Source organism: Cucumis melo, chromosome 7, assembly GCF_025177605.1.
Source record: "Cucumis melo cultivar AY chromosome 7, USDA_Cmelo_AY_1.0, whole genome shotgun sequence".
Lineage (NCBI taxonomy): Eukaryota > Viridiplantae > Streptophyta > Magnoliopsida > Cucurbitales > Cucurbitaceae > Cucumis > Cucumis melo.
Window position 1 is genome coordinate 8,668,004 of NC_066863.1, and position 72,089 is coordinate 8,740,092.

At 33.7% G+C, this 72,089-nt stretch overlaps 2 protein-coding genes and 1 long non-coding RNA gene across 3 annotated transcripts; 1 reads left to right on the forward strand and 2 right to left on the reverse strand.

The window, feature by feature from the left end:
* The first annotated feature begins 27,869 nt into the window (after positions 1-27,869).
* Positions 27,870-28,956, forward strand: LOC127150219 (uncharacterized). Its single transcript, XR_007822361.1, has 3 exons — positions 27,870-28,096; positions 28,247-28,291; positions 28,414-28,956. It is a non-coding gene; the product is annotated as an uncharacterized LOC127150219 (long non-coding RNA).
* An 11,380-nt stretch (positions 28,957-40,336) lies between these two features.
* On the reverse strand, positions 40,337-41,011 carry LOC103487674 (uncharacterized). Its single transcript, XM_051088056.1, has one exon. The coding sequence runs from the start codon at positions 41,009-41,011 to the stop codon at positions 40,337-40,339; it is 675 nt and encodes a 224-aa protein (XP_050944013.1).
* Positions 41,012-53,751: 12,740 nt separating this feature from the next.
* Positions 53,752-54,396, reverse strand: LOC103487564 (probable calcium-binding protein CML29). Its single transcript, XM_008445902.3, has one exon. The coding sequence runs from the start codon at positions 54,389-54,391 to the stop codon at positions 53,867-53,869; it is 525 nt and encodes a 174-aa protein (XP_008444124.3). The 5' UTR covers positions 54,392-54,396; the 3' UTR covers positions 53,752-53,866.
* Positions 54,397-72,089: the final 17,693 nt, after the last annotated feature.

Here is a 72,089-nt window from a genome sequence, read left to right on the forward strand (position 1 = left end):
TACTTAAACTTTCTTGCCTAGGGATCAAAAAGCTGAGGAAGTACAATTTTGACATTTTTCTTCGATCTTCATTTGTTCCAGCAGTGCTTATGTTGAACACCGTTCAAATACTGCCTCGTCATAGTTTTTAGGTGTTCAAAATACACTCCTTTTAGCCGTCCAGCCCCTTGATTCCTCTTTGTTAATCTTGGAAATGTCATGGTAGTTTAGACCGGTAATAAGGGTAAACTCTCTCCACCTAAAGTTAAGTACTCTCCTTCTTATTAGAAAATGAAGCTGACTAGTTGATTTGGGCTTGCACATTCTCTAAATAAGGTGCAAAAATAGTTGGGAGGACTGGTTTGTTATGGAGAAGTCTAGAAAGTTCCCAAATATTCTCTCTCTAAATCTATTGATCAACCTATGTCCAAGATTCTCTTTGATCCTATATATTATCGTGCTATTTGTGTGTAGATTAATCTTTAAAGGTTCATTCCTCCTTTCAGAGCACATTAAGTACACTAAGTCCTAATATTGATGAGAAAAAACTAATAGTTAACCACAAATATACTACAATTAATCACAATCTCATTCAGCATGTTCCAGAATTCACAAATAATTTTAAGTTGAAAGTAATCAAAATATATCTATCAAAGTCAATTGAATAACACTAAAGACACAATACAAAAATACATTGTAATTATGATAAATGAATTTTAGTCCATTCCAAGAATTGAATGCATCATACTCAACAAAAGTCAAAACATACAATGTAATTCAGAACATGAAATACATTCAAAATACAAAATGCATAACACTCTCGAATCAATACACGAATACACTATAATTAAATGCGTCATATATATCAGAATTCAAAACATACAGTGTAATTCAGAACATGAGGTACATTCAAAATATCATACTCCACAATGCATAACACTTCCGGACCAATACACAAATAAACTGTAATTGGATGCATCATATACAACAGAAATCACAAATATAATGTAATTACCATACTTCACATAAACGACAATACCATACAACACATACTTCAGATTTTTCTTGTTTCATCGGTGCTTTGCCATTCCTTCTTCGATCTTCTTTTGCCTTTTGTTCCTTTTTAATAGCCTTCACCTATGTTATAAAAAGAAAATTTATAGCGAAATACAGAAAATAATTTACACTTTATCTAATGAGCTATACACTTACCTTCTTTCCCTTTTCCGTAGTCTTTTTTCTCTTTTTATTATCTGTTGATCTTTCATTTTGTTCACTCGTCCATGAACTGGAATCTTCATCTACCTTTGTCTCCCCCTCTCCTTCTTCAACGTTATCTTCTTTTGCTTGTTTATCTTTTTCACTTTCAGTATTTTCCTATTTTTCAACGTTATATTATCAATTTATATACTATAAAATTGAAGTACAACAAAGGGTAAAACACATACCTCTTCTTCAATCTCTTTTTCTTTATTTTCTTCACGTTTCCTTTTGTAAACTCGACTTTTTGAAACCTACACATACCACAACATCAAAACCTTCATTGTACTCATTATAAAATAAATCTTAATAACTCAATTTACTAAGCTTTTTATCCTTTGTTTCTTCTTTATAGTAGCATATTCTTTTAGAGGTTCATTCCTCTCCCTTTTTTCTTGAAGTTATTGGACTATCTCGCTTGCTTCCCGACCTCTCCACCATTGTATCTTCTGGTCTCTGCTAGCCATACAAAAAGTTATAAACATCTGCAACTTTAGTGTAATTCTTAAAAATATACATTAATACCTCGTCAAAAGAACTTGACAGAGTTTGAATCCTTGTTGGCAATCGTTTTTTCAAACCAGTGATCCATGCGACTCTTAACTGGTTACTTGTTCTTGTTCTGACTTCTCCCTTATCCTTTTTCATCTTTAGAGTTTCTACAATTTATAAAAACAATATACATTTATAAATACACAACAAATCCCGCTTCTTCTTCCTAAAATAAAGGACACATTGGTTGCTATGTTGTTTATATAATCTAAAAAGACATTTAAATAAACAAAAAAAATATCCGTTCAAATGTATCTATAAATATAACATATAATTAAAAAGAAAAAAAAATTAGTAATCTATTTTCAAAATACAAGAACATGAGACATCACAACAATGGAAACTACTAAAAAACTAAACGAATTCCAGTTAAATGAAGAACTATAATGCGAAGAAGAAATTTGAAGAAGAAAATACATTGAAGAATTTGAAGAACTCACTGAAGATTTTGCAGCAGACGAAGGAAATGGTGAACCGAAGCAAAAATTTGAGGATTTCTGAAGCAGACGAAGGGAACGAATGGAAGATACGAATGATGAAGATTCGAAGGGATGAACAATGTTTTTGAAGATATGAATGATTTGAACAAAATTGTTTTTGAAGATTCAAATGCTTGCAGAAGGTAGGAACTGTGTTTCTTGAAGGTTCGTTGAAGATTCAGAGGGTATTTCTTACTGAAGAGACGAACGATGAAAAATCGAAGGGACGAACGGTGAAATGAGATTAGGACGAACGTTGCACACACAATAAGATTAGGGTTTGAAGATTGTTCAAAATGGTGTGAGGACTTTTCGAAACCCCTTTGTGTTTCAAAAACTGAAATTAGTGGGAATTTGAAACAGTGACCTACACAAAATGAAAAAGGTGTGATAACTTGCAAAGCTTTGAATATGATTTGATGAGTTATTTTTTTATTTTTAGGGGAAAGTAGAATATTCAATTGTAGGTGCAAAGTTTTATTTGATTATATGGTATTTGGGGATTAGTAAATAAGTGTATTTAAGAATCACATTTATCACTTAGGTAGGGGCATTTAAGGCATTGATCCCCTCAATTTTTTAAAAAAATTTATCTGTTTTGCTATTTTGTCAATTTAAAAATAAAATTTTTATTTATCCAAAATGAATCCCCTATTTTGCCATTCTTCTTATCAGCCCAATATTATAACTCAACTCATAACCAATGCTTTATTCCAGCCCACACAAAATACTTCAGTTCAACTCGTACAAGATATCCTAGCCTAATCCCTGCTATATTTTATCAACAATCCAAATGTTGTAACCCAATCCACACGAAAACAATCAAGCCCACCATACCTTACATAATAGCCCTTAGCCCAATTTAAACCCCAGCCCATCCGAAACCTATCCTCAATCCCTCTCTCCAAATAACTCATTAAACCCATCCTTTTGGGCCAATAATCCATCTCAACCCCCATCCCTTCTCGAAAACCCTTCGCCTTGACCTTCTTCATCTTCTCACGGCCCTCCTCACGCGGACACTCATTCGCTCTCAGGATGGTTGATTTTCCTCTATCTCTGACGAACCAAATACCGACATCGACTTGCTCTACACAACCCATAATTACCTGTACGAAGTTTGGTATTTTCAAGCCATGATCATGTTGGAAATGACTTATGGGCTTTGGCCCAAATAGTAAAGTAACAATAAATTGTCCCACATTGATAAACTTTGAAGTGGGAAGATGGTATATAATCTCAATGATTCAAAGGGGACTACAAACTAAGTAAGTGGTGATAGTATAACCCTGTCCCACACGCACGCAGCCGCCGTTCGTTCGGGCTTGGGCAAAAAAGGGATATATTTTATTTCCTATACCTTTTACTTTTGGCACATATAGGGACACATGTAATTCATTTACACAATCAAGCCAGCCCGACTTTTTTGTTTAACATGGCGCGGTTCGCTTTATTCAATGTTCAACGTGCAACGTGTTCGTCCAACGTTTGCTCTCTGCTATAATTTTATGATCTTCACTCACGTCCTCTTTTTGTCGACAATCACTCTCCTTCATGCTTTGCCTTTATCGCCTCCCTATAAATTGGACAGAAGTCCTTCTGTTTTACACACACCAAAAATTAAATCACTTCTTCGAGTTCCTCCTCTCATATTTCTTTCCTCTTCACGTTTTGAGCATCTACATAAAAGCTTTTTGTTTCTATTCCTTATTTTGACGAGTGCATGTTAGTACTGGGAAGCTGTGTTAACTTTAGAGAGCAACCGACATAAGAATTAGCACCACGGTTAGTCGAACTTGCTTTTAGAGTAGTGGTTCGTCACGGCACAGTAGTTATCTTGGACGATAGTTTTGACATTTTTCCAACAATCTGAAAGCAAGTATGTCGATCAAGACCTCCAACAAAATTCTACCTGACCTTTCCAAACTTGAGTCGCTTGATGAAACGAATTACCGCCGTTGGTCCTAAAAGTTGTTGATTTTTTTTGAGCAACTAGAAGTTGATTATGTCCTCACCACAGATTTTCCGACTCACGTCCTCTTTTTGTCGACAATCAATCTCCTTCATGCTTTGCCTTTATCGCCTCCCTATAAATTGGACAGAAGTCCTTCTGTTTTACACACACAAAAAATTAAATCACTTCTTCGAGTTCCTTCTGTCATATTTCTTTCCTCTTCCCGTTTTGAGCATCTACATAAAAGCTTTTTGTTTCTATTCCTTATTCCGACGAGTGCATGTTAGTACTGGGAAGCTGTGTTAACCTTGGGGAGCAACCGACATAAGAATTAGCACCACGGTTAGCCGAACTTGCTTTCAGAGTAGTGGTTCGTCACGGCACAACATTTATCTTGGACGATAGTTTTGACATTTTTCCAACAATCTGAAAGCAAGTATGTCGATCAAGACCTCCAACAAAATTCTACCTGACCTTTCCAAACTTGAGTCACTTGATGAAACGAACTACCGCCGTTGGTCCTAAAAGTTGTTGATCTTTTTTTAGCAACTAGAAGTTGATTATGTCCTCACCAAAAATTTGCCGTCTTTTGATCCCCCAGCTACCACTCTAACATCTTTTGATCCAGAGTCATCTATAGGGCCTTCTGCTACTACCACTGACCAAGTAAAGAAGAATCAAGTGATCGATCTTGAAAAGTATGCAAAAGATAACAAGACTGTTCATGGACATCTATTAAACCTCATGTCAGACCCGATGTTCGACCTATTTGTAGCTAAAAAATCTGCCAAAGACAACTAAAGCACCCTAGAATCACAGTATGGAGGAGATGATGCTGGATGAAAGAAATATGTTGTTAGAAAATGGCTGCAGTTCCAGATGACTGATGACAAGCAAGTTGTGGAACAAATACATGAGTACGAGAACCTGGTGGCGAACATCCTATTTGAAGGCATGAAGATGTGCGAAATACTTCAAGAAAATGTCTTGCTGGAGAAGTTTCCTCTATCATGGAATGACTACCGTAATCACCTCAAGCACAAGAAGAAGGATCTAAAACTTCAGGAACTCATTAGTTACATGCGCATGGAAGAAGCCAATAGACTGAAAGATAAGTTAGGCTCCAAAAATTTAAATTCAGTTAATGCTAACCTAGTCAAATCTTCTATTGAAAACAGAGACAGAACCAAGCAGGATAAAGGGCATAAGGGGAAAAACTCAGAGAAAAGACAATTCAAGGCTTATGAGGAACAAATTAAGATGAAAAAGCTAGCTTGTTATGTGTGCGAATAGGAAGGACACAAATCATACCAACGTAACCAAAGAAAAGGGAGACCAAACGAGAAACCAACACCTCAAGCCAATCTAGCAGAACAAGACAATGAGATCATAGCAACCATAGTAAATGCCAACTTGATAGAAAATAAGACTGACTGGATTCTCGATACTGAAGCCTCGAGATACTTCTGCACCAACCGAGAACTTCTCCATGACTACAAAGATACTGTCGATGGAGAATGCGTATTCATGAGAAACTCAGCCACTGTAGGAGTAATCGAAAAAGGGAAGGTTATTTTAAAGTTAACTTCTGGCAAAACTTTATCTCTTAGTAATGTTCTATATGTCTCTTCCCTACATAGGAACCTGGTGTCTGAGAGTCTGTTGAATCGAGCAGGGCTTAAAATTGTACTGGAAGGTGACAAGGTTGTCCTTACTAAAAATGAAGAATTTGTCGATAAGGGGTATCTGTCTAATGGTCTTTTTGTACTTAACATAGTTTCCATGAATGCGAATGCTTCTAGTTTCGCTTACATGATTGAATCTGTTAATTTATGGCATGGTAGTCTAGGACATGTGAATTTTGCATCAATTAGGAAGCTTAAAGACTTGAGACTTATTAATACTTCTGAGTCACATGAAATTGGTAAATTCCCTATTTGTGTAGAAAGTTAGTTCTATAAGAAACCTTTCAAACTAGTTGAATCTAGAAGTACTGATATGTTAGAATTAATTCACTTAAATGTAGCCGATTTTAAAAACACTACTAGTAGAGGTGGTAAAAACTACTATGTATCTTTTGTTGATGATTACTCTAGATTTACTAAGATATATTTAATAAAAACAAAAGATGAAGCTGGTAGTATGTTTTTAAAATTTAAGGAAGAAACTGAAAAATTAGTTAGGAAAAAAGATAAAAAGATTAAGATCAGATAGAGGTGGCGAGTATTCTAATAAAACTCTTAAGGACTTTTGTGAGTCAAACGGTATTATCCATGAATTTACTGCTCCTTACTCACCACAACAAAATTGCGTAACAGAACAAAAAATAGAACTCTTAAAGAAATTATGAATGCCATGTTATTAAGCTCCGATCTATCTGATAATATGTGAGGGGAAGTTGTGTTGTCTGAGTGTTTCGTTCTTAACAGGGTTCCCCACAAAAGGCTAGAAAAAATTCCCTACGAACTCTGAAAAGGACATGCACCAAATCTTTCCTATTTGAAGGTTTGGGGATGCTTGACTAAGGTACCATTTCCTACATTCAAGAAATCTACTGTAGGGTCTAAAACCTTTGACTGTATATTTATGGGTATGCTCAAAATAGTGTTGCATATAGATTTATGTGTTTAAAAGATAAAACTATAAACGAATCTAGAGATGCAGAATTTCTTTGAGCATGTATATCCGTTAAAGCAATCGCTGTTTGTTCCTGACCTATCTAAAAGAATGCATGATCCAAAAAACCCCTCAATCTTTAGTTAAACACTTGTTTATGAAACTGTTAATACTTCGAACTTAAGATGTGAATTAGAACTTAGGAGAAGTAAAAGACAGAGAACTGAGAAAAGTTTCGGTCTAGATTTCCTAAGCACCTTCGTAGTGGAAAGGCGCGATGAAATTGACTGTAACTTCACAAACTTGTTTTTAATAGATGAGGATCCTGAAACCTACCAATAAGCGCTGAACTCTATAGAGTCAAGTATGCGAAAAGAGGCCATTAAAAGTGAACTGAATTCACTGGTCATGAATCAAACATGGGACTTAGTGGACCTTCCTATGGGAAGTAAGCCAATTAGGTGTAAGTGGATCTTCAAAAGAAAAACAAAACCAAATGGGTCAATAGAAAGATACAAGGCTAGATTAGTGGTAGTAGGGTATATCCAGAAACAAGACATTGATTACTTTGACACATATTTCCTTGTAACTAAGATAACCACAATTAGGGTCTTGATTGCATTAGCTCCCATACATAGCCTTCTTATTCACCAAATGGACGTAAAAACTGCCTTTCTAAATGGTGACTTAGAAGAAAAAAATTATATGAAACAACTAAAAGGTTTTAAAATTCTTGGCCAAGAAAACAAAGTGTGTAAACTAAGAAAATCTCTATACGGTCTCAAGCAAGCTCCCAAGCAGTGATATGAAAAGTTTAAAAATACTTTGATAAACAATGGATTTACAGTAAATTCCTCAGACATTAGTGTTTATTCAAAGGTGTTCGGAGTTGATTGCACATTAATATGTCTATATGTTGATGACATGTTAATTTTTGGAACAAACATGGAGTTGATAACTAATACTAAGTTATTCCTCTCATGACACTGTAAAATGAAAGACCTAGGAGAAGCAGACGTAACCCTTGGTGTTAAAATAAAAAAAACAAAACTAGTTTGTCCCTGTGTCAATCTCACTACGTGGGGAAAATACTAAATAAATTTGATTCCTTTGATGTTTCTCCATTAAGAACTTCCTTGGACGCTAGTAAACATCTTAAGAAGAATAAAGGAGATAGTGTGTCTCAACCTGAATATGCAAAGATCATAGGTAGTGTGATGTATTTAATGAATTATACTATACCTGATATTGCATATGTTGTCAGTAGATTGAGTAGATATACACATAATCTTGATAGATACCACTGGGATGCTTTACACTATCTATTGAGATATCTTAAAGAGACGATAAATTATTGTTTGCACTTCAACAAATTTTCTGTCGTATTAGAAGGATATTGTGATGCAAACTGGGTCACAGATAATGATGAGGTTAACTCCACTAGTGGGTATGTATTTTTGCTCGGAGGTGGAGTAATATCTTGGAAGTCTGCAAAACAGACTTGTATAGCTAGATCCACGATGGAATCCGAGTTTATAGCATTAAAGTTGGCAGAACAAGAGGCTGAGTGGATAAAAAATCTACTAGGAGATGTACCATTGTGGGGGACATCTGTACCTGTGTCCATACAGTGTGATTCACAAGCTGCGATATGTATTGCCAAGAACAATGTTTATAATGGTAAAAGTAGACATATACATCTTAGGCATGCAGTCGTAAAACAACTGCTAAAGGAAGGAACCATTTCCTTGGAATTTGTTCGATTTGAGAAGAACTTGGCTAATCCTCTAACCAAAGGACTAACAAGGAAAGTGGTTTTAGATTCCTCTGTGAACATGGGCCTAAAGCCATTCGGTGATCCATAGCACTTGATAATTAGGTGGTCTATTGCGATAGACTTGATGGTCCATAGCCCATTGTGTGGACAGTCCTTAAATGGACTAGATGGATGATATAAAACCTTTTTTGGGTCCATAGTTGGTATGGATAATATTGAAGTCTCCATAGCTCTTTTTGAGTGGTTTGACTTGGAAAACTTGATGGAGCATATAACGTGACAATGAAGGTGGGGGCGCTTTCTATGAAAGAGTTTAAAGGTCTCTTTCTAGAGCTCTCACGTCGACCCGAGGTTCGGTCTATGTACATGGCCATAAAGGCACAACTTTACATTGCAGAAATAAAAGCCTTAACTAGAGATAGAGCGTGTCGTAAGGGTCTCAGTCAAGTGTTACAAGGAGTTCAAGATACAATTCACTCCCTCTAAACAAGGTTGTTGCCTTACTTCACTACGTATCAATTCAAATCTTCGGATATTGGTATCTAAGCTTAATATCTCTTTTATGCTCAAAACAAATCTCATTCTTCTTCGCCTACCCAGTAACTTTGCTACTACAGTCATTTGTGGGAGATTGTTGGAAATGACTTATGGGCTTTGGCCCAAATAGAAAAGTAACAATAAATTGTCCCACATTGATAAACCTCGAAGTGGGAAGAGGGTATATAATCTCAAAAATTCAAAGGAGACTACAAACTTTGTAAGTGGCGGTAGTATAACCCTGTCCCACACGCGGGCCATCACCGTTCGGTCGGACGGGCAGGCTCGAGCAACCGCGCTTTCGCAAAAAAAGGGATATATTTTTATTTCCTATACCTTTTACTTTTGGCAACTATAGGAACACGTGTAATTCATTTACACAGTCAAGCCAGCTTGACTTCTTTGTTCAACGTGGCGCGCGTTCGTTTTATTCAACGTTCATCGTGCAACGTGTTCATCCGACATTTGCTCTCTGCCATAATTTTACGATCTTCACTCACGTCATGTCTTTGCCGACAATCACTCTCCTCTATGCTCTGCCTTCATTGCCTCCCTATAAATTGGACATATGTCCTTTCGTTTTACACACACTGAAAATCAAATCACTTCTTCGAGTTCCTCCTTTCATCTTTCTTTCCTCTTCACGTTCTGAGCATCTACATAAAAGCTTTTTGTTTCTATTCCCTGTTATGATGAGTGCATGTTAGTACTGGGAAGCTGTGTTAACCTTGGGGAGCAACCGACATAAGGATTAGCACCATGGTCAGTTGAACTTGCTTTCAGGGAAGTGGTTTGTCACGGTACACAGTTATCTTGGTCAATAGTTTTGACATTTTTCCAACAGATCATCGACTTGCTCGTCGGATAAATGTTATGCCTTAGAAGATCTGGGACCTTTACGTTACTTCCTGGGCTTTCAACTTCATCATCTTGATTCTAGTGTTATTTTACATCGAGAAAAATATGTATCTGATCTGTTTCACAAGCTTCACTTTGATGATCTTAAACCTACACCTTCCCCTAACATTGTGGGCAAACATCTATCTGCAATTGAAGGAACACCATTGGAAGATCCATTCATTTATAGGAGCACTATTGGAGCACTGTAGTATCTTACTCAAACACGATAGGATATAGCCTACATTATCAATCACCTTTGTCAATTTCTACAACGCCCCACAGATCTTCATTGGCAAGTTGTGAAACGTATTTTAAGGTATCTAGGTGGCACATGGACCTTTGGGCTATTATTTCAGGGAAGTTCTGACTCTCAAACTTTGCATATTCAAATGCTAATTGGGCATCTAATATTGTTGATCGCAAATCAGTTGATGCCGATTGTGTCTTTATTGGAACTAATCTTGTCTCCTAGTCTTCTAAAAAGCAAACTGCAGTTGCTAGATCAAGTATTGAATTAGAATATCGGGCATTAGCTCATGCTGCTTCGGAGATCATTTGGTTATAACAGCTCCTCTCTGAGTTAAATATCTCCTCCTCATTGAAACCAATTCTCTAATCCATAATCTCAGTGACTCAATGCAGGTGCTCTTGCTACCAATCCAATTTTTCATGCTCGGACGAAACATATTGAAATTAGCGTTCACTTCATTAGGGACCAAGTATTACGTGGTGTGCTAGATGTTCTGTACGTTCCATCTTCAGACTGACTTGCTGATTGCTTAACCAAATTGTTAACTCATCACTCGTAGTTTCAAACTTTACGCTCCAAACTCGGTATGATAAATTTACCTTCTCATTTGAGGGGATGTTAGAGTAAAAGATCAAGGTAACGTGGACACTATTACATCAACCAAATATGCCACGTCGGGCACAAGTCATCAAACTCTTAAGAATTCCTTGCAAGCTTGTAGAAAAATATAAATGAAATTGGGTTGTTACAAAGAATCCTCCCTTAGCCTATCAATTGAAGCCATCTTTCTTATCATGTACATTATCTCTGTATTTTTTACCTTATTTTATTTCCAAAACTACGAAAAATTAATTGTATATATTGATCGATGGTCATTGTCATTACTCAATGAGAAATATATGGTGGATATTTCCAAAACTTCAAAATCACCCTAAAACTTAATTGAATTACAGTAAGGGCCATCAAATACTTAATGGCATAGTTCTTTGAAACTCTTTCACAATCATAAGGATGGGGGGGGGGGGGGGGGGGGGTACCCCAATGAGTCGCAAACAACTCAATCAACTCTCTAACCTCACGGTTGTTCACCCAAGAATAAGTTTTAATTTTTGCATGAGAACTCATCATTACTTTTGAATTGAAAATGACGTTTTCCTTGTACATTCTCCCATTTTAATTAAGCTAGGCCTTATAGATTCTATGCATGCACTCAACTCCCAAATTTATTGAATACAGTATCAACGTACATGTATTTATGTGTGAGTATATATATATATATATGTATATGTCATTAAATTCATTCATAGAACAACTTTTGAGTCATCTAGTGCTGGGATTAGGCGAACAAAATTAGTAATTGGATTTGTATTGTTTTTTTTCTTCTCTTACACTTCCCCCTAATCTAAATCCACAATTTATACATCTCATAAAGTTCTTGTATATATTCAGTAATAAAAACATTTCATTGACATTAGTATTATTTTTCTTGTTTATAATTTATATGCATATTTATGCTATGTGAATTTGTGGATAGATGCCAAATTTTGTAAAAAATATTTGGTTAGATTTTGGGTATATGGTGTCGTTAATCGTAGGATTGGGGCAGATAAAAGAAACAAATCTTAGAGAAGCTATATTTATGATCACAATAAATTAAACAATTTCTCTTGTAAATATATCATTTTTAACATGGAATTGGTATATTTATATTCTTTTTGCTACTATAACTTTTTAGATTATGTATAATATAATATCAAATTAAAAAGAATTACAAACTGCAAATATATAGTAAACTTATATATATTCAAAAGACTATAGATGTGACCTACATGAACACAAATGGACAATTATTAAGTTAGAGCAAAAGATTCTTGGTTTGAATATAAAGATACTGATAAAATAGAATTTAAAATTGATGTTTAGTTTACATTTTTGTTTTTGACAAGACAAGAAACAAAAGAAGCAAAACCAAAACCAAAGACCCTTAACCAAGAGGCATTTCAAAACAAATAGCATCCTTACGAGAAGGCAAAAACTGCAATATCATAAATAAATTTGTTCTCCGATCCTCTTGAAGAATATGACAAAACTTGACAATATTTACATTGTCTTCCAAATAAACTAATATCTTCAAAAGTTTGCCAATATGTTTTAGAATAATACATTTTATCATCAAAGTTTTATTTTAATCATTAGATTTTACATTTTTACTCACAAATGACTAGTGCTTGCTTTTAGACATCTTCTTGGTGTCAACTCTCCATTAATTACTTTGAAATCCTCGTGAAGACATTTTTTAGAAAATTAAATTTAATGATAAGAAAAAAATGACATTTAATTTTGAAAAGATTTATGTTGACTTTAAACTTCAAATAATTTTTTGAACTATTATTTTAGAATTTATTTTCTAACTAAAATGAATAAAGGAAACTTTTCTAAACATAAATTAGCGAAATATTTCTGGTCTGTAACAAAATCTGTAAGTTAGTTAATTTTTAAATATTTTAAGTTTGTCTTTTCATATTTTTCTTTTTTCTACGATTTTTTTATCGTCTTTCTTTGTATTCTTTTTTTTTAGCTGCGATTTCTTTCATTTTTTTTTGTTTTTATTTTGATTTGGGTAACCAAATCTATTTCTTTATATTGTTTTTCTTGTTTTTCTCTATTTTTTTTAGGTGCGTGCATGTTTTTCTTATTCTTTCTTCTTTCTTCTTTTTTTGATTCACTATCTCGTGTATCGTCTTTCTTCTTTTTTGATGGTGTATAAAGAATCTTAAAAAAATTGATTAGACATTTAAATTAGGGTAACAAAAACTAAAAGATTGTGTATAAAGAATATTGAAAAAAAAATCATTTATATCAAAATTAAAAAAAAAAATCGTTTAGATTGTATAGTCAAATCTAAACGATCGTGTAACCCAATTAATTAAACGATAGAATTGAAGAAATAAATCTAAACGACCATGTACCAAACAATAGTTAAATCTAAACGATCGTGTACCAAATCGCGTTATCAAATATATTACGCACATTGTTGACGGGGCATTTTTAGTATTTTATACAGTAGACCTTTGGGCTTTTTCTATTTTCGAAATTATTATATACACTATAAATACTTTATTGGTGTTTTATATTTTTGAAAAGACTCCGACGAAGAATATAAGTTAATTCAACTCAATATTGTACAAATTAGAAAACCTACTCTAACATCTTTCATCAAATTATTTCTTACACAAATGTAATCACATCAATTTACACAAAGTGCATTGTAAATGCTATAAATATACAGTTCAATTTTTATACATACCCTTGGCTTGGAAATTTTTTACATCCCATTTTTTGGGAAAAAATTTTAAATAAAATTTTTTATATTTGATTGAGATATATTTTGGTTAGGAAACGTGTTTGTCCTTATATTTTAATAAATTTAGCAATTTGATTTTTAAACTTTAATTCGTAATATTTAATTAATGTACTTTAAATTTTATATTAATTTGGTAATTGAAATCTCGTTTAATTTGTAGCAATTTGATTTTGAGAATAAATAAAAATCTATCAAAATTAGATGTCAATTTATTTATTTTATGGGAGGTACACTATTTATTTTATAAAAATGTTGAATTTTTAATTAGTTCAGGCCTCTGTTTATGAAACTATCTTATTAAATTTTAGCATGCAGTAAAATTAAATTTAAATGGTTACCGTTTATAAATTAAATTGTTATGTTTAAAAAAGTTTAGAAAGTAAAAGTAATTCTGAAGCTCTTTAGGTGAAAGAAAATGCAAAGATGACGTAGAAGGGTTTGAATTGGATAGGAAGTTGAAAAGACAAATTTTTAGTTTGATTAATAAAGAGGGTTGGATTGTTGAAAAGATTGATCAGAAATGGTAATGATAACCCGTTTTTTAAGTGTGGGTTTGCTCGAGACTCCTATTTTCGAAGCAAACAAAACAGAAGAAGATATCATTGCATTTTTCTGTGTTTTGGATTTCCTTTTTAAATTTCGCACCCAAACCAAACGACAAACAAACATTCTCAATACCTTTGCTGAGAAAAAACAAAAACAAAATTAAATAAGCTGACAAAATTGGAAATTTCATTTTGTTGTTTTTTTAATAGGGTTTCCATTTTCAGCAAACAATAATCCCTTAAAACATGGAAACAGTAAATCAGAGTGGACAAATATTTCTTTTAATTGATAATGAAACGACATTCATAAATAACTAGGATTTTTTACAAAAGTTGAGCTGATATACCTCAACTCAACAACTATTTAACAAAAAAAAAAAAAAGAAAAGATAGAAAAAATAAAAAGTCAGGACCATAGTTAAGCACAATTGTCCATAAACTATTCATTAAGATAACAATAAAAATAAAATTATTTGAAACGTGACAAATTTGTACAAAATCGGTGCATGCAATTGAGTTTAACCCAAAAGTGATATTTGGAACATTGAATCAAAGTGTTCGGTGGAATGAAGTTATAATTAGAAAAAAACGTAGAATGTTGAGATAAGAAAATTTATTAGTAAATTAACAAACTCTAATATAAAATGTCAAGTAGTTGTTATTGAGAAATGAGGAAGGAGAGAGTAGGGGGCAATGGGAATTAGGGTGAGTGTGGTGTGCCATCAGCCTACGTAAAACAGAGTGATGATTGACACAAAAATGAAAAATAAAAAGCTCGCCGCCAGAGCGATTGAAAGACACCGCATGCATTCATTTATTGAATTAATCGTCTCTTCGTTTCCAAAATATAAAATATATATTTTTGAAATTTTTACAATTATTATATAATATTACTTCCAAGTTCCACTTCCAACCCAAACGCCAAATTTCCTTCACCGTCCCTTCATCTTCGTAACAATAATAATAATGGGTTTTTCTCTAAACCCAAACGCCGATCCCTTTCTTTATACGACGCCGTTCTCATCACCGCCGACGAAGCTACAGTGTAACCCTATCACCAGGCTCATTTTGGCCCCGGTACCGTTGCATGCTAATTACGTATTCCCCTACCTACACGGCCAACACCATCATCACATGTTCTCTGGATTATTCTACGGCATTGTTCCTCAGCAGGTTGCTTTGTCCCCGCCCCGTTCCGATGGTTTTTGCGGCGGCGGCGGTCCTGTTTCTTATTCTCAGCCACAACGCTTTAAGGTTGACAGACAGATGAAATGTGTTCCGACCAAACTTCATTTTGACGTTGCTGATGTTAATAATAATAATAGCGATCAAGTCTTGCCTTCTCAAACTCAAACTACCACTCTCATGATCAAGAATATTCCCAATCAATTTAGGTCTACCCTTCTCTCTACCTTTTTCTATCCTTTCTATTTTATTTCTATATTATTAAGCTTTTTCCTGTTCTTTTTTTGTTGTTTGGGTTTTATAACAACATTCTTTAAATAACACAAAAAAGGAAAAATATCTGGAAGCTCTATATATATTGATAAAATTCCTAAACCCTGAAGTTTTTTTTGTTAGTATTTTTAAGTTTCTTTTTTCGAAATCCAGAATAACTTTTTAGTTTTGGGTTCTTAGTTTTTAGCGATTGTGCATATTTTCTCTTAATTTCTTATGTTGGTTTTGTTTCTTAAATTTTTATACAATTTGCCAATATTAAGAAGGAATTACTTTTCCAAAACAATTTCCCCATTTAACTTGGTTATTTGAATACACTAATAAAATGTAAACAACAAAGCATAACACCAGAATAAGTGTATAGATCTAATTTTGAAAAACCAAAAGCCAGATTGATTTTCTTTTACTTTTTTCGAAAATTATGCATATACGCCCTCATACCATTTCTAGGGCTATTGATTTGTTATCTATTTTTAATTTTTTTTTTAGATTTTGTTATGCTTTTTTAATTTGGCTTAGAAATGAACTTTTGTGCTTGAATTTGCAAATCATGAGAATTAGTTACTAAATTAGGCCACCTAGTATTTGTTTATCGTATAGAGCTATGTAGTGTTCAATTTCAATTCTTTTGATAGGCAAAATCATCTACTGAATATTCTGGACAAGCATTGCAAGTGGAAGAACTTAGGTTATGAAAAGAAGAAGAATAGTTTGGACAGTCGCCGTCGGTCGGAATACGACTTTGTTTACTTGCCAATGGACTTCCGGTGATCTCTCTTAGCTTGTCTAATTTCATTATTAATTAATTTCTACTTTAAATTCATTTGGGTTGTTGTAAATTGTATTGAATAATTTATTTGTGGGCAATAACAATGGAAATAATAGGAAATATTGGTACGATGGCAAAATATCAAATCTTGGTTATGCTTTTGTAAATTTCACAAACCCTACCGCAGCTTCCGAGTTTTGTGAAGCCTTTCATCTCCGTCAATGGGATGTCGAAGTCAACAAAAAAGTCTGCGAAATTAAAATTGCTAAACTTCAGGTCCCACTTAAACGCCGTCGTTTTCGCTTCCTTTTCCTTTATATTTCCATTAATTATTATATATGTGTGTTCGTGTTGTGTATGTACCGTAGGGATTGAAGGCTCTGAAGGACGCTTTCAAGGACAAAATCTTTTGGTGCCATGCCAATAGCTATCTTCCAGTTATGTTGGAGCCATCAAGCGATGGTTACCGGAGATATCGAGCCATTCCAGTTGGAAAGCGCATTGGTCGTCCTCCACCTAGTTCAATTAAGAAATGTGGTTAAAATCAAGTGAAACTACTACGATTGGAAGATATGATGATATATGCTGATGATGAGTAATCAATCGTATATGGGTTTTCTAGGGTTCATTTTGCTTACTCAATGTGGTGTGGTAACGTAACGTGTTGTAGTATAAGAATTGCCTCAAACTAAGTTTGTGAACGTAGTTTATGGCTCTTTCTGTTATGATAAAACTTGTCCATAGTTCTCCCATATTTAATAATCCGCATAGGGATTAGCCATCGATTTTAAATATTTACTGATTTTTCAACATTAAATGCTTTGATTTTTCAACATATTTATTTTATAAATGCTCCCAAAGCATTAACATGCCACCACTAGTCCTGAATATGACTACTATTCATAATGGCCTAGATTATACTTTTATTTTATTTTTTTGAATTTTGTACTTGGTACAAGATAGTTTGAAGTTAAAAAGAATATCCTTAAAACTTTTTAAATTAGTTAAAAAATATCATCACTTTTTAGTTATTTTTTAAAAAATATCCTTAAACTGAAATAAAGTTAAAATATTTTCGCGTGTCTGTGGAAAAATATTAAGAAATTAAACATGCTGTAACAGAAGAAATAGATCATACTTTACTCTATATGCATCTAAACGATTTAGAAGTATAAAATGTTCATGTTATGCGATGGTCTTAAGAGAGAAGCCAAAAAGGTAAACAAAGAATTTACCTTTTACCTTTTATAGTTCTAGGCATCTTCTTCGAATTCTTTTCCTTCTCTGCCTGATAATCATGAACAAGAACAACCATCAAGTTAACCTACTATGCTCAGGAAAAGAATGTAGTTGTGGGATTCGGTTTTGTGAAGTAAAATTTAGAAAGAGATGGGAAGCATATTGTTTAGGAGGTTTTTCATAAGAACATCATTCTGTAATGAGAAATGTTTTATATGAAATCTTCATACAAATTACATACAATTTATTTCATATATGTTTAATATATCATTAATCCATTAATTCTTAATGGAATTAGTAACTTCAAATTTACAATAAAATGCCACATCTCCCATTAACCGTTAATTAATTGAATAATTAGTCAAAATAGGTATTTTGGTCATTTAACCAATTAAGTCAAAATCAAACTTTGACTTCTAATAGTCAAAAATCAACTTTTTGACTTTTACTAATTTCCCCGTTTTATCTAATTCTAATCTCTCGTGTATGAATCCGTATTCATTTTTTTAAAATTCAAATCATATTTGCATATAAATGTAGTCAAAGTTAAAAGTTAACATGTTGACTTTTACAACTTTAACCGTTTGAAAATTTACCAAGCTTTTAAATATGAATCTATATTCATATTTATTTAATCATATTTAAACACAAAACTTAAAATTTATTTCTATCGACTTATATCTTATATATTTGTCGGTTTCTCTCTCTTTTCTTAATTTGAACAATTCGAGTTACTTCAACATACTTGTTATTAGTTGAATCCATATGAGCTAGTAGAGGAACCTAATGGACCTATAGATCATGGGCTTCAACGATTCGAGATTAATTGACTAAACTCTTTTAGACCAAGCTTAATCAACATTCGTTAACTAAAGAGTCATTCCACTAAAATCTCTTAGTTGCACTCCCTTCACTATATATATATATATATATATATATATATATATATATATATATATATATATATATTTGTCCACCCGAGATTACATCTTGCTTCTTAAGACCCGCTGATCTATTATTGAACAATTGGTTTAAGGTATAACCTATAAACCAAAATCCTTCTCGAGCCAATGGGAAGGTGGGGTCCTTTGTTCAAGACTTGAGTTCAGTCCTTGAGGGAACAACCTATCTACTATCATAAAAGTGGGTAGGAGTGAATTCCAATTTTCACCCTATGTAGAGCTATCCACTCGGTCTTACTCCTGAAATGGGAGACTTATTGGACCAGCGGTGTTGAGCTGCCCTCCTCACCTATGTAAATCTAAGGATACTACTGAATAAACAGAAGTTCATAGTTAGCTCATGATTAAGATCAAGTTACCTAGATCATCATAATTGAAATAGTCAGTTTATAGTTTACGGTGTTATAACTAAAAGTAACTATCAGTCTTATGTAAACCATTTACATAGGACGCCCCCACTTCCATGTTTCTACATGAACGATTCAGGATTACATCGTTTGTACTAACTACGGAGCGGGCCGCATCCATAGTGTTTATCTTGAATAAGGCGCCCAACCTTATTCATACACTATAGACTATTTGGGCTATTAATTTGAACTTAATCCATCTTTATGTCTCAACATAAAGTTCAAGGTATTTAACAAACTCAATAAAATAGCATCAGGACCTTAATTTATTGGTTTTAAGATTATAGTATTCAATAATAAATTTTATTGAATTAAATAACAAAATATGAATTTTAGGACACAAATTCTAACAAACTTCCACTTGGACTAAAACTTCAAGTAAGTTAGAATTTTATAATGAGAGAATATATATGAGTACAATAAACATATATAAACTAGCGCACAAACGCAATAAGTTTACCACTTGTCTTAGTTTACAAACCACGTAGACCTAAACCATGTAGGTGGCTCTTAAACACTTTTGCCGTGAGAGCTTTTGTAAACGGATCAGCCATGTTTTGTTCGGAGGAGATTTTTATTATTGTAACATCTCCTCGATGTACGATTTCCCTGATCAGATGGTACTTTCGTTCAATGTGTTTTCTTCGTTTATGACTTATAGGTTCTCGTGAATTTGCAACTGCACCACTATTGTCACAGTATAAGGTGATTGATAGATGCATATTTGGAACAACTTCTAAATCTGTTAAGAACTTTTTAAGCCATACTGCTTCCTTTACTGCTTCACAGGCAGCTACTTATTCAACTTCGATAGTGGAGTCGACAATACAAGATTGTTTTATGCTTCTCCTTACTACTGCTCCTCCATTCAGAGTTAAAACTGATCTTGATGTAGACTTTCTAGAATCTTTATCAGTTTGGAAATCGGATCCTTAGAACCATACACGAGCATGTAGTCTTTTGTTTTTCTAAGATATTTTAGAATGTTCTTAACGGCTATCCAATGATCACGTACAGGATTGGACTGATATCTACTAACTATCCCCACTGAATAGCAAATGTCAGGTCTAGTACATAACATTGCATACATCAGGCTCCCAACAGCAGAAGCATAGGGAATGTTACTCATATCCTCAACTTCTTGAGGTGTCTTTGGATATTGTTCTTTTGATAAATGAATTCCATATCTGTACTGCAGCAGACTATTTTTGGAATTCTGTATTATATCTTGACAACATTTTGTCTATATAAGATGTTTGAGACATGACTAGAGTTTTGTTCTTTCGGTTCCGAACTATTTGGATACCAAGAACATATTTTGCATTTCCCAAATCTTTCATTTGGAATTGCGTAGCTAGCCATTCCTTAATATCAGTTAGATGACCTACATCATTCCCAATGAGTAGAATGTCATCTACATACAGAACTAAGAATGCTACAATAGAATTGATGATCCTTTTGTAAACACAAGGTTCATCAAAATTCTGTTCAAAACCATAAGATTTGATCGCAGTATCAAATCTTATATTCCATGATCTAGATGCTTGTTTTAATCCATATATGGATTTTTGAATCTTATAAACTTTTTGTTCTTAATCTTTTTGAATAAACCCTTCTGGTTGGACCATATAGATACTCTCCTCAAGATTTCCATTTAAAAATGCTATCTTGACATCCATCTGCCAAATTTCATAATCATAAAAAGTGGCGATGGATAAGAGTATTCTAATCGACTTTATCATGGCAACGAAGAGAAAGTTTCTTCATAATCTATTCCCTCCTTTTGTGTATAACCTTTTGCCACAAGTCGAGCTTTAAAAGTCTATACTTTACCAGCTTGGTCTCGTTTTCTCTTGTAGATCCATTTACAACCAATAGGTTTTACATTATTTGGTTGATCTACTAGAGTCCAGACAGAATTGGAATACATAGATTCCATTTCGAGGTCCATGACTTTGATCCATTGGTTACAGTCCACATCATTAATGGCTTGTTTATAGGTTAATGAATCCTCTATCTGTAAAAACCCAACTCCTTATGCTGAGCCGAAGTTATTACTAGAGGTAAAACACATGATTTAAACCATAAAGTTTAGGTAAAACGAATCAAGTTCAGAATTTTATTTACGAAAATCAAATCAGCATAATATGAAAAATGTAAAAATCATACTCGGGCCCTATCTACTTTTAAACAATGAAATAGTGAATAGGAAAGAAAATAAAACTCAAGTACAAAAGTTCTAAAACGGGGTAAGCAGAAGCATAAATCCCTATGGCTCGCCACGGTCACTTCTGGTCGCTCGCCAGCTTGCCTTTGCCCCTACCTCGGCCTTTACCTGAAAAACATGACATGAAGAGAATGAGTATAAAATACTCAGTAAGGGACCCACTACTAGTCCCACTAGGTGCCTGTTAGCTTCCTATTAGAGTCCTATAAGTGGTACCCAATCTCTGGCACGTTCCCGAACACGTGCAACATGCGCTCCCGTAGGAACGAAAATTTGGTCTTCGGTGTCCCGGGGGAACACCTAGGACATGCTGGTATGTAACGAACCCGGGGGTAACACTAAGACAATCGGGATGCGAGGACCCCGTCGAGTCATTCGAATCATATCTATAACCATGCTAGACTGGCGTCCCGTCGGACCACACAATCCTAAATGAGTGGTGATCCCGAAGGACACCCATGCAGGTACGACTCTAATAGGCTAAGCTAACAAGTACCCTAACCATAACATACATGCACATAGCATCATCATGTAATCACAACAAATCACGTCATCACAATATGTCATCATAACAAATCACGTCATCACAATATCATGCCATCATGTAACTACATCATCAATCGCATCATGCTCTCATGAATTTCACGTCTCATACAGCCTAGTCCTTAACATGCACAACTGGAGGTGTATGTGGTCTCATGGTTCTAAACATAGAGCTAGTAGTAGAAATCTCTTACCTGGAGATTTACTCGACGAGTTCTAACCGCAAGACAAGTGTGCTTTCCAAGCAACGAGTCCTAACTGTTTAATAACGCCAAAATTCATAATTAAGTCACCAACGACTAAAGGCTCAAAAATTCAGTTGAAATAACTTACCCTAGGTCGAGGTTGCAATGCTTGAGCCCCTACTGAAGAAATCCAACGCTCCAAGTCAAATCGTCCAAGGTGGCCTTAAAATAGTCCAAATTAAATTATTTAGTGTCCAAAAATTGAGTCTTGCTGGGTAAGCCAAAACAAATAATCAATTTGCCAAAAATTGGGTGGAAAAGAGCCAAACTAGGCTTGGCGGCTCGGCTGGAAAAAGAACAGGGACCGGCTTGGCTTGGCGCAGGCGCGGCTCGGTTCGACTCGGCGCAGAAACTGTGCGCGTGCGGCTCGGCTTGCGACAGAAGAATGGTGCGGCTTGCACGCGGGCTCGGTTTGCGACTCGGCGCGGCACGCGGGCACGGAGCGGTATGCGGACGCGGGTTCGGTTTGCGACTCGAGGCGGCGCGCGGGCACGGAGCGGTGTGTGGACGCGGGTTTGGTTTTGGGTTCGGGCGATGGTCGAAGCGCGGGTTCGGGTTTTCGACGGCTGGAGACGTGCGGCTGACGACCGACGGTCGCTGCTGCTCGACGACGCGGCGGACGACGTTTCACACGGCGGCTACGAACGGATCGGCTGCGGGTCGGCTACGGATCGCGAAGGGTGACGCGGGTGGTTCGGCTTCTACTACGGCTGGCTCCCGAATGCTTGTGCTGAAACTGGCGGCGAAGGCGGCAGCGCGGGTCGGCGGCTAGGGTTTCGGCGGCTAGGGTTTCAAGAAAGACTTTAGTTGCTCCTCTCTTTTTTTTTGATTTTTCTTATGCACGGGTCCCAAAGCTCCTTTATATAAGAAAATATCTCTTTTTCCTTTTCCTTTAATTAATTCCAAAACCAACCACATTCTCTCTCTCCAAGTCTCATAAAATTTTTCCTTATTATCCTCAACTAGGTCCCCACATTTCTCCCTTAACCAACCAAACTTTAATTTAACAATAACTTCACCAATTATTTCCAAATAAAATACTTATTATCTAAACAAAATAAAGATTCCAAACCTTATTTAATCGCAAATTTCAAAATGATAAGGTTCTTCCAATAAATTTGAATTTTCCATAACCACACTTAAATATTAATAACAAATGAACAAGAAAATCGAATTTGTTGGGGCGTTACAATCTTCCCTCCTTAGAAAGCTTTCGTCCTCGAAAGCTCTAATCCTCAAACAGCTCGGGGTACAGGGCTTGCATGTCCTCTTCTCTCTCCCACGTGGCCTCTTCAACTCCATGGTTCCGCCAAAGAACTTTGACCTGTGAAATTTCTCGACTACGAAGCTTCTTGGCTTCCCTTGCCAAGATCTCGACAGGCTGCTCCTCATAGCTCAAGTTCTCGCTGATTCGCAGTGGCTCGAAATCCACTGCATGCGTCGGGTCTGCGACATACCTCCTCAGCATGGAGACATGGAATACGTCAAGCACTGCAGAAAAAGATGGGGGCAACGCCAAGCGATAAGCCAAGGGGCCAATCCGCTCCAGTATCTCAAACGGCCCTACGAAGCGTGAACTTAGCTTCCCCTTCTTCTCGAATCTCAGAACACCCTTCATAGGTGCTACCTTCAAAAAGACCATGTCTCCCACCTCAAACTCGAGATCCTTACGTTGCACATCAGCATAACTCTTCTGTCTGCTTTGTGCTGTCAGCATACGAGCTCGGATCTTCTGTATGGCTGCATTGGTGGTCTGAACTAACTCGGGACCTAGCATCCTCTACTCTCCAACCTCGCCCCAGCAGACAGGAGATCTACAACACTTGCCATACAGAGCCTCAAACGGTGCCATACCGATAGTAGCCTGGTAGCTGTTATTATAGGCGAACTCCATCAGATGCAGATGGGAGTCCCAACTTCCTGAAAACTCTAGCACACAGGCCCGCAACATGTCTTCCAAAATCTGGTTCAATCTCTCTGTTTGACCATCAGTCTGAGGGTGGAATGCCGTGCTGAAGTCTAACCTCGTACCTAGTGCAAGTTGAAGTCCTTTCCAGAACTTCGATGTGAAACGAGTGTCTCTGTCTGAAATGATGGATACGGGTACTCCATGTAGTCTCACAATCTCTGTCATATAGAACTGCCCCCACTTACTGGCAGTGTAAGTGGACTTCTCTGGCACAAAGTGGGCTGACTTCATGAGTTTGTCGACAACAACCCAGATCACTGTATAGCCCTTTAGGGTTTTGGGCAGTCCCGTGATGAAGTCCATCGACACGCTTTCCCATTTCCATCCTGGTACACTCAAGGGTTGTAATAACCCGGCTGGTCGCTGTCTAGATGCCTTCACATGCTGGCACACCAAACACCTACTGACAAAATCTGCCACTTCCCTCTTCATGTTTCTCCACCAATAGACACTCCTTAAGCCCTGGTACATCTTCGTACTTCCAGGGTGCATGGTAAATGGAGAACTGTGAGCCTCAGTCAAAAGCTCTGTCTTGACTGCGCTGTCTTCTGACACACACAGGCGTCCCTCAAACATAAGGCCATCGTCAGAGGATATGAAGATGTTCTCACCTTGCTCTGTCTCTACCAAACGACGCTTCTCAACCAAGTAAGGATCATTCAGCTGAGCAACGATAATCTTTTGCCTTAAGGTTGGCTGAACTGACAACTGAGCCAACTGTGAGGTAACCTCTCTTACTGAGACTGCAATCTCGGCTCTCTCAAAATCTCTGAGTAAGGGGGCTTGCTTGGTATTAGCGCTGCTGAATGTGCAACCTTCCTACTCAGCGCGTCAGCCACTACATTTGCTTTACCTGGGTGGTACAGGATCTCGCAGTCATAGTCTTTCACCAACTCGAGCCACCTCCGCTGCCTCATGTTCAACTCCTTCTGGGTGAAGAAGTACTTCAGGCTCTTATGGTCAGTGTAAATCTGTATCTTCTCACCGTACAAGTAGTGCCTCCATATCTTCAGTGCAAAGACTACAGCTGCCAACTCTAAGTCGTGGGTAGGGTAGTTCTGCTCATGACTCTTCAACTGACGGGAGGCATAAGCAACTACCTTACCTTGCTGCATCAGAACACAGTCCAGTCCCTTCTTGGAGGCATCACTATAGATCACAAAGCTTCCCGACCCATCGGGCACTGTCAGGGCTGGTGCAGTCACCAGTTTCTGCTTAAGCTCCTGGAAGCTACTATCGCATGCTGGGCTCCAGACAAAAGGGGTTCCCTTCCTGGTCAACTGGGTCATCGGGCTGGCTATACGTGAGAAGTCTTCCACGAACCTCCTGTAGTAATCTACCAAGCCCAAAAAACTTCGAATCTCACTAACTGTGGACGGTCGAGGCCAGTTGGTCACCGTTTCGATCTTTGCTGGATCCACAGAAACTCCCTCACTAGAAACCACGTGGTCGAGGAACGTCACCTTCTTTAACCAGAACTCACACTTAGAGAACTTGGCATACAACTTGTTGGCTCGAAGAGTCTCCAAAACCTGGTGCAAGTGCTCCTCATGCTCAGCCTCAGTTTTTGAGTAAATCAAGATGTCATCAATGAAGACTATGACGAACGAGTCTAGGAAGTCCTTAAACACCCTGTTCATCAAGTCCATGAACACCGTAGGGGCATTAGTCAAGCCGAAAGACATCACAATGAACTCGTAATGTCCGTATCTCGAACGAAAGGCCGTCTTGGGAATGTCACTGTCCCTGATCCTCAACTGGTGATAGCCTAATCGCAAGTCGATCTTGGAAAAGACAGTGGCTCCCTGCAACTGATCGAACAAGTCATCAATCCTGGGCAAGGGGTAGCGGTTCTTAACTGTCACCTTGTTCAGCTCTCTGTAGTCAATGCAAAGGTGCATCGACCCATCCTTCTTCTTCACAAACAACACTGGGCCCCCCAAGGTGACACACTGGGCCGGATGAAACCCTTGTCCAGCAACTCATGCAACTGGACCTTCAGCTCTTTTAGCTCGGTTGGAGCCATTCTGTAAGGGGCTCTCGAGATAGGAGCAGTGCCTGGTTCTAAATGGCGAAGTCGATGAAGAATATACTAACTAACTTAGTAATTCTTGTAAGTGTAACCCTCCATTTTCGGTCCTCAAAGATGAGAATCATTATGCTTCCGAAGGTGGAAAGACGATATGAAAACTTATCTAAGAGATCCTATCCAAATTTGGAGTTCGCGATGTTCCGTATCCTATAATACAGCCCTCTGAATGGCACGTCGCTCCAGGACAAACAAGCAGACGCATTATAGGAATCTCACGGTGCGACCCAATGGAAGAGACTGTGGGATGTATTGTCATATATCCCTCACCCACTTACTATTAACTACTTACCCCATTCACATTGTTCATAGCTCATGCAAACACTCTCCGAATGGAGTCCGCTCCTATGCACGGCCCAAAGCCCTGCATGAACCTCACGGTGTGAACTTTTGGGGACACTAGAGTTAAAAGTACGATACTTTCTCCAGCTGAAGTGTTCTAAAAAATTTTGGGTAAATTATTTAGGATTTAATTTAGGCTAACTTAAACAAATTCTAAATCTAGGTAAAACATCCTAACATAATATTTATACTGGATTTAACCTACAATGTCTAGGTGATAAACCAATTTTATTACCTTACATCTCTCACGCATGCTCATAAAATTAGGTTAACTAGACTCAAGAACCGATTACGATCTCCAGGTAGGAGGTGTTCCGTCAACCGTCAACTTAAAAACCTCCACTCCTTAGTCATCTTATCTAACTTGTTGACAAGATCGAATCAGGTGAACCTCTTGTAACCTAGTTTTACAAGATATCGATCTAAATTTAATTTTGGAAGATATGGGTTTTAACATAAGTCAGCATGCATCTTATCTTTATTATAGATTTTAAAGTCTAATTTATTTTATAACAATTGTAAAACTTTTAGACTAACCTATAACCATTCATTTAGAAGAACAACAAATTAATATGACATTTTGATTTATTTAACCTTTTAAATAAATCAATTATTGATTAATTTCATTAAATCATATTTAATAAAATTAATTCAATTAATCTTTAAATTAATCATATTAATTTAAACTTTAACAATTAATTAATCACATTAACTAATTTCCATATTAATTTCTTAACATGCATGAACATGTTAACCTATGGTGGGATTTTAAAACTATATGTCATACAATATGCACATACAATTTTAGTAATAATTAAATCATACATCACATGCAAGATTAATTAAAACCCCTAAAATAGATTGGTTTTGGCTCTCTAAATTAAGTTAAAACTAAATTGTTACAATAATAATTTGATGGAGTACAATAATTGCTTAATAATCTATGCGCGATCGTTGAGCAGGTAGATAGCATTCACGGGCATAGGCAAAGGTGATTCGCATACCATATGCAATCGTCGAGCAAACCATACGCGATTGCTTAGCAAATCATATGCGATCACTGAGAGTGTGCACGATCGTTGAACGACAGGGTTTTAGATGAGCGATCATTTACAAAGGTGAACAATCGTTTGTAGGTGCCAGCGACACGCGTACCATACACAATCGCCACTAGAACAAATCTGGCCTTTAATGTCGGTTGGAAAAAATGAAAAAAGAGCTTTAATGTCGTTTTTGAAAATGCGGATGTTTAATGTCGGTTTTAAGCCGACATTAAAGCTGGAGCTTTAATGTCGGTTTAAAACCGACATTAAACATCCTTGTTTTGAAAAGCGACATTAAAGCTCCTTTTTAATTTTAATTTTAATTTTTTATTTTATAAAAAAATGACTTTCTCTCTCTTACTTTACTCTTTCTCAATCACCCACACGATTTCATCCTTCCAATTTCTTCTTCACTCCTCATTCTCATCTAACAATCTTCCCTTTCTTCTCTGAAGAGTCGCTGGCACCACCACCACCATCGTCCCTCGTGCCCAGCTCGTGCCCGCCACCACCGCCGTCACTCCTCACTTTCTTCAAACACTGATGTTGCTTTGGGGTTTTTTGCTTTGGGGTTGTCGACGAAAAGAATGGTAAGTTTGAATTGGGAATTTTGCTTACTCTTTCATCTCTGTATGTTGCTTTGTGTAAACTTAATTCTTTTGAAAGACTAATTTTCAGTTTCATGGGGTTTGCGGATACTGATTTATCACCAACATTTTCTTTTTTCTCAAAATGTGAAGCTGTGAGCATCAAACATGTTTGTTAATTTTCAGATTCTTTTCATGGTAAGTTTGAATTGGGAATTTTGCTTCTCTTCCTCCATCCACTTACACAGATGCACCACCCACTTGATTCAGATGCCTTTTACATTCATGAATTTGATCTTGTTTCTTCCTTTTCCTTCCAGGGTTGTCTTGGTCCATGGACGAGAGATCGTTGAAAGATGCGTTTTCTTCCTTTGGGGAGGTTACTGAAGGTAATCGTGCATGTTGAGCTTAACCCTTTGATTTACCAGTTGTAGTCTACGTGTTCGACGAAATGTCTAGTTGATTTCAGACCTCAGTTCATCACGTGTGCTTCTGGGTCGAAACATTTTGCTTCCTTGACTTTCATAATTCCAAGGTTTTTCTTTCTAAAACTAAATTTTGTTTCATTGAAGTTTCTTCTTTTATAATTCTTGTAACGAGAGAGAAAATGAGTTTGAGATGTTTAGGATTTAGGAGCGTTTTGTTTCGTAGCGTTTTACTATGCTTTTGTGATTTTCTTGGAATATTGAGACAAACCAAACAATGAGAAATATAGAGATTGAAATAATAACGAATTTGAGAGGTGGGAAACTAGAATTTATATATGAGGTAAAAGGAATTTGATGTCCATTGGTAATCACTCTGGAACTTCACCAACAAAATAGCTTTTGGGGATGAAGTTCATTTGATAAGTTTAGATGAAATTGCATGACCATTTTGAAACTTCTGTGGTGATCACTAGTCTATAGAAACATTAATGTCCTGTATGTTGCTTTGTTTGGTTTACTTGGTGACTTTAATTTGTTTTGTTAATTTGGATGGAGTTAATTGTTGTAATGTTTATAAGATTTGACCTTAAACATAGTTTTGTAGCTATATTTATTAGTTCTTACTATAGCAAATAACTTTCTTATCTTAAAGTTTTTATGAGAAATTTTCATGAGCTTTTATTTTGACGATTGTTTATTTTTAAGTACTTTTCATAACTTAGTATAACCTTTTTGTTGTAGTTAAGGTGTTTGAAAAAATATCTGAGAGATCTTCACTAGATTTTCATAGTTACTAATGTGGCAGCTATTGGGTCTCATTAAAGTTTAACTTTATTTTGAGATGTATTTACGAAACAGTGAACTATAAATATGTTTTCTTGTCATGTTTCATAAGTAGAAATCATGTTTCTAACCCAAACTTTATTCAAATAAAATAAATTCATAAAGGAACCTTTTTGCTTCCTATATTTATCATATATACTTCTCCCCTCCCCCCTTCACTTCCCACACTTATATGGATGTTGTCAAGGCTCACTTGGGTAATTATATTGTTATTAACCAACCCTTTTGTTTAGTTAAAATTTAAGGAAGTTTTGTTGGGTTTTTTAATTATTAAATAAGTAGGATGAACAACAATTTTGATAGGTGGTTGGCTTTCTTTTTTTCTTTTTACATTTTCATTAGATTTTTAAAAATAAAAATTTCTATAGTATATGTTTGTTAATTAAATTTTCCTATTTCATTTTAATGTTATTAAAACGCAATTTAATAGAATAATCACCGAAAAATCACAGAGTAGTACAAATTGAATGAATTTCATAATAACCTTTGTTATAATTTGATTGAAATTAAAATTTCATAAATTATTAGTCTAACTTAATTTTGGGCAAATTTTAGATTTATTAAAATCGTGGAATACAAAAAAAACATATTCTTCCTAAAGTTTCATTTTGAATAGATTTACTTTAAAAAAATATTTGTAATACAATTTCAATTACATTGAAACAACAACAGTCAAATCATTTCGTTTACTTCTACAACATATATAAAATTTTGAATGTCAAATTCAAAAGGGTTATTTATGTTTGTTTTTATTTTGTTGTGACATGAATTTGTGCTAATTTTTTTCAAGATCTACCTTGATTAATGATTCTCTTCGTTTTGTTTGTATTCGCTGTGTGTGGTTACGGAAATGACAGGTTGAAGTTACGATTGTTGATGTTTCTACCAGTCATCAGATTGGGATCGACAGTTGGGGGGAAGGCAATGGAATCTCTGGTCAAAGAGGGATTTATACAGGTGCTTTTATGAAGAGAATTATTTTATTTTAAGTAGCTTCATGATAAGATCTGTAAGTTCACTGCCAAATAGGATTTATACAGGATTTATACATGCTTCATAATGCATGTTGACTTGTTGAATTGTTTTATGTATTATTGAAAAGATAAATATATTTTTTGTGAAAGAAATAAGTTTGTTGTTTTCTAAATCATTTCAACTCGAACATGTTACCTGTACTCTCTCAAAAAATATTTTCTGTCTTATCAGTGAATGAAAAAAAACCATGAGGGTCAGTAATCCCATCCTATCCCCCCAATTGGAGATAACTTGATCATTAACAGGTTTCTTTATTTTCTATCTTAATTTTTTATGGTTGTTCGCATAGGGAGTCTTGGACATCACCACCACAGAGGTCGCAGACTACTTAATTGGAGGTGTCATGACTTGAAGTGGATATTTTTATGGTTCTCTTCCCTTGAACAATATTTTAAATCTCTATGTTTCTCTCATCTCACAGGGTTCTCCTTTTTGCAAACTTGTTCGTGAAGTGCTTGTAGAGTTGGAGTTACCACATTTAGTACGTTGGTAAAGTCTCTTATACCGTTCATTTTTCAAGGCACACTATTATTAATTACATACACTCACTTATTAATATCGTCTAGGATCTTTGCATATAAATCTTTGTCAATATGGCAATGGCCTTTTAGGTGGTGTAAGCGGTAGAAGGAAAAAAGATTACTGAGTGTGAATATTGAGTATTAGTAAGAAAATATAGGCCTATACGAAAATGTTGCCATTTATATCTTATAGATGTACATTATCACTTCTTATTTTTTCTTAGTTCACTCTTAAGGCAATCGGACCACATATTCTCAACAGTTTGAGGAATTGTATTAAGTTTTTTTGGGATTTTTGAAGTTTGAGGAATTTTCTTAGTTTTTTTGAGGAATTTTCTTAGTTTTTTTGAAGTTTAGCATTTGAATTCGCAGGCTTTAAGGAATTGTATTAAGTTTTTTACGAGATTCTGGATTTTCATTTCCACTGTGTTTGGGATTTTTGGATGCTGTCGATTGGGTTTGCGGGATTGTTAGCTATTGGCTTTGCAGATTTGGAGGAATATATATTGGATGGGAGAAGAAGCAGCTGTTTTGGCTGCAGTTTGCAAAACAAAACTTGAAGAAGAAGAAGAAGAAGGTATGAAATTTCTTTTTCCCTTTTATTGTTTTGGAGTAGATAGTTTATTTATATGCATTTGTGGACCAAGTAATTACCTTCTTGGCGCGGAAGGTCAAATGGGAACAGATGAAGCTGGTGATGGAGCTGGCCCTGACACTGTGGAGAGTGGCCAAAGTGTACCTGTTGCTGCTGGTGCCGGAGATACCAACATTTGTGGTGGTATTGTTCAGTTGTATTGGGAAAGGATTCTGGGACGAAGCTTAGATTTAAATGGCCAAGTTCGTCAAATTTCCCTCAAGGTAAAAAGTTCTAGATTATAGATTTTGCTTCTCAAAACATTTACATCTTTAATTTCTTTGATGATATCATTTACCTATAACCACTAAAGAGATTTAGAGTGTTTTTGGTTGATTTAGATATTTGATATCATTTAGATATTTGTAGTGTTCTTTGAGCGTTCCGATATTATATGTAGATAACAATTGTTTTTGTCGTGCTTGATAGAATGTAGATAACTGTATATTTTTCCAGGTCATTTTCTACTAGAGGAGGATGATAAGTTTCTAGATAAGGTTTGAGCTACAGTTCAGGAAGAGGAATGTCAAGCCCTTGCTGCATTTGGTGCCTGTTTCCAATATTAATAATTGTTTGAAGAAGCATTTTCGAGACCTTTAAAATGTCGTGATCTTTGAATTTATATAATTCTGTTTGGTTGCAGTTAATTTTACAAGCGTGTTTTCATTGTTGGTGGAATCAGACTTGAATAATATGGGATTTATGTGCTTTAAGATATGAATGGGATTTATTGCTGCTTTAAGATATGAATGGGATTTATGTGCAAGTGCTAATAGCATTTTCATTGTTGGTGGAATCAGACTTGAATAATATGGTTTCCTACGTAATGTGACTTGTAGTTTCAAGTTTGTAGTTAATCTCACTTGTTGGAATCAATGTTGGTTTATAAAAAATGGACAATAATACAACAATTAAATAAATATAAATTTCTAAAAATGGACAAAAACAAGCCTTTGATGTCGGTTTTAAACTGACATTATTGGCCTCTTTAATGTCGGTTTTAAAACGACATCATAGCCCAATCGACATTAAAGGGCTTGAATAACACTATCAAAGATGTCGGTTTAAAACCGACATTAAAGCCAAACCGACATTAAAGGGCTTCAATAACACTATCAAAGATGTCGGTTGAAAACCGACATTAAAGGCCTTTAATGTCGTTTTTAAACCGACATTAAAGAGGCCTTTAATGTCGTTTTTAAACCGACATTAAAGGCCTTTAATAACGCTCGCAAAGATGTCGGTTGTCAAGTGACATTAAAGCCCTTTAATGTCGGTTTTAAACCGACATTAAAGGTCAAATTTCTTGTAGTGCGCTTAGCATGTAAACGATCGCTTAAACGCTTAGCGTTACGCGTACCTTATGCGATCGCTTAGCGAATGAGTGATCGTTTAAGAGGTAAACGATCGTTTAACGCTAGCACTACCCGTACCTTACGCGATCGCTTAATGGGTATACGATCGTTTCTTATGTAAACGATATGCATACCATATGCGATCGTTTAGCATATAAACGATGGAGTCTTCTTCAAACGATATGCGTACCATACGCAATTGTTTAGCTGGTAAGCGCGATGTTCACTGGCCCAAGCGATGCGCATACCATATGCGATCGTTGAGAGGGTGAACGATAGGCTTGATACATCTCCTTCTGAGCTTCTTTAAACAACATCTTCTTCTTCCTGAATGAATGATTTACAGCCTATACTCAACTCTAATGACTCTAATAAATTACATACTCTTTGCAAAATTAAATTAAGCCACCAACAGGGCTAATTACAAAGATTAAAGAAAATAAACAACTTAATGTAGAGCCAAAACCAAAACTAATCTATTTTAGTTCAACTATATCAATTTATCACATAAATTATAAGAACCCACCATATGCATATGAGTGAAGCTAAGCATGCTGTGATACCACATGATGGAAAAACATTAAGAAACATGCTGCAGCGGAAGAAATAGATCATGCTTTACTCTATATGCATCTAAACGATTTAGAAGCTAACATGCACATGTTATACGATGGTCCTAAGTGAGAAGCCAAAAAGTAAACGAAGAACTTACCTTTTATAGTTCTAGGCTTCTTCTTTGAATTCTTTTCCTTCTCTGCCTGAAAATCATGAACAAGAATAACCACCAAGTTAACCTACTATGCTCAAGACCAAGAACGAAGTTGTGGGACTCGGTTTTGTGAAGTAAAATTTAAAGAGAGATGGGGAGTGTATTGTTTAGGTGGTTTTCCAGAAGAACATCTTACTCTCTCATTCTGTAATGAGAAATGTTTTATATGAAATCTTCATGCAAATTACATGCAATTTATTTCATATATGTTCAACACCTCCTTAATCCATGAATTCTCAATGGAATTAGTGGCTTCAAATTCACAATAAAATGGGTATTTTGGTCATTTGACAAATTAAGTCTAAGTCAAAAGTCAAACTTTGACTTCTCACAGTCAAAAGTCAACTTTTTGACTTGTTACTATTTTTCCCGTCTTATCTAATTCTAACCTTCCGAGTAATGAATCCATATTCATTTCTCTAAAATTCAAATCATATTTGAATATAAATGCAGTCAAAGTTCAAAGTTAAAATTCAACATGTTGACTTTTATAACTTTGACCGTTTCAAAACTTTCCAAGCTTTTAAATATGAATCTATATTCATATTTATTTAAATCATATTTAAACACAAAGCTTAAAGTTTATTTCTACCGATTTATATCTTATATATTTGTCGGTTTCTCTCTCTTTTCTTAATTCGAACAATTCGAGTTACTTCAACATACTTGTTCTTAGTTAAATCCATATGAGCTAGTAGGAGAACCTAATGGACCTATAGATCATGGGCTTCAACGATTCGAGATTAACTGGCTAAACTCTTTTAGACCAAGCTTAATCAACATTCATTAACTAAAAAGTCATTCCACTAAAGACTCTTAGTTACACTCCCCTCACTATAGATATATTTCTGTCCACCTGATATAACCATGATGAGTAAGTTGATCATTCACAGGTTGTTCGTAATCTTGGCTGGGTCAAAATACCATTTTACCCCGAGATTACATCTTGCTCCTTAAGACCCATTGATCCACTATTGAACAATTGGTTTAAGGTCCAACCTATAAACCAGAATCCTTCTCGGGCCAATGAGAAGGTGGGACCCCTTGTTCAAAACTTGGATTCAGTCCTTAAAGGAACAACCTATCTACTATCCCAGAAGTGGGTAGGAGCGAATTCCATCTTGCACCTTATGTCCCTAGCTATCCACTTGGTCTTACCTCTGAAATGGGGGCTTATTGGGCCAATGATGTTGAGTTGCCCTCACCTATGTAGATCTAAGGATACTACCGAATGAACAGAAGTTCATAGTTAGCTCAGGATTAAGATCAAGTTACCTAGGTCATCATAATTGAAATAGTCAGTTTATAGTTTACGGTGTTATAACTAAAAGTGACTATTTCGTGGTTCCAGTCTTATGTAAACCATTTACATAGGATGCCCCCACTCCCATGTCTTTACATGAACGATTCAGGGTTACATCGTTTGTACTAACTATGGAGCGGGCCGCATCCATAGTGTTTATCCTAAATAAGGCGTCCAACCTTATTCATACACTATAAACTATTTGGGCTATTAACTTGAACTTAATCCATGTTTATGTCTCAACATAAAGTTCAAATGTAATCGACTAACTCAATAAAATAGTCTCAGGACCTTAATTTATTGGTTTTAAGATTATATCATTCAATAATAAATTTTATTGAACCAAATAACAAAGTACGAGTTTTAGGACACAAATTCCAACATAAAGTTATTCATTTCGTGTCAAAACATAGGTATTTTAATATAAAGTATAAAGTTGAGGATACATTAAATTATTAATATAAACAAATTTTGAAAATTCGTGTTTATAACGAAATATTTGTTATATCAATATTTTTTAATATCGGAATTTTGTATTTCTTTCGTCTCTTTATTTGATATCTATTATTTCTTATCTAATATTTTTTTGGGTGCCTACACCTAACTCCATGTGAAATATCATTTATGATAATTTAATATTTTAAAGAAATTACAATTTTTTGGGTTGACATATGGAATAGGTATAACCACCCAACTATTTTTCTTTAGGGTTCAGTAAATATAGATCACTACAACAAAATTAGGCTTTAAAGTTGGTTTAAAATTGAACTGACATTAAAGAGATAAGATGTTGGTTGGCAACTGACATCTACGGTAGTGTTATTAAAGCTCCTTAATGTCGATTTAAAACCGATATCTATGATAGTGTTATTAAAGCTCTCTAATGTTTTAATATTTTATTTAAGTTTTATTTGAAAACTATCTTGTATTTAGTTTTTTGTTTTAAAAAATTAAATCTTTTTTTCTTTTTCATTTTCGAATCATAGTTTGAATCTATTCTTAATGAAATAGTTAATTTTTTAACCAAATTAATTTTTCTTCATAAATATAACAAACTATTAAAATATTTACGGGGCATGTAACAAAGCCCATAAAGTTATTCATTTTTTTTAATATTTCGGGTTTGTCCTTTCGTTTTTCTCCTACTTTTCACTGCAATTTTTTTTTCTGTCGTCTTTTTTCCTTTTCTTTTTTTTTTTTCCGCTCTGATTTCTTTCCACCGTTTTTCTTTTTTTGTTTTTTTACGTTGTTTAGATTTGTGTGACCTCTGTTTTTTCTATCGTCTTTCTTCATTTTCTCTTTTTTTTTTTCTTTTTTGCTGCGATTTCTTTCTATCGTCTTTCTTTTTTTCCTACTCTTTTTTTACGTCGTGTAGATTATGGTAACAAAATCTAAAAGATCGTGTATAAGAATCTTGAAAAAAATTGTTTAGATTGAAGTAGCCAAATTTAAACGATCATGTAAATAAATTAAATGATCGTGTACCAAAATAATAAAAAAAATCGTTTATCCAAATCTAAATAATCGTGTACCAATGCATCTTGAAAAAAATAAACAATCGTGTAAACAATCTAAATAATCGTGTACCAAAAGAATTTTGAAAAAATTCGTTTAGCCAAATCTAAACGACTGTGTAGCCAAATCTAAACGATCGTATAATCAAATTAAATGATCGTGTAACCAAATTAAATGATTAAATGGAAAAAAATAAATCGTTTACATTTCGCTTTCCAAATTTAAACGATTGTGTGCAAAACAATAGCCAAATCTAAACGATCTTATATCAAATATATTACGCTCGTTGTTGATGGGATATTTTTGGTATTTTTCATTGTAAGCCTGTGGGCTTTTTTCATTTTCGAAATTGTTTTATTCAGTGTAAATATTTTAGCGCTTTGTTATATTTTTTAAAATAACCCTTTAAAAAACAAAATCAATTTTTGATAAACTATATTTTTTAAGTTTACAAATTTAAAACGTGAATGCTATTTTGACTGCACTTTTTTCTTTACATCCCAAAGAATTGCCCAATAAGATCTTGAATTGATTTTTATGTCATTTTATTTCTAAAAAAGAGGGTGCATTTGAGTTATGTTCAGGGTAGTGAAAGCAGCTCACTGATCTCAGCTTGGCGGCAACTGACTCCAAATGTTCAACATTCAAGACCTACAAAATTACAAATGTTGTGGGCTCTAGCAGGAATAAGTTTATTTCAACTTTCTTATTTTGCTTTTATTTCTATTCATTGTACTTAGTTAAACTGGAAGTTCAATTTTTAGGTTTTGTTGTCTGTTATTTTATAATTCGTGGGTAGTGGTGTTAGTTTCTTGTAAACCACCTACTCAACCCCTCATAACTTATGTAAATTAAGGGTATTTAAATCCCTTCATAACTTAGATCCTAGTTGGCTTGCAGATAGTGGGGCTACTACTTATATTACAGCAATTCTTTGGTAACCTTAACATCAAATCTGAGTATCATATTATCTTGACATGGAGGTGATATACTAGAGAAATTTTAGAGAAGTTCAATATGGTCAATTCTAAGTCTATCACAACTTCGATTGAAACTAAAACCAAACTGTCCAAATATGAAGAAAGAGACTATGTTGATCCTTCATATTTTAAAAGAATGTCTGGTCGTGTGCAAGTCAAATATCTCAAACCCCCAACTAAACTTTTGAAATATGAAGGATTAACATAGTCACCTTCTTCATATTTGGATAGTTTAGTTCCAGTTTCAATCGGAGTTGTGACAGACTTAGAATTTGTCATATTGAACTTCACTAGAATTTCTCTAGTATATCGCTCTTGAGAGATGAAAATACTTTCCTCTGACTACTTCACCTTAATGCCAAGTTAATATGACATAAGCCCTATATCTGTTATTTCAAATTCTTGGGTCATCATCTTCTTGAGATCTTCAAACATACTTGCACAATTTCCTGTAAAAATTAAGTCATCCACGTACAAACAGACCACAAAAATATCTCCATGACCATTAGTTTTAATATAAAGAGAATGTTCATAAGGACAACCCAAATACCCATTATCAAGGAAATATTTGTTGATTATGCTATTCCACATTCCTGGTGCTTGTTTCAATCCGTACAATGCCTTCTTCAATTTTAGAACTTTATCCTCTTGGCCTTTCACAGAATAACCAAGAGGTTGTTCTAAGTAGACTTATTCTTCTAGCTATCCATACCAAAATGTTGATTTGATATCCATATGAAAGATCTTTCAATTATTTTGAGCAACAAGAGCAATTAACAACCTTATGGTTTCCAAACAAGAGAAAGGAGCAAATCTTCATCGTAATTAATGCATTTTCTTTGAGAATATCCTTTTGCAACTAATATTGCTTTGTATCTCTCCTACTTCTTCCTTTTCATTTCTTTTTATCTTGAAGACCAATTTGACACCTACTGCTTTCGTTTCATTTGGAAGAGTAGAAAGTTCCCACGTATCATTACTTTTTATGGCTTTTATCTCTTCATCCATAGCAATCTTCCATTTGTCATTTTGAAAAGCTTTTTCAAACTTCAAAGGTTCATTGTCACCAAATAGAAAAAAACGAGTAAGGTTATTAAAACTTTGACTTAACACTTCAGTTTCATCATATATGTCTCATAAGTTTCTCATGCCACGAGGCCCTTTACTTGAACTTGCAGATGATGAAGGTGGGTTTTGTTGTGGAGTGATTGGAGATGCTTGTGGTGTTGATGGAGAAGCAATGTCACTAGGCTCATCATGATCACCGGTAAAAAGCAAAAAAATATGTAGTCTTCTGGTTTGTCATTTCAATTCCATGATGCTTCTTCATCAAACACAACATCTCTACTTACGATCGTCTTCTTTGTATCATGATTATAAAGCTTGTAGCCTTTTGAGCTTGCATCCTAGCCAACAAAAACATATTTTGACTTTTATCATCAAGCTTACTACGCTTTTGATCAGGTATATGCGCATAAGCCATGCATCCAAATACTCTCAAATGAGCAATTGATGGTTTTCTTCCTGTCCATGCTTGTTGAGAAGTTTTGTTCCAAAAGCTTCTAGTAGGGGAACGATTTGACAAGTACATTGCACACTCAACAACTTGTGCCCAAAATTCTTTTGGCATCTTCTTGCTCTTCAACGTGCTTCGAGCCATGTTAAGTATTGGTCGACTCTTCCTCTCAACAACACCATTTTGTTGAGGAGTAAATGGATCTATCATAGGTTGACGCATTCCATTTTTTGCGTAAAAAGTTTTGAATTCATTTGAAGTGAATTTACCTCCCTTGTCTGATCTTAAAGCTTTTATGTAATGACCACTTTCCTTTTCAACAAGGGATTTAAATGTCTTGAACATGCCAAGTACTTATGATTTCTCCTTGACAAAATAAACCCAAGTTTTTCAACTGAAATAAACAATAAATAATAAGAAATAATTATTCTTAGCGAAAGAACTTGGTTTGATTGGTCCACAAGATCAGTGTGAACTCACTCCAGTGGTCTCTTTGCTCTCGAAGATGATTCTTGTGGAAAACTCTTCCTTGATTGTTTGCCATAAAGACAACCTTCACAAAATTGATCTGGATGTTTGACATATATGACAACCCTTTTACCATGTCCTTCCTGGCTATAGTCTTAAGCCATATTCAAAGTTCAAATGCCCAAATCTCAAGTGCCAAATCCAATTGGGATCTTTCAAACATGACTTTAAACAATTAGCAACATCAATTTGAACGTTTAATATAAAAAACATTCTATTTTTTGTCATTTACACTTTAGGAATCATATTGTCATGATTATCTCTTATTAAAAGACTAGAATCCTTCATCAAAATATTATAGCTTTTCTCTAAGAGCTGTTTCAAACTCAAAATGCTGTTCTTCATATTAGGCACATAATAAATATTAGAGATAAACTTATACTTCCCATTCTTCAAATTGATAAAAAATTTACCTGTTCCTTTCATTGGAATTTTTGTGACATCATGAAATACTATATAGCCACCAACAGATACATCAAGCTCCATGAACATCAATTTACTTCCATACATGTGATTGCTTGCACCACTATTGAGAAGTCATGCACCGTTTTCACATGTTTTCGCAACTTTGCATGTTGAAGCAATGGTGAATCACCGCTTCTCAACATAATTTTCATTTTCTTCAACTCTAGTTCTGCATTCCCAGAAATAATGGTCGAATTTATGACAATTATAACATTCAACCTGTCTTTTGTCATACCTTCTGTCATTATTTGATCTCCTTTCACTTGACCTCGAAGAATGTTGTCTTCCACAACCTTTTGATGAATTAGAGTCTGTATTACTCTCATCAAATTTTCTTCGAACGTAATTTCCTCAACCTTGATCTCTGAAATCACTACGTCCACGATTGCCACCATGTCCTCGACCTCGATTGCCTTTTTCTAGGTTGTCTTCCTTGTCTTTTAATTTTAACTTTGACTGAAAAAGTTGCTTAGTCGTCTGCTTGTTCTTCTTAAGAAGCTTCTCTTCATGGGTTTGTAAAGAACCCATAAGTTGATCAATTAACATTGTACTCAAATCCTTTGATTCTTCAATAGCTACAATGATGAAATTAAATTTTTCATCCAATGAGCGAAGTATCTTTTCTACTACTTGCTCGTCACTTATTACCTCACCATATCTCTTCATTTCATTTACTACTGCTAGCAGTCTTAAAATATAATCTGAAACTGATTCAGACTTCTTCATATGTAATGATTCATAATCACCTCTCAATTTTTGAAGGCAAACCCTCTTCACTCGATCTGCTTCTTTATATGTATTCTCCAAAATTTGCCATGCGTGACGTGCAGTAGTTGCTCCAGAAGTTTTCTCAAAATTGAAATCATGAATGGTTTGATGAATGATGGTAAGAGCCTTTTGATCTTTTTTCCTTATATTTTGTAAAGCTTCTCGTTGAGCTTGACTCAAAGCCGCATCACTTTCTGGTTCTTCACAAACATTATTAACAATGTTCCACACATCTTGTGAACCGAGTAAAGCTTTCATTCGAATACACAAAATACTATAATTTTCTTTCGTAAGTCAAGGTACTTGGAAGGGAACTAAATTGTTGTTTGCCATTTGCAAAAATAATTTTTTTAGACTTGAACTTTAGGCTCTGATACCATTTTGTTGGAAGCGTGTTGTGAATATCCGAAAAAAATAATCAACAAATAGAATATGTGAGAGGAAATAAAAACAAACTTATTGTAAGACTAACTCTTTTGTGTGTATTCTACTCACACTTGGATAATATAGATTACAACATTTCAATCCTATTTATAGAATTGTCATGAGCATAACTCATACTATAATTAAATACAACAATTTAAATTCTACATTTAACTAATGTGAAACTCTTACTAAATTAACTTTAACATTTTAACTCTCACATCCTTTAATTTCTTAACTCTCATAAATTAATTCACATATAACTTACATGCAGGTTGAAAATTAAGCGCATGTTTTAAATCATTAAGTTATATGTGAATTAATTTATGAGAGTTAGAAAAAGATGTGAGAGTTAACATGTTAGAGTTAATTTAGTAAGAGTTTCAAATTAATTATGTGTAGGTTTTAAATTGTTGTGTTTAAATTGTGGTATGAGTTATGTTCATGACAACCCTATAAATAGGATTGAAATGTTGTAACCTAAATCATCCAAGTATGAGTAGAATACACACAAAAAATCTTCCAATAAGTTTTTATTTCTTCTCAAATATTCTAGTTGGTGAAATGCAAGGCTCATATAGTGATCCCATAGGAAGTGTCAGTCTTCTAGACGTCCCACCAATATGTGCGGTGGGTTGGCACTTCATGGTCGCTGTACTTTTTGAAATGTCTATAACAGTCGCCCCTAAAATCCTTGAAAGAAGTGAGCATTTGATGCTCAACGAATCTATTCATTGCTTGATCATTGAAATCAAGAGCGATAAAGCACTACACATTACAAAACACCACACATTAACTTTGTTTATACTTAAGTATGTTTGAAATGAAAATGAATTGTTTACTACATGTAATTGTAGGGCGCCCTTGACAACCTCGATATATTCTCGTCCAAAATCAATCCTCCTAAGAAAGCAGACTGGAAATGTACATCTCACACACACACCAATAGCCAGGTTGAGTCGAACAACGTGTGGAGATATTGGCTTTTCTGCTATAAGGGCTATGGTCATTGGAATCTTACCATTCTTATGGACGTTCCTCTCCAACTCCAAGAGTCAAGACTGTTGACATCTCCTAGGAGTTGGAGAGGATTGAGTACTTTCTGCTAAAGAAAACAACAAGTCATATGAGAAAAAAGTTAAAATAAACTATGTAGGAAGGGGATATTTCAATAGTTAATAGATGTAGCTCCAGACTCTGTAATGAGTTCTAATTTGGGTTCATACATCTCTTGCATGGACACCTTATTCGTCTGTAATCATCGACTTGAAACTTGACAATCTCTAAAAATTGGGCCATTCCCTCTCTATACTCAACCGGTAACTTATTTATAAGTTGTATCCAACCTTTGTCCATTGTTAAAGACCAAAACCATAAATAGGATTGATTAGTCATATGTTCCTCCTCTCAATTCCTAAACTTACTCCCCTGAATAAGCTATGCCCAATCTCCCAACCCTTGAACTAAAAGCTATCATAATTGCAGAATATATAGCCAAAACAAATCTTAACCATAAATTACAGTAATTATAAAAAAATATCTGGGGTTTCCACTAGCGTCTCGCCATAATCAATCTTTTCTCTGACTTGGAATTCACATTCACCTAGCATCTCATACATCATTCCTTGCCTAGATCTGGGATTCATATTCAACCAGCATCCAACGTCAATAGCACATCATAACTCACCATAACCTGGGATTTTGCCTTGGCCTGGATCCGGATTCATATTTAATCAGCATTGTGCGAGTTACCTCAGATTTCCATTAGTATCTTACGATAGCTAGTCTTATCTTTCTCACATCATACAATCATTACAATCAATAAACAGAAAGATTAATTAACTTCCTAGCTTACTTTCCTTTCATAAAATCACAGTAGTAACAATATCCTGCGATAAACATCCACGAAAGAATGCTAATTTCAAACGATCATCAATAGAATATATTTTTCACTTATCAAGATTACAAACAAAACATTAACTATTTAAGAAAATCATTCATAAAACATTTCTTCCATTGATGAAAGATTCTTATGAAAGTTACTCAAAATAATCATTTGTTACAAAGATCTTTCACAAAGATACTTGTTTTATTTAAGAAGAACCACCCACGAAGATACTTAGCCTTAACTCCTTCCTTCTTTACTTTCGACTTTTTCTTCTCGCCTAGCAGTTCCCTTGACCAACTGTTCAACACTTAGAGCTTTCTCTTGTAATCTATCAGAGTGTTTAACATTTTTGAAAACTCATTTTTCCTTCGATCTTGGGCCTTATTTATAGTGTTCTTTCACACCCAAGGGTTACTTCCACGCTTTACACATGTTGCTTTACCAATTCATCGTGCCATGCAACCAACTCAAACTTGACACGTAGGCTAAATATCAGCGATGATTAGACACTTCCTTGAGACGCCAACCTTATCTCCTTTGAAAGCTAAACTCTTTAATCGCCGACTATCTCTATCACCTCGAGAAACAACAGACATTTACTTTCCACAATGAGTTGCTTAGTCATTTCAATGAGACATATACTTCTTCGCCGCACTCTCTTAGACATAGGTACTTCTTCCCGTATTACTATGTTAAATGTCTAGTCCTTTGTATCCAACGCATGCTTCTTCCTTGCTAGCTATTCTTATCGCGTCACTTACCTTACACGATAGAATTAAACCCAAACATTTCTCTTCGTATCACCTTTTCTCCTCTTGTATCCTTCATCGCAGGATGTCCCATGCTTATACTTATCCGAAATAACTTCCCAGTAAGGATTCCTTTCAATATGACTTCCTTTCTTCGGATCAGGGCCTCACAATATTTTTACCGACAAAAAAAAATATTGTGTTGGCATTTAAGTTGTCTCGATGAAATACATGTTTTTTTTGGCATAATCGTTCTTCAAAATGAGGTCAAAAAGATATGTCTGCCAACATCGTTTTTGTTAGCATAAGTGGTTTACAGTTTTAAATATGAATTGTAATTGCTAAATAAGCAATTTTTAAGCATTTTTTTCAATAATACCTAATTATGCACGAACAATAATTAATCGACAATTAAATCAATAGAGGAACAAATATAACAAAAATAAGCTTCTATATTAAAAACAAAACTAATATTCAATGCAATAATGTAACATTAGTGGTATATATATATATAATTTTGAGGATTGCTAACTAAGTTTTCACAAATCTTACATACATTATTCCTTAAGCCAAAGTTTGTGATTCTAACTTTTCACAAGTCTCCCATATATACAAAAAAAAAAAAAAAAAAAAAAAAAAAAAATCTTTCACTTAACCAAAATATATCCTAACCCTAAGTGAAATGTGTTACACCAAAATAAGTAGTCATCTCAAAATCTTCCCCCAATCTCCAAAAGTTGATGTTTGAGAATACATGTATAACATGAAATAGGAAACAAATACAAGTGACAACATGAAAAAGTAGCAACAAAAATGACAAAGTAGCAACAAGTGGCTAATTAAGAAAATAACACATAATTTGAACATAGAGATGGATGCATTCAAACTCCCCCTCCCACCTAATGAACCTACATTTTAAACTATAAATAAGCAATACAAATACATATAAAATGACAAAGTGAACTTCTCCCAATCGAACTACGCATAAAAAAAAACCTCGTTAATTGCATCAAATTTGTAATGCAAAAAGACCCTGTACAACAATGAGATTATATTTCTAACTCCATTAACCATAACTCAAAGTTATTATAACGTACCTAATTTTATGAAAGTCCACCTTCTTACCTTTGTTGTGCAACAAGTTGTCTCGTGATGTTAGTCAATTGATCTTGGAAGCTCTAAATTATTGGCTTCAACATGACATTTTCTTCCTTTAAGTTTATCACCTCTGCCTGAAGCTTCATACTTATTCCCCATATCTTTCTTAAACACATAGGTCGATGTACCACATGTTGCTACATTGGGGGTTGTCTTCCATCCAAGACCTTTTGTTTGTCATTTTCTATTTACATGACACTTTATCACTTCCATGAATTGTGCAACTTCATCAATATACTCTTTTGAGACTCTATCTTTAAGCCTAATCCAATCCTTATTCATCGTTGATGCAAAATGAATAAATTTTAATCCTGTAGTAGTTTGGGCAAAAAGTTAGAGAAACCTTTTTCCACAAACTTAAGGATACCTTTATAAGGCCATATAATGGTGCCTAAGTACAAAATAGAAAGTGTTACTTTAACACAAGTCTACCAAGATCACCCGACTCATGTATTGTCCTTTGTTGGGTTATCGGGTTTAGGGTCCAATTCTCATTCATTATATTCAAAATATTTATACTAATTCCAAATCAAAAGAGAAGCAATCAACCAAGATCACCCAACTCATACTATATAACAAACAACACTAAGAGCATGTTTGAAATTCAAATTCAACAAAGATGACTACTATAACTGTTGGATAGTCATAGCAATTCACATATACAATACTTATTAAATTTCATATAATAACAAAGATCACCACACTGATCATATCCTAAAATCACTTTTAAAATTAAGCCTTATTAGATTTCATATAATAATATATATAAAATTTAATAAGTATTGTGATATTTGTTACTATAAGAAAACGAGACTAAAGAAAGAAAAAGCACTATATATCAACAATATAAAAATTCAATTTTGGCCATCAAATGTACTTTCTCTTGTAACTCCTAATTTTCTATATGGATCTTTCTCTATGTACTTTTCAAACTTTAATCAATTTCTCGTTCAAGTGCATTGTCTCTAAAATCTAAATATGACATTTCTTTTTGAAAAAACATTGAAGTAGAGGTTGATTGTACATCAACTTATACCAAATCAAACTATCAAACTAAATTTTTTTGTTTTTAATTAACATGGTAGTAAGTCAATAGAATAAATAAATGAACATAATAATCACAGTAATCAAATTTCAAATCCTTACTTAGAGGGATTGTGATAATAAATATTCAAGATCAATTAAACTTTGGTTTTAAATTATTTTATAAAGAATTAGACATCAAGAATATGTTAAATTTTTGTATCAAATCCATATAATGAGAGTTTAAGATTTACCAAACATATTCAAAATAAAAGATTTACCAAACTTCGACGAGCGTGAGAAGTGTTAACGTTGGCGATGATTTTCCTACTGCTTCTCTTAATACTACTTCACATAATATCAATATTACTGATCAAAATCTCTCCATTTAATTCTCAGAGTCTGTTTCTAGTTCAAATGATCATCAAAATGAAGAAGATTCTCAATCATACCCAATATCCAATGAAGTACCAATAGAATCCATTCGTACTGATCGTTCTCAATCTATTCTATCCAGTACTTCCACTCAATTCTCTCATCCTATGAATACTAGATCCAAGCTAAGAGTGGAGTCTTCAAATCCAAATACTTCAATTATCTTGCCTCTATGTCTCATATTGATGTTAAGGAACGACCCAAGACAACTAATTAAGGATGCTTTAAATTCAGAAGCTTGGACAAAAGCTATGGAGGAAGAAATGAGTGCACTATTTAGAAATAACACATGGACATTGGTGCCACATTCACCAAATTATAATCTAATGGGTTGCAAATGAGTTTTCAAAACAAAAAGGAATTTAGATGGAAGTGTTCAAAAGCTCAGAGCAAGGTTGGTAGCTAAAAGTTTTCCTCAAAATCATGGCACAGATTTTAAAGAAACCTTTAGCCCAGTGGTGACAGCTTCAACAGTAAGGATTATATTGACTCTAACAGCAGCCTGTGATTGGAAAGTAAGACAACTGAATATCAACAATGCTTTCGAAATTACAATTTAGGAAAGCATGAAAAAGATGTTTACATGATGTAACCTGAGGGATTTATTGATAGAAAAAAGCCCAATTATATCTGCAAATTACACAAATCTCTTTATGGATTAAAGTGAGCTCCAAGGGCATGCTATTAAAGGTTAAAAACAATTATCCTTAGTCGGGGTTTTAAACATTCTAGAGCTGACAACTTATTGTTCTTTATTAATGCTGAACAAACTAAAGTTTACATACTTATTTATGTAGACGATATTCTCATAACAGGCAACAATATATGTCTCATTAACAAGTTTATTGTAGCCTTAAATAAAGAATTTGCTCTTAAAGATCTGGGCGGCATATCATATTTTCTAGGCATTGAAGTCCATAGAGATGAAACAAGAATTTTCTTAAATCAAACGAACTTCATTAATGATTTTTTGGACATATTGAATTTGAATAATATTAAGCCGTGCAATACACCAACAGTGACGAGGAGAGACGATATACAAGAAACGATGGAGAAACTATGGATGACTACACACTATCAAAGGGCAATTGAGGCTCTACAATATATTACTCATACGAGACCAGAAACTTGATACATAATCAACAAACTCAGCCAATTTCTACAAGATCCAACTATCACGCAATGGAAGACAGTGAAGAGAGTATTGAGATATTTAAAAGGTACTATTAGTCTTGGTCTTCACATACCTAAATGTAGTAGTTTGCAAATTACAGGCTACTCAGATGCAGATTGAGTGGAGTGAGGTTGACGATCAATTTTAGCTTATTGTGTCTTTATCGGGGATGCTTTGGTGTCATGGTGCTCAAAGAAGTTATAGCGCGCTCCAGTACTGAGGCAGAGTATCGATCTCTTGCTCATATGATCATTAAAACTGAGATTAGTTGGTTTCAAGAATTACTTCAGGAAATTGGTTGTAATTAACAATTCAGACATACCTATAATATGATGTGATAACAATAGTGCTCTCCCTTTAGCAGCTAATTCTGTTTCTCATTCAAGAAGCAAGCATGTGGAGCTCAATGCGTTCATTTCGTACGTGATAAGGTAATAGACAAGAAAGCTGAGGTTGGTTTTCTTCCATCAGAAAAACAACTTGTAGATGGTTAAACAAAGCCATTGACAGAAGGAAAATTTGTTCAGCTGCGTTCCAAACTCAAAATCCTTCCTACACCGTTTCATTTGAGAGGGGAAGTGAATCTCATCTTATATATGGCAGCAACTTACTCCAAATTAGTGTCCAACATTCAAGACCTACAAAATTACAAATGTTGTGGGTTTCAGTGATTGTGGGCTTTAGCAAGAATAAGTTTATGAGACCTTCTCAAAAATATAAATAATGCGGCAAAATATTTATCGAACAATTCCAAAAACGGAAAAAGTCTAGAGACCTACGGTATAAAATATCAAAAATATCTCGTCAATCATGTCGTCAATAGCGCGTGTAATATATTTGCGATCGTTTAGATATGACTACAATTTTACGCGATCGTTTAGATATGGTTCAATACATATGCGATCGTTTAGATATGGTTCAATACATATGCGATCCTTTAGATATGGCTACAAGGTGATCGTTTACATATGGTTATAATTTATACGCGATCGTTTAGATATGACTACAATTTATACGTGATCGTTTACATATAGTTACAATTTATATACGGTCGTTTAGATATGGTTACAATTTATCTTTTCAATTTCATTGTTTAATTTTGTTAGACGATGTTTAGATTTCTTTACACGATATCGATCGTTTAGATTTATTTAAACGATCATTTACTTTTTTTTTACGTGATCGTTTACATTTGGCTACTGCAATCCAAATGATTTTTTTTTTCAAGATTTTTTATATACGATATTTTTTTTATAGGATCGTCTACTTTTTTAAACGATCGTTTACATTGCCTATTTCAATCTAAATGATCTTTTTTTCAAAATCTTTATACACAATCATTTATTTTTTTACACGATCGTTTACATTTGACTACTCCAATTTAAATGATTTTTTAATTCTTTATACACGATATTTTAGATTTTGCTATTTTGTTGTACACAGTTGTCTAAATTTGGTTACACAAATGTAAATGCGTAAAAAAAATGAAAAAAAGAAAGATGATTGATAGAAATCGCAGCGAAAAAAAAGAAGAGGAAAGGTAGAAAGACGATGAAAAGAAATCGAAGTGAAAAAAAAAAACAAAGAGAAAAAGAGGTAAAATGATGCAAAAATTAAACATCATAAATAAAAAATTGAAAAATAAGAAAGATGATGGAAATAAATTGAAAAAAGAAAAAGAGAAAAGAAGAAAGACAAAATCGCAGAGAAGACGGGGAGGACAAAATAATAGGAAGAAGACGAATCGCGAGGAAGAAAAAGAAAGATGAAAGAACAAACCTGAAATATTTAAAAAATGGCTAACCTTATAGGCTCTGTTACACGACTCGTAAATAATTTACGGTTTTGTTACATTTATGTAAGTTTTCCTGAGTTTATTTCATTTTTTTATTTTTGCTTTTTATTTATGTTTATTGTAATTAGTTTAAGTGGAAGTTTACTTTTTTAGGTTTTGTTCCTAAGTTATTTTTATAATCGGTGGGTAGCGGTGTTAGCTTCTTACGACTTAACCCCTCATAATTGGGTATTTAAATCCCTTTCTAAGGTTAACAAAATTATCAACTATTCAACTTTTTCCTAAAATCCAATATAATTAATTATTACTTGAACACTATTATCTTTTATAGTGGGCACTACCTACCTACACAAATTAAAAATAAAAATTACATTAATCGGACAAATAGTCCAAATATGAAATAATTTGACAGCAACTTGATCGATATTAACACAAAAGTTAAATCAACATTTTCGTTATTAAATGTCATTAAATAATATTTTTTTATTATATATATATATATATATATATATATATATATATATATATATATTAAAATATATAGGACCTTGACAATATTCTTTTTTTTAGTATTCATTGTTGGAATTTATGTCCTAAACCCCAAGTTTGTAGTTATATTCTATTCAATAAAGTGATTATCGAAGACTTATTAGTGAAAATAGAATACTATGATTTTGAATCCAATAAACTAAGGTCTCGAGATTATCTAGTATAGATTTGAACTTTATGTAAAGACATAACGTGTATCAAGTTCGACTATGTAGCTCAAACGGTTTATATTAGGGTATGAATAAAGTTGGGCGTCTTATCCTGGAAATACTATGGATGCGACCTATTTTGTAGTTAGTACAAACAATGTGATCCCTAATCGTTCATGTAGAGACATGGGAGTGGAGACATCCTATGTAAAGAGTTTACATAAAGACTAAAACCATGAAATAGTCACTTTTAAGTTATAATACCATTGACTGTATAAAACTGACTATTTCAATTATGATGACCTAGGTAACTTAATCTTAATCTTGAGCTAACTAGAAACTTCTGTTCAAACGAAATTATCCTTATATTTGCATAAGTGAGGACAACTTAACAACGCTGATCCAATAAGCCTTCCATTTCAGAAGGTGCAAGAAGAAGTTCACTCCTACTCACTTAAGGGTTAGTAGATAGGTTGTTCCCTTAAGGATTGAATCCAAGTCTTGAACAAGGGGCCCCACCCTCTAATTGGCCCGAGAGAGATTTGGTTTATAGATTATTGAACTTAAAACCAATTGTCCAATAGTTGATCAGTCAGACTTAAGGAGCAAATGTAGTCGGGGGTAAAATGATATTTTAGCCCAGTCGAGTTTACGAACAACCTGTAAATGATTAACTTACTGATCATGGTCATATCAAACAGAGAAAAACATATCTATAGTGAGTGGAGTGCAACTACGAGACTTTAGTGGAATGATTCGTTAGTTAGCGAATGTTGATTACTTCGGTTTAAAAGGGTTTAACCAGTTAATCTCGTATCATTGGAGCCCATGATCTATAGATTCATGAGGTTTCCCTGCTAGCTAGCTCATATGGAATTAACTTACAACAATATGTTGGAATAATTTGAATTGTTCGAACTAGGTAAAGTGGGAGAAACTGACAAATATATGTGATATAATTGTCGGTTATAAGTTTGAGATAGAGTTTTATGTTTAATGTGATTTAAATATTAAAAATATGAATAAGGATTCATATTCAAAAGTTCGTAATTCATGGAAATGGTCAAAGTTATAAAAATTCAAAATGTTGACTTTTAACATTGAAAAAATCAAACTTTGATATGCTCTATATTCAAATGTGATTTAAATTTCAGAAAAATGAGTGCGGATTCGTGCTCGGAAGGTCAGAATTAGTCAAGATGGACAAAATGGTAAAAAGTTAAAATGTTGACTTTTGACTTAAAAAAGTCAAAGATTGACTTTTGACTTAAAAAAGTCAAAGATTGACTTTTGACTTAAAAAAGTCAAAGATTGACTTTGATTTAAATGATCCAATGACCATATTGCTCTTGGACTAAGTTAATGGAAAAATCCAACATTTTGTTGGATAATCCCACTAACACTTAGTGGAATAAGTGAGATAACTGGTTACATGAGATGTAGATACCTAGCCCACTAAGTTCCACTAATGGTTAGTGGAATGATAAGTGTTGAGATTTTATAAACAAATTACATGCATTTGTGCATTTAATTTGTTTATAAATAGGCATTATTTCAAATGGGTGAGAACTTTTGGTAATTTTTGTAATTTTGAATTGTAAAATAAACATAATTCTTATTTCTCTTCCTAATTTCAAACCTAAGTTCTTCATTCCAATTTCAATCATTATCTCTCTATTTCCTTCACTTATTGGGTGCTACAATCAAGTTCTAAGTCTGGAGTATAATGGTTAAACTCTACTGGTGGTCCCGAGTTCGTGTTCGTGAGGAGATTATGTTAGACGTCCTATATTACACACTTATAAAAGGAGGGGCAAGAAGGGAATAACACCAATCGAGTCATCTAGACATGTTACTGAAAGAGAGAATTCACCTGAGTGGCTCCGACGTTTATGATTGAATATAAAGAGAGAATGTTCAGGGATTTGAAAAATAGAGTTTTTGTAGTAAAGGCTGCTGTGGCTTTTATTGGGAGAAGTTTCCCAACCTTTTCTAAGGAGCTGGGTTTTCCATTCTGTTTTTCCTTATTTGTTCTTGATCTTTTTAGCTTCCTTGTGAATTGATATTTTGGATTGAGCAATATAAATATTACAGAGTGCTGTTTTTGTTTCTCTCTTGTTGAGTGTTTGATTGATTTTCAAGTTGAAGACCTTACAAATTGGTATCAGAGCTAGTCCATTCTTGCTAGGTGAAGATCCATGGCTAAGAAGAAAATAGAAGAGTGTGTTGATAGTCATGGAAGGGAAATGGCACGAATTAAGGAGATGATCCTTGCATTAAAGATGAGTGTGGAAAGACCCACTGAACTGATGAGATGAAAGAAAACAGTAGCAATAAAAGAAGGAAGGAATTTGGCATGTCTAATGGTTTGGACTACAAGACGAAAGAGAAAATAGAAGAAGTTGAGGCAACAACTACCCTGGAAGAGGGGATCATTTGACAGAAGCAAATACAAGAAGTTGGATGATGAAGATAATTAAGATTTTGTAAATTAATTTTGAATTATTGTAAATTTCAATTTAAAATGTATAAGACAATTTCTCTCTATTCAATTGAAATTTAGATCATATCATTTTTAGACTTCTCGATGCATCTATTTCACGGAGATTATATTAAATTATTGATAAAGAAAACTAACATAACATAATAGAGAGAAATTTTCTTATACATTTTAAATTGAAATTTACAATAATTCAAAATTAATTTACAAAATTTTAATTATCTTCATCATCTTCTATGACATCATCGCCTTGTCGTCGACTACGTGACATGCGTCTAATCACCTTGAGGGGTAATTGATTAAATTGATAGCTTGGGGTGTTATATTGTAACGAAAAGCACCTAACTTAGAGGTGGTTTGTGCAATTTTCAAAAAATCTAAGACAAATATTTTGAATTGAATTTCATAGGTTGAATGAAGCTTTTGGATTTTTCCAAGTTAAGAATTGGATCCTTGTGAAAAAGGAGAGAACAATCGAAAAAGTTCTTGATCAAAACAGGTATATTATTACCCAATATTAAATGTGAACTTTAAATCTTCTCAAAGAGAACAGATCATCAAATATCAAGAATCAAATCTAATCACATAATAAAGTAGGTAAATAAAAAGTTGTTCAATTTCAAATAAGTCAAATTGAAAATGTTTGTATCAAACAATTCACTATTCCATAGTTTAGTTTTATTTAGCTACACAGTTTACGTTTAGGTTTTAACTAGAAAAATTCTAATATTTCACCGTAAAGAAAATTTTCTCACAATAAAATTCCTTTTTAGATTTAACAAAATAAATTTAAAAAATTAGATATATTAACTCAAATTTATTACTTTTGCACAAATCGTAAAAAATAAGCAAAGTCCATGAAATGTAAAAAAAAAATAATAAAAAAATAATAATAATAATATAGAACACACAATATATAAGATACACTAATGATATACATTTTGGAAAATTTTATACACTAAAAATTATCATATTTGCACCAAATAGAAAAAAAATATATAGATGCCGCACCTTGAATATCCTATTTTTTTTTTATTATTTGTCACCCACCACAATTTTTCATAAAAATATTGGCTCACTTATTAAGAAGAAATAATTATAGAACTGAAATTAATTAGTAAAGCCTTCACATAAGTCAATAAAACACATGGGGTGTGTTTGTAATTAATGAGAAAGTAGAATAATTTATTGATACGTAGAGAAGTAAAAGTCAAATACATAACTAATGAAAGGCAAGATAAAATAAAAGGGCTAATTAAAAGTGAAGTACTTAGTGAAGGGAATTAACAATAAGTTTAAAATCATGAAGAAACATAGCTCCATCTCCATCCCCATCCAAAGAAGCCACAATAGCCATGGAATCCTCAAGTGAAACATCCAACCCTAAATTCACAAACACATCATAAAGCTCTTCCCCACTCACAAGATCATCCCCATCTGCCTTTAGAGCCTCTAGAGCTATCTTCAAATAGCTCCCCAGCTCCCCAACTTCCATATTCTTTGCATTCATCTCTAAGAACTCCCCCATGCTTAGCAACCCATCTTTGTCGGCGTCACCTTCCTCCATCATCATCTTCACGTCTTCCTCACTCAGGTTGTACCCGAGCGAGCCCACGATCCCCCCAACCTCAGCTGACGAGATCAACCCGTCGTTGTCCGCATCGAATGCCCTAAACGCTTCTATTAGGTTGAAGATGTGGCTGAGAGCCTCGGTGTCGACCAAGAGAGATCCGGCTTGAGCCATGGTTTGTATGAGTGTTGGGATATGAGTGTACTGCAAGATAGACTTAGGCATGTATTTATCTATATATATATGTGTGTACAGGTAGGTCAAGAGTGTTAGTGTTTGGGTGCATAAAGAATAATGTGAAAGGAGAAGAAAAGTAAGTTGTGAAATCTTATGCGGTTCAATTATTCATCCACTTTAAGGAATGAGATTCCTCCCTAAATTACTTCAAACTGTTCACATCTCTATTTATTCATTAAAGTTGGCATATGATTCCCACGCACAGCATATGAGGTAGATGCCCAAAATGTAAATCTTTATCTTTGATAGTTTGTATTGTAATTATTTGAACGGTTGCAATTTGATATTGTTTCATGCTAAAATTAAAGTTAGATTTTCTTTGATCACTTTTTATACAATATGGAGAAGGAATGTGAATTATTGATTATTATAGCCCAATAATAGAGAAAACAATATTTTATTTCTTATATAATATTAGATCATCTCATTTTTATTTTGGGATATTGAGGTAAATAAACTCTCAATCTTATTATTCAATTGAAAGGTAAAATCTCATATAAATGATTAGAAGTACTAAACATTCAGCGGAAGCTAAAGGATCTAAGTAACATACTATGCGCATATAACTACAAGATTAAACATGTGTACTTAAAATAGAGAGTTAGTAGCTATAAAATAGAGAGTTAGTAGCTATACGTATCTTTGTAGCTCAAATACAGTATCGATTTAATGTCAAATCTGATCTCGAGCACAGTTCTCTACAAAAAATAAGGGAATCTTCCGACGCATAAAATCATCAGAAAACATACTAAAAAGCGTCAGGGCTAAAGTCGAGAGATTTTTCCGACGTCGAAAAATGCAGCGTCGAGTGTTGCAGTAGTACAACTCCCGACGTAGGGAGTTTGATTATATTTAAAAAAAACACCTTCCTAATTTTTGAACCCACAAACATTTCAGAGAAAAAAACCATAAAAGTGTATTGCCTTTGTGCTGCAGGAAACAAAAGAACATGAATCAGTTTTCAAAATTTTGAATAGAGCCCACTTACATTTGCTCTTCTTCACCATCTTCGGGCATCTTGTAAATGGCCTGCGCATTATCTTCTTTCCAACTAGAATAAAAAATTGTAAATTTTAATTAATCAAACATTGCAATTTCAGGCAAAAGAAACACAAGCCATAAAAGAAATTACTAATTTCCAGATGCCTTCAAACGGTAGAAGAAGAAAGAGTACAGTACAACAATCGAAATCTAAAAAGTAGAAGAGGAACACAAAGTGTTAGGTCGGTGGCGGCGACACTAAGCCAAAGGAAACACAATCACCTTATGACGTCAGGAGTTTGATTATTTTGATTTTGTGTGAGAGTGTCACCTATTCAACTAAATATAAATATTAAGTCTATCAATGATATGACTATTATTTTTTTTATGTACTTTCGTGTTTTTCTTTCTACGCCGACAGTTAGTTGCAACCATTATTTTCATGAGGAGGTCTTATTCTCTGCAACCACATACTTTAGGATTTTGGTGAATTTTGTGGAGGTCTAGGAGGAGGCTGTGTTGGAAGTGTGATGAATATATCCCAAATAAATAATCACCAAATAGAATATTTGAGAGCAAACAAAAAATTATTGAAAGACTTTTTTATGTATATTCAACTCACACTTGGATGATTTAGATTACAACATTTCAATCTTATTTATAGGATTATCATGAGAATAACTCATATCACACTTAAATACAACAAATTAAATTTCACTTAAATAATGTGAAACTCTTACTATATTAACTCTAACATTTTAACTCTCACCTCCTTTAATTTCTTAACTCTCATGCACATATAACTTATTCATAAAACATGTTTAATTTTCAACATCCTCCCTTAAACATGTTTTTCTTTTAAAAACTCCAAACAAAGTTCTTAAGTTGTTAAACACATTAACTTTGAGTGTCTTCGTGAAAATATCTGCAATTTGATCTTTAGTCTTCACATATTCAACTTAAACCTCTCCTTCCTTGAAATGCAATCTCTGATGAAGTGAAATCTTGTATCAATGTGTTTGCTACGATCATGGAACACAAGATTCTTTGCTAAAACAATTGTTGACTTATTATCTACATGGATCACAGTTTGGATCATCTTGCAAAATTCCAACTATCTTTAACAAATTTCTTAACCAAACTGCATGACAAACACATAAAGCTACAACAACGTATTCTGCTTCACAAGTTGATAATGTCACAATAGGTTGCTTCTTAGAACTCCAAGTAAATGCAGGATTACCAATAAAGAAAACATATCCACTAGTGCTCTTTCGATCATTAGTATCTTTAGCCCAGTCACTATCACAATAGCCTTCAAACTTGAATTCTTTAGATGAAGAATAAAACAACCCATAGTCAAGTGTACCTTTGAGGTAACGAAGAATTCTCTTTGCCACTTTCAAATGAGTAGTTGTAGGAGATTCCATAAATCGATTCACTAATCCAACGCTGAAAAGAATATCTGGTTGTATGCAAGTGAAATATCTCAAACTCCCAACCAAACTTTTAAAATATGAAGGATCAACATCATCTCCTTCTTCATGTTTGGACAGTTTGGTCCCAGTTTCAATTGGAGTTGTGATAGGCTTAGAATTGATCATATTGAACTTCTCTAGAATTTCTCTAGTATATCGTTCTTGAGAGATGAAATCCCTTCCTATGACGGCTTCACCTCAATGTCAAGATAAATGACATCAGCCCTATATCTGTCATTTCAAATTCTTGGGTCATCGCCTTCTTGAGATCTTCAAACATACTTGCATAATTTTCTGTAAAAATTAAGTCATCCACGTACAAACCACCAAAATATCTCCATGACCATTAACCTTAATATAAAGAGAATGTTCATAAGGACACCTTAAATATCCATTATCAAGGAAATATTTGTAGATTCTGTTTTTCCACATTCTTGGTGCTTGTTTCAATCCGTATAAAGTCTTCTTCAATTTTAGAACTTTATCCTCTTGGCCTTTCACAGAATAACCAGGAGGTTTTTCTAAGTAGACTTCTTCTTCTAGATACCCATTCAAAAATGTCGATTTGACATCCATCTGAAAGATCTTCCAATTATTTTGAGCAACAAGAGCAATTAACAATCTTATGGTTTCCAAATGAGCAACGAGAGCAAATACTTCATCATAATCAATGCCTTTTCTTTGAGAATATCCTTTTGCAACTAATCTTGCTTTGTATCTCTCCACTTCTCTCTTTTCATTTCTTTTTATCTTGAACACCCAATTGACCCCTACTGCTTTCTTACCATTTGGAAGAGTAGAAAGTTCCCATGTATCATTCTTCTTTATGGCTTTTATCTCTTCATCCATAGCATTCTTCCATTTTTCATTTTGTGAAGCTTCTTCAAAATTCAAAGTTCCACTGTCACCAAATAGACAAAAAAGAGTAAGGTTATTAAAACTTTTTGACTTAACTTTTCAGTTTCATCATATATGTCTCGTAAGCTTCTCATGCCACAAGGCCTTTTACTTGAACTTGTAGATGATAAAGATGTGCTTTTTTGTGGAGTGATTGACGATGTTGGTGGTGTTGATGGAGAAGTAATGTCACTATGCTCATCATGGTTGTCGAGAAAAAGAAAAAATTTGTAGTCTTGATCTAGTTCGTTATTCCAATTCCATGATGCTTCTTCATCAAACACAACATCTCTACTTACAGTCGCCTTCTTTGAAACAGAAGTATAAAACTTTTAGCCTTTTGAGCTTGCATCATAGCCAATAAAAACATATTTCTCACTTTTATTATCAAGCTTACTATGCTTTTGATCAAGTATACGCTCATAAGTCATGCATCCGAATACTCTCAGATGAGCAATGTATGATTTTCTTTCTGTCCATGCTTGTTGAGGAGTTTTGTTCCATAAGCTTCTAGTAGGGGAACGATTTGAAAAGTACACTGTGTTGGGTTTTATGTCCTAAAACTCGTAGATAGTAAATATAATCAATTGACTACCATTAATAAAGTGTTTTATTATTATAATTTCAATAAGTGTTATTGATTATATTATTAGTTTTGTCTTAATAACCTAAATCCAATAAACTAACATCCTAAGCTGTTTGATGAGTCTTGAACAGTATGTAGAGACATACGGGGATCAATGTTCAAGATCAACTTAAAGGGTCTATAGTATAGGGTTAAGGTTGGGTACCTTATCCTGTTAACACTATGGATACGGCTCACTTTGTATTTGATACAAACACATTAATCCAATGTGTTCATGTATGCGACATGCGAGTGAGGGTATCCTATGCAATGAGTTTGCATAAGACTGGACCACGAAATAGTAATCACTAGATGTAACTCCGTTAACTAGTTGGATTTCTATTTCATTAGGATGACCTAGATGACTTAGTCTTAATCCTGAGTCTATTATGAACTCCTGTTTGCTAGGGATTGTCTTTTGATTTGTACGGGTGAGAGTGGCCAAATTGTCGACTCAATATGCTTATCATTTTAGGGACAAGACCGAGTGGGGAGCTGGGAACATAATCACACAAGATGGAATTCACTCCTTCCCACCTTCAGGGTAAGTAGATAAGTGTTCCCTTAAATGGTGTCTCCGGGACTTAAACAAAGGGCCCTACCCTCTCTATGGCACGAGAGAGGTTTCTGTTTAGTGGTTGGACCATAAACAGGTTGTTCATTAGAGGAGCATTGATATTTAAGGACTAGAGGTAACTTAGGGGTAAAACGGTAATTTGACCCAGCTGGGGTTACGAAAACTTGTGAAGGACTAACTTACTAGTATTGGTCTATATCCGTGGACATAGAAATATATCTATAGTTAGAAGAGTTCAGTTGTGAGTCTTTAGTGGAGTGTACACACAGTTAACGAATATTGATTAATGTAGTTAATGAGTTTAGCTAATTAATCTCATATCGTTGTAGCTTCTGATCTGTAGGTCCATTAGGTCCCCTTCCTAGCTCATAAAGAGTAATGAGATTTATTTATATTGGTTGTAATTTGAAATGTTCAAATTTACTTTGGGAATTAATATAATGTATATTGATACATTATAATATAAAGTTTAATTTTAATTAGACTTTATTATATAAATTTAATTTTGGATATTATTCAAAATTAAATTATGAGAGAATAAAATATTTGAATAAGTTCAAATATTAGTTTAATGTGAATTAGATTCATATTAAAACTATAAGTTAAAATTTAATGTGTATATGATACATATTAAAACTATAGGTTATGAGAGAAATTTATATTTGAATATGATTCAAATTATGGATTAAATTAAATATAAGATATTTAATTTAGAAATTAATTAATTGGAGAATTAATTAATAGTTTAATTTAATTTGATTTAATTAAATTTGATTTAATTAAATTAATTAAATTAAAACTATAAGTTATGCGAGAGATATTCATTTAAATATGATTTAAATGAAAATATTAATTAAATATGATTTAATTAATTATTAAATTAATTAATTATTTAATTAAATTAATTAATTTGTTTAATATATCTTAATTTAATAATTATTATTAAGTTAATAGACAACATTGGTGGTTTTCCCACGTTCCCATTTATTATCTCCAACTTCCCACTTCTTCTGTATGAAGAAGTGAGAATACTTTGCGTAACAAAAATTGTGGTGAATTTTGTGAAAATCAATTGCTCTCCCATTTCTCCCTGAGCAAAATTTTTTCTCTAAGAAAAATTCCCTTATTCCAATTTTGGTTCCCTCAAACCATCTCAATCAGAGAATAGGAAGGTTTCCAAGTGGTGGTGCCCAAATTGGTGATTGGTTGATTCAGAGTCGTCAACAAGTGTAAGTTTTCTTCTCTGTATTTTTATTCAAAGTATGTTTAACCATAAAAATTGTTTTTGTAATTTTTTGCCAATGTATTGGTATTTTTAAGGTTCCAATTAAAATTGGGTTTTCTGTAATTATTCCGCTGTAAAGGGTTTTCATCCCTTCACACTACACACTCAATAACTTGTGCCCAAAATTCTTTTGGCAATTTCTTGCTCTTCAACATGCTTCGAGCCATGTTAAGTATTGTTCGATTATGTCTCTCAACTACACCATTTTTTTTAGTAGTAAATGGAACTGTCATAGGTCGATTCCATTTTCTGCGCAAAAAGTTTTGGATTCATTTGAAGTGAATTCACCTCCCCTGTCTGATCTCAAAGATTTAATGTAATAACCATTTTCTTTTTCAACAAGAGCTTTAAATCTCTTGAACATGTCAAATACTTCTGATTTCTCCTTAACAAAGTAAACCCAAGTTTTTTTTGCTGAAATCATCAATAAATAATAAAAAATAGTTATTCTTACCAAAAGAACTTGGTTTGATCAGTCTATAAAGATCCGTGTAAACTAACTTCAGTGGTCTCCTTGCTTTCAAAGATGATTATTTTGGAAAACTCTTTGTTGATTGTTTGCCATAAAGACAACCTTTACAAAATTGATTTGTATGTTTGACATATGGCAACCCTTTCATCATGTCCTTTCTCGCCAATAATCTCAACCCATCAAAGTTCAAATACCTAAATCTTAAGTGCAAAATCCAATTGGGATCTTTCGAACATGATTTTAAACATTTAGCAACATCAGTTTGAATGTTTAATAAAAACATTCTATTTTTCGTCATTTGCACTTTAGCAATCATATCATGATTATCTCTTATCAAAAGACTATAATCCTTCATCAAAATATTATAGCCTTTCTCTAAGAGTTGCCCTAAAATCAAAATGTTGTTCTTCATATTAGGCACATAATAAACATTAGAGATAAACTTATGCTTCCCTTTCTTCAAATTGATCAAAATTTTACCTTTCCCTTTCACTGGAATTTTTGTGGCACCACAAAATACGATATCACCATCAACAGATTCATCAAGTTCCATGAACATTGATTTACTTTCACACATGTGATTGCTTGCACCACTATCGAGATACCATGCACTGTTTTCACATGTTTCCGCACCTTTGCATGCTAGAAACAATGAGGAATCACCGCTTTCTTCATCTTTCTCAGCATAATTTGCATTTTTTTCAACCCTATTTCTGCATTCCCAAGAATAATGGCTGAATTTATGATAATTATAACATTCAACCTGTCTTTTGTCATACCTCCTGTCATTATTTGATCTTTCTCCACTTGACCTCGAATAATGTTATCTTTGTCGACCTCTTAATGAATTTAACCGTAGCTTCCTTGACCTCGATCTCTGAAATCACCATGTCCACGATTAGCACCACGTCCTCAACCTCGATTGCCTTTTTCTATGCTGTCTTCCTTGTCTTTTAATTTCAACTTTGACTGAAAAAGTTGCTCAGTCATCTGCTTGTTCTTCTTAAGAAGCTTCTCTTTATGGGCTTGTAAAGAATCCATAAGTTGATCAATGGACATTGTACTCAAATCCTTTGATCCTTCAATAGCTACAACGATGAAATTAAATTTTTCATCCAATGAACGAAGTATCTTTTCTACTACTTGCTCATCGCTTATTGTCTCACCAAATCTTTTCATTTCATTTACTACTGCTAGCAATCTTGAAGTATAATCTGAAACTGATTCAGACTCCTTCATATGTAGTTATTCATAATCACCTCTCACTTTTTGAAGACAAACCTTCTTGACTATATCTACTTCTTTATACATATTCTCCAAAATGTTTCATGCTTGATGTGCAGTAGTTGCTCTAGAAATTTTCTCAAAATTGGAATCATCAATGGCTTGATAAATGACGATGAGAGCCTTTTGATCTTTTTTCCTTGTATTTTGTAAAACTTCTCGTTGAGCTTGATTCAAAGCTGCATCACTATCTCGTTCTTCATAACCATTACTAAAAATGTCCCACACATCTTGTGAACCAAGTAGAGCTTTCATTCAAATACACCAAGTGCTATAATTTTCTTTCGTAATTCGAGGTACTTGGAAGGGAACTAAATTGTTGTTTGCCATTTGCAAAAATAATTTTTTTAGACTCCAAACTCAAGCTCTGATACCACTTTGTTGGAAGCGTATGATGAATATATCCCAAATAAATAATCACCAAATAGAATATTTTAGAGGAAACAAAAACTTATTGGAAGAGTTTTTATGTATATTCAACTCACACTTGGATGATTTAGATTACAACATTTCAATCCTATTTATAGGATTGTCATGAGAATAACTCATATCACAATTAAATACAACAAATTAAATTCTACACTTAAATAATGTGAAACTCTTACTAAATTAATTGTAACATTTTAACTCTCACCTCGTTTAATTTCTTAACTCTCATGCACATATAATTTATTCATAAAACATGTTTAATTTTCAATAGGCCGATTATTTTGAGATGGTGAAGCTCTAAGCTGCTGAACAATATTTCTAAAGTCATTCTTACTTATGTTGTAAATTTGTGGCCGTGGTTGAGGCCGCAGCAGTTTTACCAAAATTTGGTTGGTGTATTGGACTCTTCCTAATGTTTTTCCCCAATTTGTTTACACCCAAATTCTCATTTTGCCTCTTTCCATCCATCTCTATAATACATAACTAAAGTAGTCTAGAAAAAACAGGAATAATAAAGGGTATATCATCGACATATTTTAAAAAATGGCAAAACCACCTTTTCTTTTGATTTTTAGCAAATGATATTTTTTGCACGAGTATTTTATATAATTATTTCGTCTATTACCTACTTTTCGATGCTGTAAAAATATAACAACCCATATCATAACTTTTTCTCAATATCTCGAATTGAAATTCAACATTTTAACAACCTTATTCAATCTCTCTAATTTCAAAATAACCTAATTATTAGTTTTCATTTTGAAAATCGTAGAATCTCAATCATTAATTTCGATATCAATTATCTTACTTGGATTCAAAATAGCAAAATAATTATTTTTCAAAATCGAAGATAGATTTTATATCTAAATAATATTAATCCGTTGAATATCAAAATAACAAAATTATTATTTTAAATTTGGGAGAATCTCAGTTATTGATTTTATTTCAAAATAAACTTAAATGAAATTCAAAATGACCAAACTATTATTTCTTTTATGTCCCTTTTGTTTAAGTGAGAACTTGCTTATTTGTTTCATCATGTTACTTATTAGATTCAAATTAACTTATTCTAAAAATATAGAATTATATATTTATTCTAAAAATATAGAATTATATATATAGCCATCATACTCATTTGACTCAATAATATTAATTAAATTATAATTTCTATTAATATTGATTTGACATCCAACTAACATGATTTAGGGAGTGTCACACATGCATGGTATTTCATACCTAAATATCCACATTCACAAACGGTAATTATTTCAATATATACATTCTTATCAAAAGTTTCTCTGGTATAATTAATTTGTGATATGTGCATTTATGAGTCTATAATTAATTTCGAGTGTTAATAATGTATACAACCCCAATCATAACCTCTTTCTAATATCTCGAAATTTAACAATTTTGTTGAAGATTTAAAACTTTATTCCTTTTTTTTTTTTTAATTTCAAAATAACCATATTATTAATTTTTATTAGCTAAATCTCAACTTTTTTATTTCAAAATAACCTTGAACCTTTCGACCTTAATAATTTAGAAATTAAAATTAGTTTTTTATTAGATCTTAATTTATTTTTAAAATTTAAATTTTTATTTGAAAATTAAAATTAGTTTTCATATTAAGATCTTAATTTATTTTTAAACATTTTAATTTTTTCCAACAAAATAGGCTAAGATAGTGTGTTTTTAGATAAAATCTCCGAAATTCCATCCACATTTTATTAATTAAATGATATAAATTATTAAAAAAAAAACAGTTAAAATTTCCCTTAAGAGACAAAGAAGATGCCACTTTTGTATATTTGTTCTTTCAAATTAAGGTTTTTGTTCTTCCACCCGAAGTATGACGGTAAGTTGTAGACTTGAAAATCAAAGATGGAAGAGGAAAATGAAGATAGTACTTACGTGCTTCAAATATTTATATCTTCTTCTTGAAAATGCATGATGAAGTTGAAGATGAAACTAAAACTTCAATGAAAGGGTAACTTGCAAAAAGAAGGATGAAAATTGGGGTTTGCTTGCTTCAAGGTAGAAAGATTAAGGTTTTTCCACTTGAAGAAGATGAGATAAAAAAGAAAAAATGAAAAATGGAAATAAAGGAAGATGAATCGAAAAACAAAAATAAAAAATGAAGATCATTGCAACGGATGTGAAAAATGGAGATGAAGGGTTATAATTTTGATTGAACAAGTAACTAGGTGTAATTATATTTCAACATTTATTAAAGTGTATTTATTTTATTTTAGCTTAAGAAGTAGATTATATTCTGTGTATAGGAATACTTTGGAGTTTTTCAAATTTTTATTTATTGTGTTTTTTTTTTTTTTTTTCATTTTGCCATTTTTAAGAAGAAAAAGAGTTACGCTGTTCATTCTAGTTGACCCAAAAAGCGACAATCTAATCAAACAAAATCAAATCCACTTCTCCTAAAGTCCCACCAATTCAGAACATTCACAATCTTTCAACATAACAAATCCATAGAGACCAAAATTCTGGCGAAACCCAGAACAGTAACAATAAATTCAATCAACAGCAAGAGAAATTCAACCAACAAAGCTGAAGAATAAAAAAGAATAGAAACAAAAGCATACCCTTAATTCACTTAATCCTCCACAATTTAAAAATCCCAGAAGCCATCAACGGTATAGCCAATATGAGAAAGCAAAGAGAACCCAGAAATGGTCAACTGAAACATACTCCAAAATTTAAAAATATTAATAAAATTTGAAACTTCTATGCATAAAATACAAAAATTCATAAATCATTTCGAATAAACGAATAAACAAAAACATTAAACAATGATAAGAGATAGGAAGTACATTTTCTATTACACCCTCGATAACATCATCCGAAAGATTCATACCAGATTCCACAAAGGGTAGCCACTACGACCATTTGTTTCAACTAAGCATAACAACAAAAATCCAGCTTTATAGGAGGAAAGTTGGTATATAAAATTGGAAACTTAACTTGATCACAAGGAACAATGTTTTACCTCTTGTCTCTCTATAAAACCTTGCTGCTTAAGATAGTACAATTGAAAGACACTGAAACATAGCATTATAAGCTAAGATCATAAAAAGACACAAGGGTTCAATTCATATTATAAACATCCTAAACCGGCACAACTACTCTAGATATTTTTACCTTTTTTTTCCAGTCCTTTTCCTTTTGTAAGGAAATGGAAAAATAAGTCTCAATAATAATCTTCCAAAGTTTACATAACATACATTTAATTCTATCATCAATTGGGACATTAGGATGAAATACAGATAAATAATACTTAGAGAAATAGTACCCTATCAGCGAATAAGCTTTCCTTTTTATTCGTTCTGAACAGTGCCAATTGGAACTCCTCCTATAGCATAAAAGAACAAGAAACAATTTCAAGAATGAACCAAAAAAAAAAAAAAAAAAAGCATACACACAATCTAACGAGGGTTAATAATTGTATGAAGGAAAAGTTCTTCAGGGTTCAGCTATTTCAACTCAAATTTTAATCCATACCTCAAATGCAAATTTCCACACGTAGTGAAACCACCTCATTCAACTTGATTATGAGAACTCAAGCAGATATGATATGAAGCAATCTAATGACGTTCTGAAAAAGACATAAAGCAAGTACATAATCAAACCCATAATCCAACTATCTTTAATGCAAGATTTTAGGGAAAAAATCTAACTTAAATAAATTATATACTAGAAGAGATGGGGGTTGTAGCAGCAACGACGGCATCAAAGGACAGGGGTGGCATAGAAAGAGACAGGTTAGGCAACAAGAACAGCGGTGGCGCAGTGGCACGAGCAGCGGTAGTGGTTTTCGGCTGTCCCTCGTTTCCTTTTCCCCTTCTTCAAATCCTTTTCCCCTTCTTCAACTCCCCATGCAGCATTATTGATCGCATCGGCAGTTAAGCAACCACTCTCGACGTTTTGTTAGAGTTGTCGAGAGTTTGCCTATATCTCCCAATGCCTTACAACACATAGCCGGAAGAGACAACTAACCGTCGACACACCTTTTATGTGTCGGAAGATATACTATCTCTCGATGCTATTTTTCCCACCAACACGTGGAAGCTTCGTTGGAAGATTCATGCTTTCTTGTAGTAACTTTGGATTACCAGAAAGTCTTCTCTATTATTATACTCAAGCCTCGGTACTAATGGGTGATTAATTAGCTAAGTTTTGAGCATGAGAAAAGAATATTCAAATGAAAATATTTAGCAAACAAACACCAAAGTGACACTAAGAAAAACTAAATCATATCAAGTTCCACGTGTTTATAAGCAAATCACATGCATCTTAAGCATGGATTGCTTCATCAAGGTGATAACACTTCATATTCCACTATCCTTATAGTGGAATCTCACGGTAATAATCCTTTTAAAAGGTTGAAAATACGGAGATTTTCCCGCTTCAAATAAAATAATATAACTATATATTGTCTAATTAATTTATTTTATAAATAATTAATAATTAATAATTATTTTTAGGTATAATGCAGGTAGATTTCATATAAAACTTCATATAAAACTTCTCATTACCAAATGAAAAATTAATGAGGTTTTATCTGAAAAAAACACCTAAACGATACACTCATCATCTCTCTCAATATTTCACTTCACAAAATCGAGTCCCATAACTCCGTTCTTGGTCCTGAGCATAGTAGGTCAGATTGGTGGTTGTCCTTGTTCATGATATTCAGGCAAAGAAGCGTTGGATTAAAGAAGTTCAGAACTACAAAGGTAAGAACATTGTTTACCTTTTGGTTTTCCATTTAAGTCCATCGCTTAGTAGATGCATGTTAATTTCTAAATCGTTTAGATGCATATAGAGTAAAGCATGACCCTTTAAATTCCGCTGCTGCATGTCTCTAGTTCTTTTTTTTTCTATCAGTCACGATGTCAGGAATTCCTCTCCCGACATCTCTTATACTGACGCTTGCCACGACATCTAGAATTCCTTCTCCCGACATTTCCTTATCCGATGTCGGACACGCGCCGGGAAAACTATCTCCGACGTTAAGTTGCGCCAGGAATTCCTTTTTATATGTAATTTTTTTAAAATATGTAATCTTAATTTTATTTCTAAAATTTTTTTTGCTTAAACAAGTTCTCTATTTTTGTGAAATAATGACATTCGTTTTGGATTAAATTAAAACAAATTCAATATAAATTAATAAATTACGAAATACGAATCCAAATTAAAAAAAAAAAAGATTTTATATTCGTAATAATCATAATTCAAAAAATATAATAGCGTTAATAATAAAAAAAAAAGTCTAGTGATCATAATACAAAAAAGCGCAAACAAAGTCATACGTCTCCTAACGAGGCTAGTATGCGACATTTTATATTGCGGGTCTTACAATGATACAAAAGTAGGTAAGTTTAGTACATATATCCATAGCATCACTGTATACTATCATTGCAAAAACTTAAGAATAATGGGAACATATATATATACGTACCACAAAGCTAAGGATCATGCAATGGTCCTTGTTATGCTCGAGTCATGTCCTGTATCAACTTTTGCATTTGTTCCATTTCTAAAGCTAACGCTAGGTAATTTCTATCTTGCAATTCAATCCGTTCCAAACCTTGATCAAGTTTAGCTTGTATTTGAATCTCTCTTTCTGTGGCTGACTGAGAATATGACGTTGTGGAACTGCTCACACTCATCGTCTTGCGGGCCTTCGGCTTGGGTCCCCAACCAAGGCCTTTTGAGTAGTCCGGTCGTCTACCCAATACCTGATCGCATATCTCATCCCTAAAGAGTAGCCTTGTCCCCAACCAAGGCCTTTTGACGTTCTTAATGTATTTTTTGCCAACGTTCGTCCACTTAAGGCAACAGACGGGAAATGTCTTTCGCACGCACACACTTATCGTCTGGTTGAAGCGAAAGGTGTGTGGGAAAATAGGTTTCTCCGCTCCAGGGGCAGCCGTCATCGGAATGCTCCCATTAACTACAACATGACGGTCAAACTTTAAGAGTCAAGACTGCGCACGTCTCCTAGGAGTCGGAGTCGCAGGTGGTTGAGAAGACGATCCTGCTCAATAAATTATAATAAGATATAATGTTAGAGACAAAAAACATGAAATAATCCTAAGTTAAAATGAAGAAAATTCTTAAACTCACCCGCATTGTTGCCCACGGACGACGACCCTTCCACAAGGTTATCTAAATTATCCTCAAACTCGAGGAACATAGTGTCCGTCTCCAGAAAATTATTACATGTGTTTGACATAATGCTTGTGGATAAAGAAAACAAACATTCAATAAGCAAATACGAATACATAGTTAGAATCAACTATAGAAAATACATAAATAGGTAGGTACGTAGGTTGTCACTATAATTCGTCGTCGTCACTTGCATGTGACAAGTGTTCATCCACATCATCGATGAAGTCGTCAGTAACATGACGCACAACCGATCTTTCAACGATTGTGGGATCAACGTCAGTCTTACACAAAACTAACTTCAAACTACAGAGGCTACCATAACTGCAGGATAGCCAATACAACCTAATTATTAACAACAAAATACTTCAAAATCTTCGCATCCTACCCACCTCTTCCAACAACGCTACTTTACAAGCTATCCTACTACCACCCTTTGAAACCATCCCAAACATAAACAAATTCAAAACAAATAAGGCTACCATAATTGCAGGATAGCCATCTTAAGTCAACAATAAAGTTATTGAACACACAGGCTACCATAACTGCAGTATAGCCAAAACAAATCTTAACACATATTAGATTTTCAATTCAAAACATTAATCCGCCTTCAAACAACCATAACCCCTCCCCCCCCCCCCCCCCCTCCTTCATTCAAATTTGAATTCAACCATAACCCCCCTTCCCCCATTCAAATTTGAATTCAACCATAAACCCCCCTTTAAATTGTAATTTAACTATAAACCCCCTTCAAATTTCAATTTAACTATAGCCCCCTTCAAATTTCAATTTAACTATAATCCTCATTCAAATTTCAATTTAATTATAAACCCCCCCTTAAATTTCAATTTAACTATAAACCCTCCTCCTTCAAATTTCAATTTAATTACGAAGGGCAACAGCGACAGACGGCGGCAAGGCAACGACGGCAACTCCTTCTCTCTTTATTTTCTCTCTTCCTTCCCTTTCTTTTCTTTCTTCGTTTCAGTTCAGTTTAACACAGAACTTAAATGAATTTATAGGGGATCTTCCGACACAACACGAAAACCATAAACCCCTCCTTTAAATTGTAATTTAACTATAAACCCCCTTCAAATTTCAATTTAACTATAAACCCTCATTCTTCAAATATCAATTTAATTACGAAGGGCAACGGCGGCAAGGCCACGACGACAACTCCTTCTCCCTTTATTCTCTCTTCCTTCTCTTTCTTTTCTTTCTTCGTTTCGGTTCAGTTTAATATAGAACTGAAATGAATTTATAGGGGATCGTCCGACGCAGCACGAAAATGTCGAGAGATCCCACTTATGGCATTGGAAAAACTCCTTATCCTCGACGTTGTCCCCCGAGGCAATACCGACGCATGAAGGATGCATCAGGAATAACCTGTACTTGCCGATGCATTATGCATGGCGTCGGGAATACATGCCTAGCATAATTAATGTGCCCTTATTTTCGACGATATTTTCCCAATGCTTGTAGTGTGCGTCGGGATAACCTACCTTTTTCGACGCCATTCTCGACCCTAAACCTAATGCATCGGAAATATTTTTTTCTCTTGACGTCTTATCCTTTGCGTCGGGAGAGCCTGTTATTCCCGACGTCGTTTCTGCCAACGTCTTTGGTAGCGTCAGGAGATCTCCAATTTCTTGTAGTGAAAAAAATCGTTTAGTTAAATCTAAACGATAATGTACCAAATTTTGAAAAAAGAATCATCTAAACAATTGCGTATCCAAATCTAAACTATCGTGTACAGAATTTTGAAAAACAATAGTTTAGATTTCGGGTAGCCAAATCTAAACGATCGTATAGCCAAATATAAACGATCGTGTAACCAAATTAAACGATAGAATTGGAAAAACAAATTTAAATGATCATGTACCAAACAATAATCAAACCTAAACGATTGTGTACCAAATATATTATGCGCATTACCAAAATATATGACGATTGTTTGGATATAGCTACAATTTATACACGATTGTTTAGATATGGCTACAATTTATATGCAATTTATCTTTTCAATTCCATCGTTTAATTTCGTTACACGATCGTTTAATTTGGTTATATTTAAATTTGGCTATATGATTGTTTAGATTTGATCATTTAGATTTGGGGACCCAAATCTAAATGATTTTTTTTTTTTTCAGAATTTGGTACACAATTTTTTCTAATTCTTTTGGTACACGATCGTTTCGATTTTTTTACACGACCGTTTACATTTGGTTATTCCAATTGAAATGATTTTTTTTCAAGATTTTTTATACACGATCTTTTATTTTTTTTACACGATCGTTTACTTTTTTTAAACGATCGTTTACATTTGAGTACTCCAATCTAAATGATTTTTTTCCAAGATTTTTTATACACGATCTTTTATTTTTTTTTACACGATCGTTTACTTTTTTTAAACGATCATTTACATTTGAGTACTCCAATCTAAATGATTTTTTTTCAAGATTTTTTATACACAATATTTTAATTTTTTACACGACCGTTTACATTTGGCTACTCCAATCTAAATGATTTTTTTTCAAAATTATTTATACACGATCTTTTATTTTTTTACACGATTGTTTGCTTTTCTACACGATAGTTTACATTTGGCTACTCTAATCTAAATGATTTTTTTCAAGATTCTTTATACACGATCTTTTAGATTTTTCTATTTTTTGTACACGACGTAAAAAAAAAGAAAAGAAGAAAGATGATGGAAAGAAATCACAGCAAAAAAAAAAAAAAAAGTAGAAAGACGATGGAAAAGCGAAAAAAAAGTAAGAGGAAAATAAGAAAAATGATAAAAGATTAAACGACGTAAATAAAAAATTAAAAAATAAGAAAGATGATGGAAATAAATTGCAGAAAAAAATTGAAAAGAAGAAAGACGAAATCACAAAAGGAATACGAAATAGTAGGAGGAAGACGAATCGCAAAAGAAGAATGGAAGGGCAAACTTGGAATATTTAAAAAAATGGCTAACTTTATGGGCTTTGTTATACGGGCCATAAATAGTTTGGTGCTTTGTTACATTTATATAAGTTTTCCTATTATTAATAATTCAATCTCAATAATGATTCAAACAATTGAAAATTCTTAATCAAGTTGTTGTAAGTATAGTTTCATTATAAGTTAGTAGAGGGACCTAAAGAATCTACAGAACATGAGCTCCAATAATTTGAGATTAATTAGCTAAACTTTTTTAGCTAAGTTAATCTACATTCTTGAACTAATCAGACTGTCCACTATAGCATATAATTGCACTCCCCGCATTGTAGATATATTTGTATCAATCTGATATGACCATGATTAGTAAGTCAACCATTTGCAGGTTGTTCGTAATCTTGGTGGGGTAAATTTACCATTTTACCTATGAGTTTATATCTTGTTCCTTAAGTCTCAGTTGATCCTTTAATAAACAATTGGTTTAAGGTCCAACCAACAAATCAAATCCATCTCGGGCCAATGAGAGGGT

Bases quoted from the DNA above. Each gene is read 5' to 3' on its own strand.
- LOC103487674 (XM_051088056.1), bottom strand. From the start codon at position 41,011: ATGAAAGCTTTACTCGGTTCACAAGATGTGTGGAACATTGTTAATAAT.
- LOC103487564 (XM_008445902.3), bottom strand. From the start codon at position 54,391: ATGCCTAAGTCTATCTTGCAGTACACTCATATCCCAACACTCATACAA.